This window comes from Cervus elaphus, chromosome 33, assembly GCF_910594005.1.
Source record: "Cervus elaphus chromosome 33, mCerEla1.1, whole genome shotgun sequence".
Lineage (NCBI taxonomy): Eukaryota > Metazoa > Chordata > Mammalia > Artiodactyla > Cervidae > Cervus > Cervus elaphus.
Window position 1 is genome coordinate 50,844,140 of NC_057847.1, and position 72,089 is coordinate 50,916,228.

Sequence of the window (72,089 nt, forward strand, 5' to 3'; positions counted from 1 at the left end):
TTAATTATGCATTTTAAGTATTCTGGATATTGAATTTGCTTTCAAAATTCTGTATATTTTGTCCCTTTGTCTTTTGCAATTTAATATACAAATGGAAGCGTGAAGCTAACTTAATTTTGTTTCTTTGAGTGTACCATACTTTTTTTAGATGTTTATGAGAAATTTCCTTATTTTTGAAATATAAGCATTCCCCAATGGTTTCTCTAGATGTAGATATTGTTTATTTAATATTTTCTGAAACATTATGAATTGTATATAACATGTGTGTATGCTCAAACCTCAGTTCAGTTCAGTTCAGTCACTCAGTCGTGTTCAATTCTTTGTGACCCCATGAACCACAGGATGCCAGGCCTCCTTGTCCATCACCAACTCCCAGAGTTTACCCAAACTCATGTCCATTGAGTTGGTGATACCATTCAACCATCTCATCCTCTGTCGTCCCCTTCTCCTCCCCCCCTCAATCTTTCCCAGCATCAGGGTCTTTTCAAATGAGTCAGTTCTTTGCATCAGGTGGTCAAAGTATTGGAGTTTCAGCTTCAACATCAGTCCTTCCAATGAACATCCAGGACTGATCTCCCTTAGGATGGACTGGTTGGATCTCCTTGCAGTGTAAGGACTCAACCTAGACAGGATATTAAAGAGCAGAGACATTACTTTGCCAAAAAGGTCTGTCTAATCAAAGCTACACCAGGTTTTTCCAGTAGTCATGTATGGATGTGAGAGTTGGACTATAAACAAAGCTGAGTGCCAAAGAATTGAAGCTTTTGAACTGTGGTGTTGGAGAAGACTCTTGAGAGTCCCTTGACTGCAAGGAGATTCAACCAGTCAATCCTAAAGGAATTCAGTCCTGAATATTCATTAGAAAGACTAATGCTGAAGCTGAAGCTCCAATACTTTGGCCACCTGATGTGAAGAACTGACTCCTTGGAAAAGACCCTGATGCTGGGAAAGCTTGAGGGCAGGAGGAGAAGGGGATGACAGAGGATGAGATGGTTGAATGGCATCACTGACTCGATAGGCAGGAGTTTGAGCAAGCTCTTGGAGTTGGTGATGGACAGGGAAGCCTGTAGTGCTGTAGTCCTTGGGGTTGCAAAGAGTGGGCTAGGACTGAGTGACTGAACTGAACTGAACTGTGTGTATGCTCAGTTGCTTAAGTCTTGTCCAAATATTTGTGACCCCATGGACTGTAGCCCACCAAGGCCCTCTGTACATGGGATTTCCCAGCCAAGAGAACAGGAGTAGGTTGCCATTTCCTTTTCCAGGGGATCTTTCCCACCCAGGGATCGAACCCACATCTCCTATGTCTCCTGCAGTGAAGGTGGTTTCTTTACCACTGAGCCATTGGAGAAGCTGTATTTTTATATATTTATTTTTTCAAGTCTAGAATGTTTTCTTTAGTTATATTTTTATTTTTTGCTTCAATACCCATTTAAATTGTTTTTTTCCTTAAGAAGCTCTATGAAAAGTGAAAGTGAAAGTTGCTCAGTTGTGTCCAGCTCTTTGCAACCCCATGGACTATACAGTCCACGGAATTCTCCAGGCCAGAATACTGGATTGGGTAGCCATTCCCTTCTCTAGGAAATCTTCCCAACCCAGGAATCGAACCAGGGTCTCCTGCATTGCAGGCAGATTCTTTGCCAGCTGAGTTACTAGGGAAATCCTATAATTCTGTGACTTCTATTTTTTTGTTTCCTATGCAAGCATACCTCAGAGATATTGGATTCCAGACCACATCAGTAAAGTGAGTCACATGAACTTTTTGGTTTCCCAGTGCATATAAAATTATGTTTATATTAACTGTGTAGTAGCATTATCTCTAAAAAAGAAATGTGCTATAACTTAAACAAAAAGTATAATATTGCTGAAAAATGCTAACCATCATCTGAGCTTTCAGAGAGTCATGATCTTTTTGTTGGTGGAAGGTCTTGCCTCGATGTTGATGGCTGCTAATTGATTATTAAAGTTGAGGGTGGCTGTGGAAATTTCTTAAAACAAGACAACAATGATATTTGCCACATTGATTGATTCTTCTTTTTAAGAACAATTTAAGTAGTATGCAATGCTTTTTGATAGCATTTGACTCATAGTAGAACTTCTTTCAAAATGGGAGTCAATTTTCCGCAGCCCTCCCCTTGCTCTATCAGCTAAGTTTATATAATATTCTAAATCTGTTTAGATTTACAGCATTTTTACCAGGAGTAGTTTCCATCTCAAAAAACCATTTCCTTTGTTCACCCATAAGAAGCAATTCTTCATCTGTTAGTTTTATCATGAGATTGCAGCAATTCAGTCATACCTTCAGGCTCCACTTCTAATTCTAGTTCTCTTGTTGATTCCACCATATCTGCAATTGCTTCCTCCATTGGAGTCTTGAGCCTCTCAGATTCGTCCGTGAGGGTTGGACTCAAGCTTCTTTAAAACTGCTGTTAATATTTATATTTTGACTTCTTCCAGTGAATCACGAGTGTCGTTATGGCAGCTTGAATCCTTTTCAGAAAATTTCCAGCTTACTTTGTCTAGATCCATCAGAGGAACCACTACTTACAGCAGCTATAGTCTTACAAAATGCATTTCTTAAAGAATAAGACTTGAAAGTTGAAATTACTCCTTCATCCATGGTTTTCAGAATGGTTGTTGTGTTAACATAATGAATCTTGTACATTTCCATTAGAGTTCTTGGATGACCAGATACATTATCAGTAAGCAGGAGTATTTTATAAGGAATATATTTTTTTTTTTCTGAGCAGTAGATCTCAGTAGTGTGCTTAAAATATTCAGTAAACCATTGGTAAATAGATGTCCAGGTTTTGTTCCATTTATAGAGCATAGAAAGCAAATCTTTAGCAAATTCTTAAGGGCCCTAGGATTTTCAGAACAATAAATGAGCATTACCTTCAACTTAAAATTATCAGCTGCATTAATCTCTAACAAGAGAATCAGCCAGTCCTTTGCAGCTCTAAAGACTGGCATTGACTTCTCCTCTCTAGCTATGAAAGTCCTAGATGACATCTTCTTCCAATAGAAGGCTGTTTTGTCTGTATTGAAAAATCTGTTGTTTAGTGTAGCCACCTTCATTAATTGTCTTGGTTATGTTTTCTGGATGCTTTGCTGTAGCTTCCATATCAACACTTTCAGCTTCACTTTGTACTTTGATGTTACAAAGATGACTTCTTTTCTTAAATCTCATAAAACAACCTCTGCTAACTAAAAACTTTTCTGCTGCAGCTTCCTTCTCTCTCTAAACCTTCATAGACTAGAAGAGAGTTAGGCCCTGGCTCTGGTTTAGGCTTGGGGTTAAAGGAATGTTGTGGTTGGTTTGATCTATCCAGACCAGTAAAACTTTCTCCATATCAACAATAAGACTGTTCTCTATCTTGTCATTTGTGTGTTTACTGTAGTAGCACTTTTAATTTCCTTCAATAGCTTTTCCTTTGCTTTCAGAACTTGGCTAACTGCTTGGCCCAAGAAACCTTGCTTTCAGCCTGTCTCTGCTTTTGATATGCCTTCATTGTTAAGCATAATCATTTCTAGCTTATGAGTTAAAGTAAGAGACATGTGATTCTTCCTGTCACTTGAACACTTAGAGGCCATTGTAGTGTTATTAAGTGGCCTAATTTCAATATTGTTGTATCTTAGGGAATAGGAAGGCCTGAGGAAGGAGAGAGACAGGGAGGGAGAGGGGAGAATGGTCAGTCAGTGGAGCAGTCAGAACACACACAATTGATAATTATGTTCACTATCCTATATGGACACAGTTCATGGCACTCTCACAAAATTACAATAGTTACATTAAAGATCACTGAAAACAGATCATATTTAGAATTAGCAAAATGTGACACAGACATAAAGTGAGCAAATGCTGTTAGAAAAATGGTACTGATAGACTTACTCAATGTATTTGAGTAAGTGTTTCTATAGACTTTCAATTTGCAAAAAAAATGTACTATCTGCAAAGCGCAATAAAGTGAAGTGCAATTAAATGAGGTATGCCTGTACCTACCATCATTCTCATTTTATGCACACATATATACACAAAACACAAACACACAGATACTCAGGCATATGCATGTACATATATATGTATACATATTTATATATATAAGCACATATATAGACACATACACATGTCTGTGTCTATATACGCATAACTACACAGCTTACGTGTGTGTGTGTGTGTGTGGAGAGAGATTTAGAAACAAAGTTCTTATCTTTTTCTCTGCCCTCTTAGGGATTTTCATTCAAATTTAGGAGGTGTTCTGTCATAAGTGCCAAGTAAATGCCATTTTAGTCTGAAATTGCCATTCTGTTTTTGGAAATTTCCATTTGAAAACTTCAGAAAAGATATAATCCATGCAAAAGAGGTTCAGAATTTGTTTAGTGGTGTTGAGAATGTTCCAAGGGATATCCAAAGTGAGGGAAGAAACAGAGTGTGACTTTGTCATTTGCTGAATTGAATTCTCATCCCATTTTATTACAAAGATAGAACTGCCCTCCTGAGGTTATGGAGACCATTAATTAGTCTCCTCTTAGTAATTCACCAACCCATTCTAGACCTGTAGCATTCTACTGTATTAAAAATAAGTAAAACAAAATATAAACACACCATCTAGAACAATTTCTGTGAGTTGTTTTTAGGAGCTCATTTTGGGAGACAGAAAGGTCTTCTGGAAGTCCAATCCAACCTAATGGACAGGTCTTTTAGAAGCCTGTTTCCCTTTTCTGTCTTCAGCAAATACAGAGAATAGTGTTCTTGAAAAATGCCTAATTTCTTGCTGGAGATAAGTTTCCTTGATTGATTTCGAGTCACTTATGTATTAAGTATATCTGTATATTAAAACTTTTTTCTGCTTTAGCAGACCCTTCAAATCTAGTCCCCTTTAACATGCTCTTTTTGTGTGTGTAGATATTATGTAAATGTTTTTAATCTAAAGGGATTATTTATAATTATAAATTTTTGCTTTTGACACTTAGTATATTATTTTTTTTCTGCATGTTAAGCTTAGTTTGAGAGGAGTAGAATATCCTGATGAAGAATATGAACTCTAGAGCCTGAGGCCTGAGTTGGAGGGCTCTCACCTTCACCTCTTACTAGTACATGTCCTTGGAAAGTGACAATCTTTCTGTGTTTCAGGTTTCCCATCTAAAAAAAAAATGTATTTAATCACATGAAACAAATTCCTATTGTGTTATTCATGTAGTGACTTTCTTTTTATGTAATCATCGGTACAGCAGATGTGTTTCTTTTATATTGATACCAACATGTCTCCTACAGAAAAAACTAAATTCTTAATAAATATCATCTCAGGAGCAATGCCAAAAACTTCCTAAATAATATAGATTATTATTAAAGAAGATAAATTACTTCATTTCCTTAAAATTGTTGGTTAAATTTTTTGAACTCATTTTGTTTCTAAATCCCCTCTATAATTTTTGTGGGCTTCCCAGGTGGTGCTGGTGGTAAAGAATCTGCCTGCCAATGCAGGAGCCGCAGGAGATATGGGTATGATCCCTCGGTTGGGAAGGTCCCCTGGAGTATTCAGTGCAAAAGTGTCTTGAGTGGTCTTTGTTAAGGAACATGACTAATTTCTTTTAGGAGTTTAACTCTTGATATTCTGAGAAACCGATCTTGCTCTTCAATTAATTACACTCTCAGTAATATTTGTGCTTTTTGTGTTTCATTTCTGTTTGTTTCATTTTTCTAATAAATGGCTTCTAAAGTATTATTATTCCTTCCAGTGCCTGTTGATTCAGAGAAATTACCAACAAGTGGAATTTGTTGCTCCGATTTTGAGTCTTGTGGCTGTTTTCATTATAATTCAAGGTACTGTTTAATCCCTTTACTTAAAAACTATTGGAGTAAAAATGTCCATGTTGCATATTACTATTGACAATGATGCATGGGAAGATTATTGTGCAAGAACCAGAAAATATGACACTTGCTTGAAGAAATTCAATGTCACAACCAGATGAAATAAAGAATGCCCAACCTCACAGGCTAACAAAGTGGGGATTCCTTTCCAAAGCTTTGTACTATGCAAAGGATACTTTTCTGGTGTGCTGAGAAGTTGTCTCTGGGACCGTCACACTTGGAATTCCAGCAGATTACCCTATCATCAAGTCATCAGTATGCTGCTATTTGAATAAACACAGCTGTTGTTTTCCAAGAAATATGGCTAGGAGCAGCAAGGAAAAAAAGGGCAATTAGTGTTATTGAAATGGATGGGTACTCAGGATGGCATATATGTATCTATGAGAGTTTTCATTTCCGAATGGTCTATTTACCATGCTGTGACTTAACAGTGGGGGTGTAATGATCTCCTCTCCAAATCCTTGGTACTTTACTGCATCTTGTTATTTGCCTAATATTAATTATGAATATTTTTCATAATTAAATAATTCATATTTTAATTCATATGACCTTGTGCTGTGTTCTATCTAAAACATCTTAAAATCTTGACAGCAACTTGTTCTAAGGGCCCATATATATGAGAATAGATGAATATGATTGCATATTTTTAAAATTTTGCTAATTGATTTTTATTAGTTCTCTTGCCTTTGGAACACCTGAAGAACAAAGATATCATGTGCCAGTTCTGGGAAAAAGGTTTGTTTTTAGGGGGTCAAGGAGAACCTTCAGCATGTTGTAATGAAAAGAGCAGTGAACCAGAAAGATTAGACCATAAAATGGCCACAGGCAAGCGATCTCCCCCACTGGATCTCAGCTTCTTTATCTGTAACCTGTCAGGACAGGACGATGTGGTCTTTCAGGTCCCTTCAAATTCCATGTAACTTTTAATTTGGGCCTTTATTATTTAGGTCTGACATTCCATGTTGGGTAAACATTTATTAGAAAGATCCACTAGAACTAGGGTTTTATCATTTTATAAATTAAACCAGCAAACTGACAAATACTCTTGCTGTTTGTGTGCTTTTGTATAAATGAAGACAAACAAGGGGATGAGTAATTAAGACGTTCTCAGTGCTTCATTCATCTAAAACAGTTTGTTTTGTGCTTGCATAGTTTTAGGTTTTTAGACCATGGTTAAGAATGCTGGTTCAGGAGTATTGGCTTGGCAGGTGGGAGAGCAATGAGGGGAAGACTGGACAAAGGAGGTCAAGGTTGTGTTTCTGTGGTAAGCTTGTCAAGATAGAGAAAGCAGAGATAGGGAGGCAACGGCTTCTTTTGGGAGGCCATTGCTTTGGTGTACTTTAAAATCATCTGATTAAAGAGAAAACATGCCAGTACCTACTTCCTTGGTGACCGTGGCTGCCTTAGTGTTGTTCCAGTAACCATGGTGACCAAGTTATGTATCTTCTACTTTTATTACTTCTAAAGATGGAGTTGAACTCTGACTTAAAAGTTAGTCCTCATATGTTTAGACCACTGGCACCGAAAGGTTTTAAAGAATCCTTCCAGACAAAATGACACACAGCGAGGGGGTGGGTGTGTCACTTTCCACTGTTCTAGGTAGGTGTGAGAGAAAACTTCATTTAAACCCTGTGCAGAAATCAACAAAAACCTTTGCAAGAATGACGAAGCAGCATGAGTAATGTTTGGGGTCCAAACAGGGACGAGGATGACAGAGGGCGCTTGTTCCTTAGTCAGAACATCAACCATCTATGCAATGTCTGAGGTCTGCGCGACCTTGAGCCCAGCAGTGAAATGCTGTCACCTGAACCCACCCCTCCTCATTAATAGGAACAACACACAGTAGTTTAGTACTTTATACTTTCAGAGCTCTTTTGCATTTATTATCTCATCTCTGATCCATTTTTAGGGTGGCGTTAGCTTACCTCATACTCTAGCATTTTATCATTTCTTTGCAGACATTATGGCCTAACTGATAGGTCTGGTTTTTCTACTCACATTCTAGGCAACCTGTTGAGGGGATAAAAGTGGCATTTTGGTTAGTGGTTTAACTAAATAACAAAGTTAAAGTGAAATAGTAAGTCACTAATGGGCTCAAATAATATGTTCTAAGAGATGAAATTGAAGAAGGTTTTTTGCAGTGGTGGTTTCTTTCACTATGAACCCATGTCATGCAAACCCTTTCCTACTAATTTTCTCATTTGATCCTCAAGGTAATCCCCTAAAGTAGGAGTGTACTTGCGTGCGAGCTAAGTCACTCAGTCATGTCTAACTCTTTGTGACTGTATGGACCGTAGCCTGCCAGGCTCCTCTGTCCATGGGATTCTCCAGGCAAGAATACTGGAGTGGGTTGACATGCCCTCCTCCAGGGGATCTTCCTGACCCAGGGATTGAGTCCATGTCTCTTATGTTTCTGCATTGGCAGGTTGACTCTTTGACATTAGTGCCACCTGGGAAACTCCAAATTAGGAGGGTTTATTGTTATCCTCAATGCATAGATGAGGAAATAGACACTTGGACAATATAAATGGCTTTTAGAGGTCACAGGGACAATAGCAGAACTGAGGCTAGTAAGGACTTTTTTGCCTTGTTGGACCTTGCTGCTTCCCTGTGCATAACAAAACTTTTTTTTTTTTTTTCAAACCTTGCATTGTATAGAGTTTATATTCTCCAACTTATATAATCGACAAGTAAAATGTATCTATTTAAAATGTACAACATGATTATTTGATGTATGTATTCTTGTAATGCATTGTAAAATAGTTACTAAAACCAAGTTAATTAAAACATTCATCACCTTACATAGCTGTCTTTTCTGTTTATGTGTGTGTGTGTGTTTTCAAGAGAATTTTCAATTTGGGACATTTTTCTGGCATACTTTACTGTCCCTCCCCAAATTAACACTAGCAACACAGGAAACCGATTCTGAGTAATGTTAACGATGCAAGATGTACTGCATCTTCTGCATTACCAGAGCAGCATGATTTAACTAAGAACTAGAGAAAAATTTGAGAGATAGTAGATGTTAAAGGGGAGAAGGCAATGGCACCCCACTCCAGTACCCTTGCCTGAAAAATCCCATGTGTGGAGGAGCCTGGTAGGCTGCAGTCTATGGGGTCGCTAAGAGTCGGACACAACTGAGCGACTTCACTTTCACTTTTCACTTTCATGCATTGGAGAAGGAAATGGCAACCTACTCCAGTGTTCTTGCCTGGAGAATCCCAGGGACGGGGTAGCCTGGTGGGCTGCCGTCTATGGGGTTGCACAGGGTCGGACACGACTGAAGTGACTTAGCAGCAGCAGCAACAGCAGATGTTAAAGGAGAGCTGAGAGTGAAGTCTTCATTCTATCATTGGGTATTTTTTTTCTATAAAGAGGAGAAAATTCCTCTTTCTTCGATACATTGCGTGCTGTGCTTCTCTTTGAGTCCTTCAGACAGAAGGCTCAATACTTTTAGTTAAAATTGTTAATCACTAATTATTATGTTATACCTAATATCTTGATGTGTAGTATTAAGAAATTCACTATGTTAAAATTTGTCCACTCAAAAGCTGTTATCTGTTGCTTTTATGGATAAGAGCTCCATGGGTTTTTAAAAAGGTTATTGAAAGATGACAGAAAGAAATATGAAGAATAAAAAGGTTGATTAGGCAGTTTTCTATATGAAGTACCTGTGCTTCATATAGATGCTATGGAAGTCATGTTGTCTAGTTACCCAGTCGTGTCCTACTCTTCATGACCTCATGGACTAAAGTATGCTAGACCTCTCTGTCCTTCACCGTCTCCTGCAGTTGGCCCAAGTTCATGACCATTGTTTCAGTGATGCCATATAGCCATCTCATCCTCTGTCACAGCCTTCTCCTGCTGTCACGCTTTCCCAGAATCATGATCTTTTCCAATGAGTCAGCTGTTTGCATCATGTGACCAAAGTATTGGAGCTTCAGCTTCATCATTAGTTCTTCTAATGAGTATTCAGGGTTGATTTCCTTTAGGATGGACTGGTTTGATCTCCTTGCTGTCCAAGGGACCCTCAAGAGTCTTCTCCAGCACCACAGTTCAAAAGCATCAATTCTTTGGTATTCTGCCTTTATGGTCCAATTCCAGCAACCATATGTGACTATTAGAAAGACCATAGTCTTGACTATACAGACCTTTGTCAGCAAAGTAATGTCTTTGCTTTTCAACCCATTGTCTAGGTTTGTCATAGCTTTCTTGCCAAGAAGCAATCATCTTCTTATATCATGGCTGCAGTCACCATCTGCAGTGATTTTAGAGCCCAAGAAGAGGAAACCTGTCACTGCTTCCACCTTTTTCCCTTCGATTTGTCATGAAGTGATGGGGCTGAATCAGTTCAGTTCAGTTTAGCCCCTCAGTTGTGTCTGACTATTTGAGACCCCATGAAGCAGCACTACAGGCTTCCCTGTCTGTCACCAACTGGTCTCCAGTTATGGTAATGGAAGAATTTTGGGAACCTATGGTATTTTCCTTGTGCTTCTCTGTCTCCCTTTCTGCACCTCTCTGTCTTATGTTGGTTACATTCTAGACATTTGCTGTTTCTTTTTTTCTACAGATATTCTTTCACTACTATTCAGTCTACATAGTAGAAAATATGCTGTCCTTACCTCCTGAGCTTACATGTTTTAGGCCCAATAACACAAGACATTATCATTTCCAATGTCAGTTTCCTAGGAAAGAATATGACTGACCTAGTTTTAATCATGTGCCCATTTTTGCCTTGTTCAAACATGATTGCTGAGATGTTACTTTCCAACCCTGTGAAGGGGTGGGAAGTTCCTGGAGAAAAAAGAATCACAGTGAGCAGAGATCATGCCATAAAATATGTCTCCTGTAGTTAGAACTGTAAATAAGAGATGATACCAAAGATTAGAAATAGGAAATTTTACCCAAAGAAGAACAAGTGGAGAACAAATTTGGAGGATGTGGGATTGCCTTAAATGGTTCATTGTGATCATGACTCATCCCAATCAGTTGGTGGGCATTGGGCAATGAGCATATTAGGTGTACCTACCATTCTAGAGCTGTCAGGACAAGAGGCAGGTAAAGGGAGATGGGAGGAACTGGGTTCATAGCAAGACTGAAAATATTTACTAGATATGGGAGCTGTAGAGCTGATACAAATCCAAAGCTCCAGTTGCTAAGAGAAAAGCTCAGATTAGGTGGTAAGTGGCCAACAATTAAGGAAATCCCTGTAAGTGGGCATGTACAGAGACTCATTCAAGAAAACAGGTAAATGGCACATTCAGCAAGGAGGTCCCACCTCAGTTCAGTTCAGTTCAGTTCAGTCGCTCAGTCGTGTCTGACTCTTTGCAACCCCATGAATCGCAGCACACCAGGCCTCCCTGTCCATCACCAACTCCTGGAGTTTAGTCAAACTCATGTCCATAGAGTTGGTGATGCCATCCAGCCATCTCATCCTCTGTCGACCCTTTCTCCTCCTGCCCCCAATCCCTCCCAGCATCAGGGTCTTTTCCAATGAGTCAACTCTTTGCATGAGGTGGCCAAAGTATTGGAGTTTCAGCTTCAGCGTCAGTCCTTCCACCTAGGGAGGTGGTATTATTACATCTATCTGTTTCTACCTCAGTTTCTTCCCTTATTCCTGAAAAGGTCCTGTGTGCCAGGTGGGACAAAGTGATAGGAGCATAGGACCAGGAGCATGAAGACCACAGCTGGACCCAGTTAGTCCTTTTGAGGTTGAGTCCCAGCCAGTGTCTGGAGTTAGTGGAATTGAGTCTGGGCAGAATATCTAGATCACAGTCAGGAGGCCCAGGTCCTACCTTCCCCATTTGCACATTGATCTAAGGCCAGAGGATATTTTCCAGCTCTCTCTGTTGGTCCAGCTAACTTTGTTGATATACTTCAGTGTTGGCCCAGGAGGTATAAATGCTCTGGCTAGAAGGTCTAGGTGAACAATATGTGAACTTTTGACAGTAATGTCATTATTATTAATTGAGTCTACACTTAATGGCATATATAATCCCTGACCAAAAAAAATTAGGGGACTTCCTTTTATCTTTCATATGTCTTTTAGTTTTCTTTCCCTAGATTCTTCTCTTCAGTGGTTGTAAATCAATAACATTTGAACTGCACTACTGAAATACAGTAATTTAAAAAATGCATGAAGTCTTTTGTAATGGAATAGTTCTTTTCTAATGCAAATAATTACTTCCTAATTGTTCTGTAAATCTGTATTTTATTGCATATATTTTTAAGGCAGTCAGCACCTGCAAAGTGAACACCTTATTTACCATTTTTTCACCAGGCAGCAAGTCTATAGGAAAATTCCAATTAAATTAAAAAAGATTCAATGATAGAAACAGGGTGAGGAAAATGAGGAACATATATTACACAAAGCCAAATTGTTTTGAAACAGAGCATTTTATGCGGCCTCCCTCAGGCTCCAGTGGCTTTTTAAAGAGATGGCTGTATACGTTGATTTACTATCTATCCAAAAGTTTAAATCCAAGATTGTTTTTACAATGATGCCTCCATTTCAAAGTGTTCTTATTAGGAGCTGAGAGCACCCAAACAGAGAGGTGAATGTTTAAAGCATAAAGCACATAATGAAGCTGCTCTAATATGAAGCAATTGCTCTGCATTAGACTCCAGGGAATTGAATTATACAATTCATATCTAAGAGTAAGATGATCTCCATATTAAGCACTTCTCTGTCTCTGAAACCAGGCAGAAAACTTACAAATGCACCTCAACTATCCTTCTGAAAGAGCATTATTACTGGACTGCAGCTACAGAGCACTCTGTTCTCTCTTGACTGTTCTGATTATTAATTCTCAAGCTGTTGAAAGGAGGCCTTGAATTGGAACCTATCCACAATGCCCTTTATGTAGCGTGACCCTCAGAGGCCCCTGCCTCCCACACTTTGGCAAAGACTCATTTAACTTGATATGCTTATGTGTTATCCTTTTCTTTCTTTTTAATGGGAGTGGCTGGGGCTAGGCATGCGGTAGAATGGTGGAAGAAGCTTCTGGGTTTATTACAAAGGCTTTTGGGAGAGTGTTGAGTAGAGATTAGATCCGGTGGAAGAGAAAATCTTTCAAATGTGGTATGGGCTAATATTTGTTCTGGAAATAATCCTATCCACAGGAGGTATTTCTACTTCACCCACAATTCAAAGGGATTGAATATTCATACAAAACTTTAAATTGAAAAATCTGAACCCAACCTAGGGCTTGCAGAACTAAATCCATCGTAAGGCTCTTTTCTCTACCATTACTGCTTTCTCTTACTTTAGCAGTACATGTAAACATTTGTAATCCCTTTGTGAAAATAGAAGACATTGGAAGGGCAATTATGGTCTCATTTTAGGTGCAAATTTAATAGCCAGGGATTTTTGGTTTTAGCTTCTAGAAAGTTTTATGTGAAGTCCCAGAACTCTTTGCTCATTTGGTGGTTATATTTGGGTACTCTTTTGGTCATGTGTATTAACTATAGAGATCAGAAGTTTAAAGTCTTGAGGCTGCTAATAGGGCTAAGCAAAGCTGATGAAACTTTTGACTGACATTGGTAAGTACCATGAGTTGGCAGACAAATGGGAAATAAACTGTGGGAGACTGTCACAGAGAGGAAGAAAAGACAGAAGAAACAGGCCAGAGAAAGGTGTTAAGTGGTGGTAGTGATGGCTGTCCCTAATTACCTTGTAGTGCCATTCTGGAGCCAGCTCCAGTAGGCATACCAAAGCTGATTGCAGTTTTCTTTTGAACTCTGTATTCAGTGATTTCATGTTGGCCACTTGAAACTGGCACAGTAGGAGCATTTACACCATAGAAATTGGCAAACACTATAAATCAGGGTTCTCTTCCCCCTGCCCCGCACCAAATGCTCATTGTCAAATAACTACTAGCACACTACAGACCTCTGATATTTCTTTGTGACACAAGAGGCCGAAATTTCCCAATGTGTTGTAGCAGGAGTTTGAGAGAGTCTGAATTAGCCAGGTAGGGGCCAGTTCCAGGACCAGAAATAAACTGGAGGTAACATCCCCACAGATGCCTGAAATCAGAAGCAGTTTACGGTCATGGAGAGAAGAGGTCAAACCAGTTGAGAAAGGTATATTTCCAGGTATTTTGCAGATAATACAAGAAGGATCTTGTTCAGCCCTCATAACAGATGGGTGAGCTTTGGTTGAGAGAGGTTAACTCTGTGCCTCAGAGCATGTAGGTTAAGAGTCAACGAGAATTTGTCTTATCCTAAGTCCTAATTCCTAACTCTCATATTATAGAATTTCTCTGTAGCCTAGACTCAGCCCTCAGTGTTGCATACTTCCTCTCCTTTGCTGCTCCACAGGACCTCTCTGTTCAGTTAAGCAAGCGGTGCCCCCTCAATGTTTGGGCTTGCCGTCTACATTGTAACCCATACGAATGATGCCTCTGGAGTATCATAGTGCCCATCGTAGACAGCTGTCTGTGGCCACCTCCCTCTAACTGCAGTGATAAAGAGCATTCTTAGCCAAAACAGCACCTGACCTACTCCAGAGCAAGAATGAGTTTACACTCATCTTCTAGATTTATAGCCTTTATCTCTGCCATGTATTTGTTTATTTAATAAATATTTGTTATTTATTGCTTATCCAATAAATATTTGTTAAGGACTTGTGTGATAGAAAGAGGGAACACAGCAGAGAGTAGCCTTAGAACACAAGGAGCGCAAGGCAGGTGTTGAGGAGCACAAGGCAGGTGTCTAGTTTGGAAACCCCGGAGGAGCAGGTGTGAAGACGTGAGTTTGAGGACTGTGGTTAGGAGACCCATACTTTCTATACCACCATGGAGACTGGACTCCGTCTTTCTTTAATATTTCTCTTTACTTTGAGCAAAAGCTTTTGCCTGGCAACTTAATCTTTTTTCTCTTTTTCCTTACATAATGTCCTTGGCCCTTACCTAGAATATTCTCTGAAAGATCTTATTCATGGCCCAGGTAATATTCTCCCTTCTGAGATCTTGACACTTTCTCTACCCCTACCCCCAAAGTGAAACTATCTTAGATATAATAGCAATGTGTGAGAGACACATGGTACATTGTCAGGGACTTGTTTAGTTGCTCAGTCATATCCAACTCTCTGCGACCACATGGACACAAAGGCTCCTGCAACTCCCACCAGCCTCCTTTGTCCATGGAATTCTCCAGGCAAGAATACTGGAGTGGGTAGTCATTCCCTTCTCTAGGGGATCTTCCTGACCCAGGAATCAAACCCAGGTATCCTGCATTGTAGGTGGATTCTTTACCATCTGAGTCACTGGGTCTCCCATAATAACATTATATGTGGTATTTTAGCTAGTTTAGACAGCATAATGTAATTCTACTTATTGAAATATACTTGTATTTGGTCAATCATTTTGATATACTGATTTAGTAAAATTGCCTATGGTTTTGAAACATTTAAAATTTTGATCATGTAATAATATTTATTGAATCATTTTTGATTTACATTTATATATTTTTAATTGTGCTTTATTAATGATAGATGCATTTTAACTATAAATAACTATGGTTTTAAGTATTTTACTAGGTGATGAATTATTCAGAATTACATGTGATTTTCTAATGAGAGGTTGGAGTTAGGAATGTGTGCATAAAGGCTGTTATAGTCAGAGGTTCTCCAAGTGTGGTCCCTGGACCACCAATATCAACATCATTTGGGAATTTATTAAAAATGCACATGTTTTGAGCCCCTGCCCAGACCTGGTGAATAAAAATCTCTTGGAGAGGGCCTGGTAGTCTGTGTTTTGAAAAGCACTCCAGCTGATTCTGATCTTACCTAAAGGATGAGATTCACTGATCTACATAATATCAACAAATGACAATAAGTCAAATTTAAATGAAGTGATACGAATTATGTAATAAATTTAGTCAGAGCAACATTACTTTGGATCCTTGGGTATATATTTTTAATTTTTGTATTCTTACAAACAAGAAGTGCTTCAGCATTTTCACTTCTTTTGCAAGTAACCATTAAACAGATTTGTGAAAAGATTGTACAATTTCATTTCCTCAAGCGGTCATTTATTCGTTAAGATAATACTCATTCTCTGGGCAGCAGACAAAAGACTTGAAGACTTGCATAGCTGAAGGAAATGAAAAGGCAGCAAGGCTAAGAGAACAAAGATGAGCTTTGCTATGGTCTAGAGGGTGGCTGTGAGGAAGCGACGTTTATGCTCCTGCTTCTGTTAGAAGCTTCAGGAAATGAAAGTGTGTGTTTTGTGTTTTTTTCTTTACACCTCAAGAAACATGGAATAATGATTTTCTTTTTGGATGATATTACATTTAAGCAGATGGAATATTAGCTTTGAGAATAGAAAAACAGAATCAAAGTCCACACATTTAATTACCGCTTCCCCTGATTAACGGATCCTTCATCAGTTATGATATTTACCTCTCTGGTGTAGGGCGTTAAGGGTTACACCTGCTTTTAAGTTCTATTTGTGGATCACGAATAGTAATACGTAGAAAATACTTTCATTTGTTCATAGATATTTACTGGGGCTCACCATATTATCAAATTGACTAAGATGCTATGAAACATACTAAGTACAGGGCAACTTGAACCCTGCCCTCAGGGAGACAAAGTCTACCAGGAGAAAGCTCAGTGTACAAGTCAGAAAAATAAAAGTTAAAAGTGAATTTGCCATTAAAGGGGCAAAATAAATGGCTGTGAGAGGTCTGGGGCTTCCCTAGTGGCTCAGACGGTAATGAGTCCGCCTGCAATGCAGGAGACCTGGGTCCGATCCCCAGGTTGGGAAGATCCCCTGGAAGAGGGCATGCAACCCACTTCGGTATTTTTACCTGAAAATCCCATGAACAGAGGAGCCTGTTGGGCCACAGTCCCTGGGGTCGCAAAGAGTCGGCCATGACTGAGCACACACACAATGAGAGGTCAGAGGAAAAAAAGCATTCCTTCCAGCTTTGGTTAGATGCGGTCTACAATCAAATCAAATTCTTATTAATTAGGTTCTTGTTCTGTCCCTTACTGTCACTGCCAAACTAAATTGCTGCAAAAATAATCCTTTCCTATGGGAATCTTACAGACAGACCCTAATTGTCCCTGCCAAGCTGACTAGAATTGAGTTCTGAAAAGAATGGAAAAAGGTCAAAGAGGCAAACAAGACATTTTTGAAATGCTTGGTCTTTAAGGGCTTGAGTGAGTGTGAGGCCAGAGCCTGGGGGTACACAGCTGAGGTCAGTGGGTATTAATTGCAGACACCTAGGGGTAATTAGTAGTAATTACCCAAAGGAGAGAGAGGAGCAGCCAGACAGACTTAAAGACAGCATTTCCAGGAGCTCCTACCACACAGGGAACCTAATACTGCAGTTTCTAGGTAAGAAGAAATAAATGAGTTTTCCACTACAATTTACTTAAAGAGTTTAAAAATTGCACTACAAGGGAACTCTGAGGGAAGGTTATGTGTATATTATTAAAACTTGCAGTCCCCTCTATACAGAGGTGGAGTTTATTTGCCCAGCACTTTAGTATGAGTTGTTCTTATGATTTAACCAGTAGAGTGCAGGGGAAGTGAAATTTGGCTACTGTTGCTTGGTCTTAAGAGACCTTGACAGCTTCCATTTTACTTTCTGAGTAAGCTGAGTTCATCTTGTGAGGAAACTGGTCAAACTTACTGAAGATGAGCAGTGTTGTGAAGATACAGGCTTCTCAGCATACGGCACAAACTCCAGACTTATGAGTGTGTTTTGCATTTTCCAGCTAATGGTATAGCTTGAGTATTTGATACTCTAAGTAGATTCTTTGAGTACCTTCCTCTCTTCCATGACAAAATTATTTTCAATAATAATAATGATAATTATAATAATTTTCTTGGTATAGTCTTTAATTTTAAAACAAACAATTGGAAAAATTTTGAATGTCAATTTCAAAGATACTCATTCACATTGAGAAAAATATTTTGTATATAAACTAAAAATTGTATGTACCAAACAAAAATATTATTTCTGACAATTCTCACTTTGCCTCAACTTTAAAAAAACTTTTACTACATAAATATCTCTAAGTGGTCATAGGACAATGGTTGTAAACACAAAGAAACAAAGCTTGACTTCCTTCTATTCCATCATTCTATCCTTGTTAAATTCAAATCTTAAACAGAAGAATATATAGTGCCATAGAAGAGTCGGAGATATAAACTGCGTATAAAGAAAGCTTGAGCAACTCCCAATGATTATGAAATGATTTTTGAAATAAAAATCTGTAGTTGACCCTGTATGGGTTGGGGTTGCCAGTTCTAGTAAGTACTCCAAATTAATTTCCAGGTTGAAAACAATGTTTTTTAAAGGATAAGTAATAAAATATGCTAATTTGAAACTTAAATACATATTATTAAAAGTCAAGAGCTCCAGCATTGTCTAGAAACTAGACTAATGCTAGAGAGTGCCCCTCCAAAATTCATATGTTAAAACCTAATCCCCAGTGCAGTCATATTTGGAGGTGGGACCTTTGAGAAGTAGTTAGGTCATTAAGGTGATGCTCTCGTGCATGGGATTAGTGCCCTTGTAAAAGGGATCATATAGAGCTCCCTCTCCACTTCTGCCATGTGAAATCACAGCATCTAAAAACTAGGAAGTGGGTCCCCATCAGAATCTGATGATGCTAGTGCCCTTCAGACTACTAGCCCCCAGAACTGTAAGAAGTGAATTTCTACTGTTTATAAGTTACCCAATCTATGGCAGCTTGTTAAAGCAGCCTGAAAAGACCAAGACAGATTCCTTTTTTTTTTTTTTTTTCCAGTGAGGAATAATAACTGACACTATTTAGAGATACTGGCACATGGTGATAATCAAAAATAGGCTGATTTTTAGCCACTTTTATTATTGTTTTGAAATTGTATAGTGTAATATGTTGTCATACCTTGGGTGAACTAATTCCAGTCATTCTACGTCTTACCTGACTGCAACCCCATGAATGAGCCAGATGAGACCAGCAGAGCTGCCCAATGAACACCAAGAACTGTCAGAAATAATAAATGATTATTCTATGCTGCTGAATTTTGAGGTGATGGCCATATATAAGTAGTGCAGTGAATAATCACCCCAAGCAATTGGACTAGATTTTTCTTCCTGAAGCAAGAGCTAATGTAGGAGCTTTAAATCTATACTGGTCTCCATGTTCAAAGTTGGAGGTAAAGATTTGGAGAATATGTGCATATGTCTGGCTTATTTAAACAGATAAAATTTTTAAAAAGATGGGAGAGGTGGTTTAAGAAGGAAACAAGGAGAGAAAAATGTTTCTGTGAAGACTGGAGATTTAGAAGTTTCATGAAGATATTGGAAAGTGGGTATTTCAAAGAAATCTATGTATAAACTACTGAGATAAATCCTGGTAGCATCTGGAACATGAAACCAGACTTTCTAGAGTGGGATTTCAACATCCCTGAAACCATGAGGAGCATTCCTTGGTGACTGCAAAGATACAAAACTCTGTCGCCTAGAGCAGGAGGAATTAACACATTGTGGGGATTAATAGTTTCCTGGTATGAAGCTTTGACATACTTGTTGGTAGGTAATTTCTAGAGAACTAAGATATCATGGGAAAAAAGTCACAAAAATAATATATAAAACCCACTAACAACTAATAACTTTTAATTTATATGGGGGTTAATTATATAACCAATGATAAATGCTATTTCCATATACTGTACCTGAAAAGTCTACAAATAGGAAACTGAAGTCACAGAAGCTGAAAAATTAAACTTTTTTGTTAATCATGATTTTTATGACTTTAATTGATTTCTCATGATATTGCAAACATTTCTCAAAGAATAGATTATTTTTTTGTGGGGGGATTCTATAATTTAGCAAAGATCAAATGCATATTTTGAAAATTGAAAAGACTGCATACCAGAAGAAGTGATGGTCTGCTCAGGTGAAATTAAACGGAAGCTTCTAGAGATGAGAACTACATTCTGGGAAATAATGAAGAGCTGTAAGTTTCAGCTGTTGTGGAATACAACAGATGTCTAAGGCAGAACAATGATGGAGGGTGCACTGGTGATAAGGGATGATCAGGACTGAAGTTATGATCCCAGTTGTTCAATGATAAACAAGAAATTTGAAAATTTAGTTTTGAGTGATGAAAATAAACTCATGTATCACTAAGACTTAATGGGTAGAAATTTAAGGATATAATGTGGCAATGGGAAGTATATATCTTATTCAAGCAATATGGAATGCAAGAGCACAGTTGGATGTGATGTTGGGATTTATAATAACACACATATGCATTTGGGCTTTGTCCCCATTTCTAGTACAGAGCTCCTAAGTAACTTGGAATTTCCTATGTAAAGAGAGCATAAGCATGTCTTTTGATATTTTAATAGTGACTTTTGGAGGTATATAAGAATGGGGCTGTTTGCCAGAAGAGCAGACTATGTGATTAGAGGGTTTCAGCCCTCCTCCCTTACCCCACAAACCCTCCCCATCACCTCTCCTAGTTTCCCAACATCCAAGGAGAGGAAAGAGGTTTGTTCAGTCTCCTTTGGCCAATGATTTAATCAGTAATGCATTTGTAATAAAGCCTCCATCAAAAACTCAAAAGGACTAGGTTTGGAGAGCTTCTGGGTTGGTGAGCATGTGGAGGTTTGAGACTGGTCTGCTCAGTGCGTGGCAGCTCTGCACCCTTTCTCCAAATCTTGCCCTGTTCACCACACCCATCAGGCTGTTCCTGAGTTACATCATTTTATAATAAGCTGGTATGCTAGCAGGTAAAATGTTTCTCTGAGTTCTGGAGCCATCCTAGCAAGCTAATCAAACCCAAGGAAAGGGTGGTGGGAACATCTGATTGACAGCTGTTTGGTCAGAAGCACAGGTAACAGTATGATCTGGTAATTGACATCTAAAGTGTGGAGGGGATCAGTCTTCTAGGACTTAACTCTTGGGGTTGTTGGACCCTTCAATCTATAGCTGGTTGTTCAGAAGCACAGGTGACAAGCTGAGTTTGTAATTGACATCTGAAGAGGAAGGCAGTCCTTAATCTGTGGGCTCTTAATCTGTGGAATTTGATACTGTCCCCCAGTAGATAGCATCAGAACTGAGTTGAATTATAGGATTCCCAGCTGGTATCAGAGAATTGCTTGGTGACATGAAAAATAAGCTCCCTCCCCTCTCCCCTTCACCAAATTAAATTCATTGGATGGTCAGAACATTTTTTGTAGGATAATCCATTTTTAATAGGGTAGAGGATGATGAATGGTGGAGACATTTGGGGGATGATATAAAGACATAAAAATACATGTGTTATTTTTTGTGGGATGGGCTATAACATACCTTGTCAGATTCAAGAATAAGAATGAAATTTTCATGATAAAGTTTGCAAAATTAATAGTATCAAGACACAAAGGTGTGGCAGATTTTCATTTACTGTCCACACATTATTAAAAGTGTCCTATTAAAAACAGAGGAGTGGATACATGATTAGCATTCCTAGCCAAAAATGAATTTCATAATTAAGAAACTTTAAAAGAAACTGCTGGTCTGTACTTTAATCAATAAGAAAAAACCAGCTTGTATAAGAACAGTGTCAGGAAATTTGGACTGGAAATAATCAGGGTACAATAGAAGTTCTTCATAGGTAAAGAAGGGAAATGTGGACTTGGTCAGACCTGATCCCAGCATCTTTGAAGGCAAAGTTGAGAGAAAATCAGATTCTGGTTCCATAACAAAGGATTCAAAATTAATCATAGCTAAAATGAGGTAGAAACACATAGCAACAGCAGTGATACTTGAGTTTCTACTAAAAGCTAATTACTCTTCCAGGCTTCCAGGTTCTTCTAGAAAAGCAGTTTGCTCTTTTTTTTCTCAACTACCATGGACCCTAAATAAGAGAAAAGGCCTGTGTAGGGGTGGTGGTGGTAAGGGAGAACCCACGTGACTGCTTGTAGATAAGCTCAGATATTTTTAAAGGTCACATGTAAAGAGTAAAGGAATGCATCCCCAGTAAGGGGTTAGTGTAAAATTGTGCTAGAATACTGTAGGAAAATGTTACAAATACACCAAGCTCTAAATATCCTGAGGCTTGAGAAAGATGCCAACCTATAACAATTCTGGAAAGAGGAATTAGTCAGGAGCTGCCTGTGGTGCAGCCAGGATGACAGGGACAGAAATGCTGTTCAGTACTCTTGCTTGCTTCCACCTCTGTCAGGAAGAAGCTGCAAACTGGAAAGAAAACAAATGTAGCTCAAACAGTATTTCAGTGTGTGATAGGGAGGATATCACACACTGTGTGTGACAAAGAGAATCTTGCTATTCTAAATGTTTGTATCTCTGGACCATGTCTGAGTGAAGCAGTCATGGTCAGGCAATCATGAGTCTACCTATTGTGTGTCTGTGGTTCTATCAGCTGCTACCTGGCGTTCTTAAATAAGTATTGACAAGTATATATGCATATTATATGATATATAATCTTATGAGTGGCATTCCAAAAAAATATTTTTGAAGGAAAATAAAGCCCAACAATGGCAATTTCAGCAAGTAGTTTTGGGTAATGCTGGTGACTTTGCTAAGAAGTCACGTTACATTATTTGAATATTATCCGACAGCATTAGCTTGTATTGTCCATGTTTGAATGTTTGCTATAGCCTACATACTATTAAACCTATATCTTTTATTTAGTAAGAAATGTTTTTAGATATCATTAATGATGAGTAAAGAGTATGAATAATATTGAAAGTATTTCAAGAGTAACTTAAGATGTCAGAAATTCCTGAGAACTCCTGGGAATCTGATTTATTGTTGCTAGATCCCAAAGAAGAATATTTGTCAGCAATTTGAAAATGTTACGTGAACCACCTTGGGCTTGTATCAGTTATGACAAACCTGATTTTACTTTTGCTAGTGGAAGTGGAATGTTTGTTAATCAGGCTGCCTCTGATTTATTACAACTGGATTTCTGTAAAGCGTTTCACAGTCTCTTGCTATATCTTATAACAAGTGGAGAAGATGGGGATATCTGAGCTGAATACAAGCACCATTAAGTAAATTTGTAGCTTGTTAAAACAACAATATCTAAAGTGTGCTGAATAACAGATCAGTATCATTTTGAAGTTATTATACTACAGGTCAGCCCCATGGCTGTGATCTTGGCCACATCCTCATGAATGACTTGAAGGAAGCTGAAAAAATCACTTTTCATATATGCACAGTATTATTAAACACACATAAAATGTGTGAATAATATATTGGCTGATAAAGACTCAAAAACTTCCAGTGACTTGGAAGAAGATACTCAGTTCAATCTGATGAAATTTAAGTCTAGCAGTTATGTTTTAAAAACCTAGCTCTACAAGTACATAATGCGTGAGCCTTAGATTATTGATAATTTATGTGGGAAAATAATCCTAGAAGTTTAAATTGACTAGATATTCAATATGTACTTACAGTGAGACAGGATTTCCAAGAAATCTAATGTGATCTTTAGTTTCATTAACATAAATAACATTTCCATGCAAGGTATTCATGTCTTTGGATTCTAGGTGCATAAGACAATGTCTAGAGTATTATATTCAGTTTTGGAGTGTAACTGATAAGTGGGCATAAATACAGAAGATGATGACCAGAATAGAAAAAGTTTCTAGATATCAGACTGTGCGAGAACTGGAGCGGATTCACTGGATAAGGGAATCCTGTTGGGTGAAGAACCATTGTTTTGATATATTAGAAGAACGCAATCTTGCCTATGCATATGAACTGGAGATTGCACTTATTCATTATAACCCTAGGTAAATAAGGCTAATTAGTTAAGATTATCGGGAGATACATTGTAATTCAAATTGCAAAAGCATAATGGGAAAGGCTCTAAACTCCCCATCACTGAAGACATGTGGATAGGTTAGTTTTGCTGCCTCACAATCTACCTACTTTATTTTCCTGCATTGTCTGGTTGATCATATTAGATGACATCAAAGTTTCTCTCATCAGGAAGAATCTAAGATTTTATATAATAACCAACAATTAAACGTAAAAATAGAGAATATGAGCCTATCTGCCATATTATTTACTCTCATTTGTTATAGTCAGATTAGTCTGGCCGACTATACCAGTTTGCCTTGGCTTGTTCCAGTTTTAACACAGAAAGTCCTATTTCCCAGGAAATCTCTCAGTCCTGAGTAAACAAGAGTTGGTTACCCTAGTTAAACTCAGTCAGTAATTCAAGATGTACATCTTATCTCTTGAGTTGGTTATAGAGTTGATCCATGAGATGGGATTTGCTCTAAAGGATTAGTTGATCTGACTTTCCCTCCATAGAACCTCCCCTACATCATCATCCCACACCAGAGTGGTATATTAGTAACTACTGATGGAACTACATTGACATATTATTATCCAAAGTCCACAGTTTATACTAGGGTTCACTCTTGATGGTGTATTTTCTATTGTTGTTTAGTCACCAAGTTGTGTCTGACTTTTTGCCACCCCGTGAACTGTAGCCCACCAGGTTCCTCAGTGGTGGGATTTCCCCAGGCAAGAAAACTGGAGTGGGTTGCTATTTCCTTCTCCAGGGGATCTTCCTGACCCAGGGATCAAACCTGGGTGTCCTGCATTGGCAGTTGGATTCTTTACCAACTGAGCCACCTGGGAAGCCCCCTCCATTTTTTTATATGGGTGTAGGGACGGGGGAGCCTGGTGGGCTGCTGTCTATGGGGTCGCACAGAGTCGGACACGACTGAAGTGACTTAGCAACAGCAGACAAATGTATACAGGCATGTATTGACCACTGTAGTATCATACAGAAGAGTTTCATGGCCCTGAAAATCTCCTAAGAACATGCCTATTCGTCTCCTCTCCATTAAACCCCTGCCAACCACTGATTTTCTTTAACTGCTTCTATAGTTTTGCCTTTTCCAAAATGTCATATAGTTGGAATCATACAGTATGTAACCTTTTTAGATTGCCTTCCTTCACTTAATAATATGCATTCAAACTTTCTCTGTCACACAACTATTTAGATTAAAAAAATATATTAGGAGTCTCAACAAATGAGAAGGGCCTACATATCTTGACCGATAGAAGTGTCTACTCTCAGTAGAGTTAATTTACTTTGCTAAATCTCAATTTCCTCATTAATAAAATGGACTATAATAACACTTACCTTGGAATGTTGTTTTGAGGATTAGAGGTATTGTATAACAAATAACACTATAATAGTAGAATTGCTATCGTGAGACTATTGTGAAGGATCCAATGAGATAGGAAGTAATTGATAAAAAAGAAAAATGAAGGACTAATGTAAAGAAATAAAATAGTACTATCAGAAAGGCTTATAGTTTTTCTTCCCTAGAGGGACCAGAGTGGGCCCCTGTGGCACGTTTGCTTCTGTTTGGGAATGATTTAGGAGGAGAGACTCCATCTGCTATAGCTACTCCCAAGATCTGTCCATGGAAGGTAGGATATTAAGAAACAGTGGACTGATATACTTTTAAGTGTAGAGTAGTCAATAATAAGAGGTTGGATTTAGAGGGAAATTTGGCTCAAGATTCACCATATATGAAGGTCTAGGATGGCCTGGGCAGTAGAATATGAAAGTGATCATGTCCAAGTCCTCATGTGTTCACAGATGGTGTCAGTATTTTTCAGTAGGATGGGTGTTCGGCACACTCAGGTCTTCCATGGGTACTCAGGGTTTACTGCCGTCTCCACACCTGATACATTTTTTTAATGGATTTTATTGCATGTTTTCTTACTTGAATGATGAACTAGATATTTTCTCTATGCCCCACCCCCCACCCCAAGATCTGCTTTCTATCCTTCTCTACTCTGTTTTCTGTCCTGGAAGCTTGATCTCTATGGACTACATCAATAGGTCCCATTCAGGTACAAGTATCTTTTCTAACTTGATGTCAAGTTCTACATTTAGGATACTTTCTTTAGTTCTGAAAGAGGGAGATGGTAAAATCTGTTGCATAGAAAGTATCCATAAGATTAGTGAATTGTGGGAAGTCATAACAGATTGTGTGAATTGTATTACTACAGGTTCAATACCTATATTCAGTCGGTGCTTAAATAATATGTATGATTATCATCACATGTTCCATTCTGAAAACAGAGCTGAAGCATTTTCATTTTCTTCAAAGAGTAAATGTTGCAAAACTAAAATCTTTTTTAGGTTTGTGAAAAGGGTACTGGGCTAAGACATTCACGATTTTTATTCCTCCATTGTTTTCCTTTCATTTCCTTCTCTTCCCTCCCTCCTACTTTTATTTAGCACTGCTTGAACAATGTAAGATGAGTACGAGGATAAAAGCAAGGGTATCTGGAAGGCATAGATTTATCAGAAGGGGCTGCCACTTAAGCAAAATTTGACACTAGCACTTGGACTCTTCCTTCCATTTGAATGATCTTCAAGTTATAGTCTTTAGATAACAACAGATAGATAAACAGAAACCTTTAGCTAGCTAACAATCAAAATCCTGAATAGGTATATTACATTTTATTAAACTCACAGTTACAACTTATGATATATATGTGATATTTTGCCAAGTTGGAATTTTTTTCCCCTAATTTCTTCTCCATTATTTATGTTACTAGTATATTGCTATAATTGGGAAATGAAAGGTTTTTTTTTTAGCATTTGGGAGAAAAGTCCCCAGTAAGATCTAAACGTCTGTTCTGTCTTGGATCTAGAGAACAAACTGATTCACTTCTAAATATCATTAAAACATTTAGATCAGTTTCAGTTATCATTGATAGGAATTTCTAAGTAAAATGCTTCACAGAGGCAGGCTAGGTCATAATATAGTCTAGCAGAATTCCTTATTTCAATTATTGAAACTTATATTTTCCTACAATTTTTGTCTCTCCTCTGTATGTCACTAGAGTAGCAGGTTTTCATTATGTTCATCTGTAATTATTGATGAGTAATTTCATTAATGATCCCCACATAAATGGCAAAGTATCTGTCTATCCATCCTCTAAGTATCTGTTCATTCATTCATTTGTGTGCCAGGAAATGTGTTAATGTGTGGGAAAGCAAGAAAAGAAGCAAAATTGTTACTGTCAAGTGAACTTGCAGAACTAATGAAAGAGACAGGCAAAAAAAATTGGCAATTAGTGTGATGTGGTTAGGCTGCTAGTTTAGACTAGGATGGTCAGTGAAGGATTTTTGGAAGGAGATGAAAGCCTAGAGGATACAAGGGTTTAGGGGGATGGTAAGTTGCCACTGAGCCAAATTATAACTTGAGTTATCTGAGTGAATGGAGAGAGTAAGGAGGCTAGAGGCTGAAGCTTATTTGAGGGCGTAAAGTTCTGAGAGATCATGCCATATTTTTGGAAATGTAATGTACATCATTTAATACATTTGGAATTCAGGGGATCGATGAGAATCTTGATGTGCCCAAAGTTACAGGCAGGCATCAGATCTTGAAAGTTCTCTTGTGAACTGGGAGAGTTTGCTTTTGTATTTTTTCCTATAAAACTCATTGGCAAGCCAGTGATGGGTGTTGAGCAGAGTAAAATGGTCAAATACATGTTTCAGAAGGCTTACTCTCAGGGCTGTGGAGAATAGATAGGAGGGCTGTTTAACTATGAGTGAATGAGAGCAGGGACCAGATCTGTTCGCTTAATATTGTATCTCCAGGACCTTGTCCAGTGTCTGATGCATGGTGATTTTTCCATCAGTATTTGTTAAATAAAGGAGTATACACAGAGATCATGTAGGACACTTTTGAAGTAATCCTGGTAAGAAATGGTGAAGGTAATTGGGAAGGATAAAGAGTGGATAATTTGAATCAGTGTTTTTCAAATTTTTCTAATTAAGACCTATATGAGGGGATATACAGGACTTGGTACATATATGCACAAACACCCACACCTAAAACCAATGTTTTACTAGATAGTAATTACTCTTACTACCTGTGGCACACAATTTTCTATCCTATGCCATGCCATGTATTAATTTCCTAGAGTTGCTGTAATAAATACCACAGACTTGGTGGCTTAAACGAAATAGTGTATTTTCTCACAATTCTAGAAGTCCGAGGTCAAAATGTCAGTAAGTTTGGCTTCTTTTGAGGACCATGAGGGAAGGATCTGTTCCAGACATCTCTCTTTGGTTTGTAGAAGAGGGTCTTCTTCCTGTATCTTTGTACGGTCTTACCTCCTCCCATATCTGTGTCCCAGTCTTGTCTTTTCTTCATAAGAACATCATATTGGAATAGGGCCCACCAGTGTAACTTCATCTTACTTTAATGATCTGTTTGAGCCTTTTCTCTAAACACAGTCACATTCTGAGGTGTTGAATGTTAGGACTTCAACCTATGAATTTGGTGGGGGGCACAATAACACTATTCTGTGAAAAAAACAACCAAAGTCCATTGTGCATATTTGGATTCACTCTTTGTTGTCCATTCTGTGTTTGTTTGTTTGTTTTTTAAATCTATATAATTACGTGTATACATCTTTATAGCATCATGTAGAATAGTGTCTGTCCTAAAATGTCCTGTGTTTCACCTATTCATTCTTCCCCTTCCCAAATCCCTGGTAATCACTGGTGTTTTTATTATCTCCATAGTTTTGCCTTTTCCAGATTTCATATAGTTAGAATCATACAGTATATGGTCTTTTCAGATTGGCTTCTTTCATATAGTAATATTTTCTTTTTAAAATGTCATTTCTAAACTGTTGATCTTCATGATCAACTAAAGGATTGCTAACTTCTGTGTGGAAAGCATGGTGTAAGGAGCTACTAAGGAGGTAGAACTATCAGGACTTCGTGACTGTTAAGACATGGGGAGGAGAGGGGTCTGGGACTTAGGATGCAGTTTGTTATGAATATTCAACTGACATGCAGGTGTTAATTAAAGTCCTGGGTGTTGTTGGGTCCACCCATAAAGTGAAGAGAGAGTGAAAATGGAAGTGTTGAGGAGTAAATCCTAGAGAGTATCAATTTCATAGGTGTCATACTTTGTCTTGGGTTTAAATTTGAGCTGAGCATCCTTAGTTGTGTTGGCTTACCATTTTTTTCCCCCTGTGAGCTGTTTGTTCATATCTTGTATAAACATTTCTTATTTGTTTATTGATCTTTTCAATAGTTTTGAGATAATGCTTTCTTTAATAAAGGAAGTATATGAAAACATAATAATGGACTATTTATCCTACTTGTCTTTTAGCTTTGTCTATGACATTAGTTGCTATGCAGAAATTCTAGATTTATATAGAATCAATTTTACCAGTGTATAACTTTATATTAATATTTCCTGAATTTTATGGCATGCTTACCAAGGCCTTCTCCACTCAATCACATAAAAAACATTCTTGAATGTTTTCTTAAAGTACATTTATTCTTTTGTTTAAGCTTTAAATTTGAAAAATGTATTATTCTGAAATAAAGTTTATGTTAGTGGCAACATGGATGTTTGGTTTCGTCCATATGACCTGGCAAATGACCTAGCACTATTTATTAAAGAATTCTCTTTTTCCCTCTTATTTTAAATGATATATTTCTCACATGCCAATATATAATGTGTATTTGGTTATTTCTGGTCTTCATTTTGTTTCAGTGGTCTGCCTGTCTACTCTTGACCAGAATTACATAATTTTAATTCATTTTATGATATATATTTGAGATACTGTATAGGACTAGTCTTTCACCCATATACATTTCCATGGGTAGCTTCACTTATTCCATCTTCCAAGTGATCTTTCAAATAAATTGTCAGACCCTATCTCCATCATAGGAATCCCCACCACAAACAAACACTTTGGAAATTTGATTAGGTCTATAGTGAAATTACTCAAACTCATGCCATCGAGTCGGTGATGCCATCCAGCCATCTCATCTTCTGTCGTCCCCTTCTCCTTCCACCCCCAATCCCTCCAAGCATCAGGGTCTTTTCCAATGAGTCAACTCTTCGCATGAGGTGGCCAAAGTACTGGAGTTTCAGCTTCAGCATCAGTCCTTCCAATGAATACCCAGGACTTATCTCCTTCAGGATGGACTGGTTGGATCTCCTTGCAGTCCAAGGGACTCTCAAGAGTCTTCTCCAACACCACAGTTCAAAAGCATCAATTTTTCGGCACTCAGCTGTCTTCACAGTCCAACTCTCACATCCATACATGACCACTGGAAAAACCATAGCCTTGACTAGATGGACCTTTGTTGGCAAAGTAATGTCTCTGCTTTTTAATATGCTATCTAGGTTGGTCATAACTTTCCTTCCAAGGAGTAAGCATCTTTTAGTTTCATGGCTGCAGTCACCATCTGCAGTGATTTTGGGGTCCAAAAAAATAAAGTCTGACACTGTTTCCACTGTCTCCCCATCTATTTCCCATGAGGTGATGGGACCAGATGCCATGATCTTAGTTTTCTGAATTTTTTGTTATAGGTATGCCATATAGGTATTCATAATTTTATTGCTCCTTTTGAAGTTATAAACATGTAGGCTTTTTTATTGCCTATGTTTTGTAATATATATATTTATACATTATTTATTTTATTTTATTTAAAAAAAAATTTTTTTATTTTTTATTAGTTGGAGGCTAATTACTTCACAACATTTCAGTGGGTTTTGTCATACATTGATATGAATCAGCCATAGATTTACACGTATTCCCCATCCCGATCCCCCCCTCCCACCTCCCTCTCCACCCGATTCCTCTGGGTCTTCCCAGTGTACATTATTTATTTTAACATGGTAGTTTGTACCTCTTATTCCCCTTCTCTAGTCTTAACCTGCCATTTTCCTTCTCCCCACTGATTACCACTAGTTTCTTCTATGTATCTTTTCTTGTTGTATTCTGGAGTTTGTTTTCTTTTTTTTCTTTTGCACACATAAGTAGAATAGAGAAGACTCCTGAGAGTCCCTTGGACTACAAGGAGATCCAGCCAGTCCATCCGAGGGGAGATCCGTCCTGGGTGTTCACTGGAAGGACTGATGTTGAGGCTGAAACTCCAATACTTTGGCCACCTGATGCGAAGAGCTGATTCGTTGGAAAAGACCCTGATGCTGGGAAGGATTGGGGCAGGAGGAGAAGGGGACGACATAGGATGAGATGGCATCACCGGCTCGATGGACATGAGTTTGAGTCAACTCCGGGAGTTGGTGATGAACAGGGAGGCCTGGTGTGCTGCAGTTCATGGGGTTGCAAAGAGTCGGACACGACTGAGCGACTGAACTGAACTGATAGTGAAATTATAAAGTAGGAATTTTGCCTTCTTTCCACTACTGATTCATCATATTCAGGGTAATTTTATTGGGTATCCATCCATGTGGCTTTGGACAATGGTGACTGTCTAACATCTGCAAAAATTTCTTCCCTAACCTGTAAGAAAATAGAAGAAAAGTAAATTCTATGTAAAACAATGCCCTTAGCATACCTGGCAGACAGAACATGCCAAAACTGTAAAAATAACTCTCTGTAAAGGGTAAAATTTACCAAATTCCAGCAGGTGATCTTTTACTCCACCATCTCATATCCAAAGAAAAACCATGAGGAAGACAAAAGAGGGAGGCAAGCAATGAGGTGTCATGGTGACTTGGAAAGTCTCCTCAAAGTATTATATCTTCCCTGAATCTGAAAGGAAACAAAACCGAAACTTGGAAATGTGTCTTAGAATAGTACAAGAGCTACAGGGCAGAGACTTCAGAGTTCCGGATATAAATGCACAGGCCCAGTGTACAAGGAGAGATGCAATTACATGGACAGACCTGATTTAAATAGGCAGTCTTCAAAATGCATAGCTTCTGTTGGAGGGGGGGCGGGGGGGCGGGGGCGCAGAAAGCAAAGGGCTGGAAAGTGCTCCTCTGCAGTCTGGTAGGTAAGTAGAAATAGTAAAGAAGGATGAGGGAGATTTTTAGAAAGGCAAGAAAAATGGAGAACAGTGTAAGAGAGGACTGGAAACCCTTCCCCCAACATCAGAATAAACCAAAACTTCTTGCTAAAGTATCTTGATTGCTGTACTGACAGATGAATGTGGTATTAATAATATGAATACCAGAAGATACTCCAGTATCATAAAAATGAACAGAAGACAGATAAAGCCCATATACATATATTGCGGAAAATCAGTAAATGAAACTTCACACATGATTGAGAAAATTAACCACTCCTCACCTTGGAAAATGAAAACAAAGCAAAAGAAAGCTGTAAGTTGGTAACTCTAAACAGAATTAAATATGCTCAGACAAGCATTTGAGGATTTTAGAAACTGTCGTTAATCAGAAGTTTGAAAGTAAAACAGAAGTGGGCAAAAGAAAACTGAAAAAAGAAATTGAATTCAGGAAAGAAATAGAGAAAAAGTATCTCATAAGTGAAGGAAAAAATTACAATTACAAACTCAATAAATATTACGAATTCCAAAGATAAACTTGAAGAAAAGTTTATTAAGACCTTTTGGAAAAAAAAAAAACCTAGACAAACAAAGAAATGAAATAATATATAATCAAAAGAAATGATATAACCAAAAAAGAAGAAAAATGGTCAGAAAGAAAGCATGTCATTATGGTGACATTGGGGGACACTCCAGGTATAGTTCCCAAGGCTGAAGACTGATTGGTCTGTGCTGTCTACAAAGCAGGTCTGTTTCCTTCCCTTCTGCTTGGTGGTCAGCTTCTTACAAGACTTAGACTAAGACAGAAGATAGCTTTAACTTCTTTTCAAGTCCATTCACATGTGAGTGAATCTTGTTTCAGCTCCTCTTTTCATAAAGTGAATCTGGATCCAGTGCTTTACAAGGTATGGAACACTTAGTTGTAGAAAATGAATTCCTATCTCTGCTTGCTTCTGAAATCAGAGCTCAGCAGGCCAAAACCCTTCATCCTTGCATTGCATTAGGTTGCTCTTTCATTTCTGCTCCATGGAGATGTGTGTGTGTTTGCGCATGTGTGTGTGTATCTGTGCTATTTTGAAAATTTTCAGTTTTATATTTTAAATACAGTTTTGTGTAGTAGATATGTCTGAAAATATGAACTTCAATTTAACTTGAAATTTCTCATTCCCTTTGAAAGGAGAATTTCAAACTTTTTATATATCCTGTATATTTTTTTGTTAAGTTTATTCTTAAATAAACTTTTTGAACTTTAAAAAATATTAGTGTCTTTTCTCATCCATTGTAATTTCAAATAGGCTATTGTTTGCACAAAGAAAAACTATTGAATTATATATATATATAAAACTAGGTACCTTAATTTTTTTCTACTTTTCTAATAATTTTTATAGTATATTTGTTATTGTTTACACATGTGAAATTTTAACATCTGAAAGTAATGCCATTTTTGCATGATCTTTTCTAATGTCTGTACTTTATTCTTTTGGGTAAGTGGATTAACTGTAACTAAGTGTACTAACTGTAACTTCAAGAAGAATATTGTTGTCTTATTCCTAACTTTTAATGAAAATAATTCAGTTAATGTTTTACCATATTGTATGATATAACATCTTTTTATTTTATTTAGATCCACTAGATTGTAGGTTAATTAAAAAGTAATTTAAAACTTACATTATTTGTACTTTAAAAATTATTTGTACTTTAAACTTCTATTTATGATTCATAGTATCTCTAAACTTTGACCTTATCCCAGCCAAAGAATTTAACTGAATTTCCTTAGAAACACTTTTTTTTCCATTTATTTTTATTAGTTGGAGGCTAATTACTTTACAATATTGTAGTGGTTTTTGCCATACATTGACATGAATCAGCCACGGATTTACATGTATTCCCCATCCCGATCCCCCCTCCCACCTCTCTCTCCACCCGATCCCTCTGGGTCTTCCCAGTACACCAGTCCCAAGCACTTTGTCTCATGCATCCAACCTGGGCTGGTGATCTAGAAGCACTTTTTTTAACACATCTTATTGATTGTTGTAGCTTCTAATTTACGTATGTTGTTAAAGTTCAGTGTAAACAGTGTTTGAAAACATAGAACTCTGTAAGTATTCACTTGTCAAGTTGGAGCAAATGTGGATGGGCCCATTGATACTGCTATCTACCAGTAGTCATAAATCCAAGATCAATACTTTCTTTTTAGAGAGGAAGCTGAACAGTTATTATTCCTTGAAGCTGATGAAGTGGATGTCAATTAAATCTGCTTCTTAAAACTTTGTTGGTCAACCCAAGGAAAGTCATAGCATTCTGATTGAATTTACCTTTTTTTCTAATGGTTATAATTTATTTACTTATTTATTTAAATTTATTTTTTAACTCAAGGAAAATTGCTTTACAACATTGTGTTGGTTTCCACCACACAACAATGAGAATCATCCATAATTATACATACATTCCCTTTTTCTTGAGCCTCCCTCCCGCCCTCCCCCCCACCCCCATCCCAAGCTTCTAGGCCATCACAGAATGCCAGGATGGGATCTCTGTGCTATATAGCAACTTCCCACTAGCTATCCATCTGACACATGATAGTGTATATATGTCAATGCTACTTTCTCCATTTGCCCTACCCTTTCTATATATATGGAATCTAGAAAGATGATACTGATGAACCCATTTGCAGGGAAGGACTGGAGACATAGACGTAGAGAATAGACTTACATATACAGCGGGAGAAGGAGAGGGTGGGACAAGTTTGAACTTTTTAAAAATTAGAAATGTCTATTGAATTTTAACATTCATTATTTTAATTTTTGCATTTTTTCACAGAAAAACTGTGATTTTTCTCAAAGTGAACTCTATAATGTTTTTAATATTGAGCTATACTTGCATTCTGACATATCATCATTTGCATTTATTATTATAATACATTTATTAATATTTAAATATATTTGATTACATTATTATTTTGCTATACATTGAAATTTTCTTGCTATCATATTATTTAGGATTCTTGCATTGAAATTCACATGTGAAATTGGTGTACATCTTAGCAAGCTGCCTTCTTCATAATTTGACAATTTTTATAATCTATTTAAGACCCATAAACTTAAATGACATTATTCTTTGAATTTTGTCATGTGTGGAATTTTCAAATAGATGTTTCCTACACTGAGAAGTTTCTTATTAATGATAATAGCATTGGAATCAATCATCACCACCAACTATTTCCACTCAACCTTCCTGACATTTCTCTAGTCTCTAGTGAGGAGCTTCTATCACTCACTCCTTAAGTAAATAAATGATGAATAAAATGAAATGTTATACTATATATAATCTGCTGAGTCAGTGGTAGGACTGGGATAGTTTTTTTCTTATTCCATGTACACACATGTTCTCATTTACACACACTTTCTCTCATATTATAACAGAAGATTAATACAAATTGAAATGATTACTGAGAGTTTTTCTCTCCAGTGGCATTAGGTACACAGTTTTCTACTGACACTAGTGGTACTTCAGTGGGTTTATCTCAGGTGATTGATCCCAAGGATGGCATACTTTATGTTTTTAAAAATTTTTCTACTTGAGAAAACTAAATTTTCTTTACACAGGAGGTAGACTTAAATAAACACAAGAAAAAAGCAAATGATAAAGTTCTTGAACATTTAGATAAGGATACATCTTGATCATTTCTTTCCTCTGAAATGAACATTCTATTACATTTATTTATCCACCAATCCAAACTGTACTTTCTTTGTGGTAGTGGTGAATCAGTTCTTAAATAATTATTAAGCATTTATGATCTTTTTCCATCTACTCACTTTGTTTTCAGAGAGGACAACTGGGGACAGAGAGGATATATGGGCATATTGGAGACATTAGCAATGTATAAGAAGTGACAAATGCTTTTGAAAAAGACAAGTGGATATACATTTAGTTATTACATTTCTGTTTTGAAAATCAAGTATTCTCTAATTGGCAGGTAATTTTCTACCTCTGGTGTAGGTGTGTAATTCTTATTTTTGAGGTTGGTAAACATGCCATAAAGTGATATTTTTACCTAACAAGTGCCCACATTTAAAGTACCTCTATTTATTTTAGAATCAAGCATGGTATATTAGCATGCAGACTTCATTTTGCATTTTTGTTAGGAGACATTATTAAACATTTCATATGTTGTAAATTATTTATAATGCTACTTCAGCAGCATCTTGAACTATTTGCTGATCTAATCTAGAAGTTGCACTTCTGATCATAGTCTGCATACTCAAGAAAGGAAAATAAAACCTTACTGTGGTCTTTAAAAAAAACAAATAATGAAATGATAATAGAAAGGAATCAGATTGTCATACATGTGATTGAGGTTAAAAAAATTTAGAGAGAGATTGTAACTTAAAGTGATAATAGATTCAAACATAGAAAAACCCAACAAATGTACCTTGTTGTTAAACCAATAGCAACAAATCTTGGCAGAAATTAGTGTTTAGTTGTTAACAAAGCTATGAAAAAAAGACATTGTGGTTTTAACAGAAGAAAACAGTTAAACCAAAAGTGGAAATATTAAATATTTTTTATTATTAATTATTTAAGCATTAGAAAGGACACTGAATAATAAAATAATCTTTCATTATTTAGCTTCTTTCTCTTTAGGTTTATTGACATTTTCATATTTGCTACAATTTTCTCAAGGAAATTGCCAACCACTTTCTTTAGCTGGGCTAACGTGGCTTTAATTGATCTGTTTTCTGGTTTCCCCAATTTATAATTAATAGCATGAGAAGAAAAACCCATCTGTACAGCCCATCCCCAAGTAGCCATGGCCATATAATGCAGAATAGTGGATAAATATATCTTTACATTTCCATTCAGCAGTCCAGTAATAATGACTTAAGTCTGTTGTCTGGCAGAACTCCCAGGTACTTATAAAAGAGACCCAGATCTCTGAAAATGATAGTTCCTTTCCAACACACTGTGCTGAAAATCTTGTCAATTGTAAAATAATTGTTAGCCATTGTGGGGTTTGGGGCAACAGGGATTTACATGACTATTGAGATAAATTTTTTAGAACTGTGTAGGGTCTAGCCAACAGTTCTTGGCAGCATTTTAAACAGCATTAAGTTTCCTGGCAATGCCAAGGATCAGGTCCAGGGGAACTGACTCCGTCACTGTAATTATTTCTAAGCTTATTCTGTTCCAAAACAAAGCAACTTGAGGACAGGTCTGTTGTAAATTTTCTAAGACTGCTTCACATGCAAGGTCCTTGGGTGTTTCTCTTCTAGACATATTTGTTTGGACCAATTCAGATATGGTTTCTTTGATTTTTGTTACTTGGCACTATTGCTGCAGTCTTGGTCAAAATCTGGAATTTTAAGATTTAATAGTCATAGGGGAATCATGGCCTCAAATTCACTGTTCCATTGTATGAGAGATGTCAAAATGTGAGCTTGTCTAAAGAATGGGTACTAACATCAAGGACAAGAATTGCTTCATATCAGTCCCAAACAGTCGTAAATGGTTTAATTTTTATGTGTGCACATGGGTGGAGAAGAGGAAATTGAGTTTCCATTGATCTTAATGTGTATGGGAAGAGTTGACTATTCAGTGAATTTTACAATATGCTTAACAACTTAATGAGTTTTGGAATAAAAGGGAGCATGTAAATCATTGCAAGTTCACTGTTAAAGTTCAGTGTTCTTATCAGATAAAACTGCCATGACCCTGAAAGAAGTGACTAGAGGGACCACATCCTCTCACTTTTTATGGGGCGAACTGTAAACTTATCACATCTATGGAATACCCTGCCCCACTCCCTATCCCCCATCCCAGGAAGGGATTTGAAAAAGAATTCAGGCATTTGACAATATATACTGGCTAAAGACCTGTTCTCAAAACATGTTTTAAGATAGGTTTTCAAATTTCACAAGTGGATATGCCTCAGATCTTACATACCAACTCAGGCAAACTTTGTACTTATGTGTTACACAACAGAACCATTTGGTTTACAGAAACTAATTTAGGCATAAGTCTTTAAAGGACAAGGGGTGTATTTATTGGAGATCTAAGTGTCAAAGATGGAGGCAACTACAGACAGAACATTAAACAACACTTTATCATAAGCAAATATATCAAGGCCCAGAGAAATTATATGACATGATTGAGTCAGGGAGTTAGAGTTACTCAGAGTATAGATCTCCTAACTCTTGATGATGTTTCACTAGATTAGAAAAAGAGTAACAGGGTTAGAAGCAGCATGAAAATAAAGTTCAATTTGTTGTTGTTATAGTGAGGGCATCTTTATAGAGTACTTTCTCCCTCTGAATGTCACTACAGAGGTCATCTCTCTAGATATTCAGTATATATACTTTCCTGCTGACTTGTGGTCTCAGTGATTTGGAAAACAAAATATTTTCAGTGAACATTTTTCCCTTCATATTGATAATATCACTTTATTTCTTTGTAGTACCTCATTACTGAAGGTCATCTTTTAAAACTTTTTTTAACACTAGTAGAAATAACATTTATGATGTAGCTAACTTGAACTCTGAGACTTACTTATTTCAAAGGAATCATTTCACAATATAATTTACACTGTCTTATGTATTAAATCTGTTTGATCTATTTTTTCAGAAGTTCAAGGTCTTTTTCTATCTTTCTATTAAGCCTAGTTACACACATGACCCTGATAATTGCCTCTGATGGCATTAGTATTTTGAAGTATGTAATTCAGTATACATATATCTGGTAAGCCACAGAGTTTTGCACTCCAGAGAAAAGTAATTATTTTTTTAATGATAGCCAAATGTTTTAGAAATGCACTGTCCAATATGGCAGCCACACAGTTAATTTAAATTGAAATTGTATGTAAATATAACTTAACATCCAGTTCCTCAATCACACTAGCCATATTTCAAGTGCTTAATAACCATATATGGCTAAAACTGCTGAATTAGGTAGCACAGATATAGGACATTTCTATAATCTTAGAAAGTTCTATTGGACTGCTCTTCTGTAAAAGAATTAGTACTCCATCCCAAGATCCTTGCATTCAAAGTGCCTACTATACCTGAAGAATCATATATCAATTAGTAAATATCAATATATCAAGCATGTGAATTTTCTTAAATAGTTTAAATTGAGAAACACATTAACATTTTTGGGCTATTTTCTTGATCTTGTCACTTTCTAGCTGTGCAGTTTTGAAAAAAATTTACTCCCTATGCTTCAATTTCCATCTTTTAAAATAGAGAACATGATATTTGATAGTATTGTTCTGAGAATGAAATGATATAATTCAGGTAAAATGCTTAGCACAGTATCTGGTATATTTTAAGTAAATACTTAATAATCACAAAAAGAAATGCAAGAAGGCAAAGTGGTTGTCTGAGGAGGCTTCACAAATAGCTGAGAAAAGAAGAGAAAGAAAGGCAATGGAGAAAGGAAAAGATAGACCCAACTGAATGCAGAATCCACGGGAATAGCAAGGAGAGTTAAAGAAAGCTTTCTTAAGTGAACAACGCAAAGAAATAGAAGAAGACGATAGAATGGGAAAGACTGGAGATTTTTTTCAAGAAAATTGGATACCAAGGGAATATTTCATGCAAAGATGAGCACAATAAAGGACAGAAAAGGCAAGGACCTAACTGAAGCAGAAGAGATTAAGAAGAGCTGTTAAGAATACACAGAAGAACTGTACAAAAAATGTCTTAATGACCCAGATAACCACGATGGTGTGGTTGCTCACTACAGCCAGACATCGTGGAGTGTGGTCAATTGGATCTTAGGAAGCATTACTATGAGGAAAGCTAGTAGAGGTGATGGAATTCCAGCTGAGGTATTTCAAATCCTAAAAGATGATGCTGTGAAAGTGCTGTACTCAATAGGCCAATAAATTTGGAAAACTTAGCAGTGGCCACAGGACTGGAAAAAGTCAGTTTTCATTCTAATTCCAAAGAAAGGCAATGTCAAAGAATGTTGAAACTACTGCACAATTGCACTCATTTCACATGCTAGCAAGATTATGCTCAAAATCCTTCAAGCTAGGCTTCAGCAGTATGTGAACTGAGAAATTCCAGATATACAAGCTGGATTTAGAAAAGGTAGAGGAACCAGAGATCCAATTGCCAACATCTGTTGAATCATAGGAAAAGCAAGGGGATTTTAGAAACATGTCCTCTTCTGCTTCATTGACTCTGCTAAAGCCACTGGGTGGATCACAACAAACTATGGAAAAATTCTTAAAGAGATGGGAACACAAGACTACCTTACCTGCCTCCTGAGAAACCTATATGCAGGAAAAGAAGCAACAGTTAGAACCAGACATGGAACAACTGAGTTCAAAATTGAGAAAGGAGTATGTCAAGTCTGTATATTTTCACCTTGTTTATTTAACTTATATGCAGAGTACATCATGTGAAGTTCTGGGCTGGATGACTAACAAGCTGGATCAAGACTGCCAGGAGAAATATCAACAACCTCAGGTATGCAGATGATACCACCCTAATGGCAGAAAGTGAAGAGGAACTAAAGAGCCTCTTGGTGAAGGTAAAACAGGAGAGTGGAAAAGCTGGCTTAAAAATCAACATTCAAAAAAACAAACAAACAACAACTACAAAAAAACCCTCAGCGTTCAAAGAACGAAGATCATGGCATCCAGTCCCATCATTTCATGGCAAATAGACAGGGAAACAATGGAAAGTGTGACAGACTTTATTTTCTTGGGCTCCAAAAATCACTGCAGTCAGTGACTGCAGCCATGAAATTAAAAGACACTTGCTCCTTGGAAGAAAAGCTGTGACCATCCTAGACTGTGTGTTAAAAAGCAGACATCACTTTGCTGACAAAATTCTGTCTGGTCAAAGCTATGATTTTTCCAGTAGTCATGTACAGGTGTGAGAGTTGGACCATAAAGAAAGCTGAGTACCAAAGAATTGATGATTTCAAACTGTGGTGACCAAGTATGGGTCAAAGATTGGAAACATGATTTGCTAGCCCTTTGGTGAAAGGGCCCTTATGTTATTCTAATTATCCCTACTGCAGTTAAAGTTGCAGGTATTGTCCCTTGATCCATCACACCAGAGCAAAGAAGACATACCACGCTGACCCGGAGGACGCCGAGTGGACCACCCAGAAGGACCCCACCGACCCACGGGAAAACAAGATCATTCTGAGGAGGAAGAAGAAAACTAGGTCCCAGACGAGCCCTCTACAGGATGGAGCTGGGTAAACGACTCCTGCTGCTTGGCCTCACCAATGCAATTCTGAACTTGGGTATGTGGGGCTATGCCCCTGTCAGTAATAGACAGACTCCCCTAGTGGGTATCGTCACTCCGTTATGGGGACTTTAACAACAGAAAGGAACTTTCCTCTCTCTCACCAACCATAACCTTTCTTTGCCCTCTGGTGTTAGAAGAAGCCATCAATGGGCCAGGGACATAGGGTTACATTTAACATGAACACCAGCCTTAGGAGATAACAAAGGCTTATACCTCATATATGAGAATTAAAGAGGAAAAGGGCTCCCTTACAAAAGGGGGACAGGCCTCCCGGTGCCTTGAGCAATACTACCAGGTCTGGGATGAATATTTCTGGATGACTCCTGAGAAAGGACAGTTGATTGCCCCTGCTACTATTTGCTGGGAACAAAAAGAACAGAAAGTTGGATTTGGAGACCATCCCCTAGACCCAAAAGAATTGTTATTTGTCCCCTGAACAAAGTAAACAAATCTTGGAAGTTACCTATCACCCCAATCAGTCTGCTCAGTGGCCCGGTTCCGACTGGAAATATAATCCTGGAATCCGCTGGGTAGCCCCCAATGGAACCCAGTGGCTCTGTGGGCTTAATTTATGGCCATGGTTACCAGTTGGCTGGGTACGGCGTTGCACATTAGGATTTGCTTTCGCCCATGGCAGAATTAAGCCTAGCCTGCACCAGCCTCCAGTAAACCTGCCTTATCTGCATGCAAGATGGACACGATCTGTGTTCCAATGGTATGACTATCTTGCTGCCTTGTTTATACCCTCTGTAGGGACAACGGATATCATGGTTAAGGTAGAGGCCTTAACTAATTTCACTAAACAGGCCCTCTTAGACAGTACTAAAGCCATTCAAGCTTTGAACGAAGAACAGATTCAGATGAGGAAGGCAGTAATTCAAAATAGGATGGCATTAGACATACTCACAGCAGCCCAAGGAGGGACTTTGGCAAATGGTGTGTACATCCCTGACCTGTCTGAAGATGTATCTGCTGCCTTGGAGGATATGCAAAATCAAGTGAAAGCCATGTCTAATGAACTGTTGTTATAGTAATCTTGATCATACTGCTTTGTGGGCCCTGCTTCCTACAATGCCTTGTGAATTTTGTAACCCAGAGGTTGATAGCATTCTCTCATGTGGGTGGCAGGAGGGCTAAGGTACAATATATCTCAATAAATGATGCTCGTTATGGAAACTAAGAGCATCAAGAGGGGGGAATGAAGAAGGAATTCATAGGGCCTGGACTCCATCTCAGGCCTGTCTGTGCTGATCGTGCAAACTGTGGTGCTGGAGAAGACTCTTGAGACTCCCTTGGATAGCAAGGAGAGCAAATCAGTCAGTCCTAAAGGAAACGAACCCTGAATATTCATTGGAGGGAATGATTTTGAAGCCCTAATGCTTTGGCCACCTGATGTGAAGGGCCAACTCAGTGGAAAAGACCCTGATGCTGGTAAAGATTGAAGGCAAGAGGAGAAAGGGGTAACAGAGAATGAGATGTTTGGATGCATCATTGACCCAGTGGATATGAGTTTGAGCAAACTCCAGGAGATAGTGAGAGACAGAGAGTCAGGTGTCCTGCAGCTCATGAGATCGCAGAGTCAGACACAACTTAGCACTGAACAACACTAATCAGTCCTCAAATTACTGCCCTTCCCCAATATACACAAATACTCAGTAACTTAATGAAAATCTTTTTTATATTACAACACATTTTCTTAGAAACTCAAAAGTTAGAAAAAGCAATGAGGGATTCTCAACAATACAAAATAGAATCTACATCTTAAGGCATTCATCATCCACATAGTATTTTAGTAATACCTTGAAAATTTTACTTTTATGCTTGTATATTATTTAGTTTCTGGACCTAACTGTAGTTTATATTTGGGGAGCAGAGTATGTGTATATTAGCAGGGACGTGGTGAGTAAAAATTAATGTAGTTTGAGATTCTGTTTCAAAAGCAATACATCTTTGTTGAAGTATTTATTTGAGTTAATTCCATGACAATTGTTGCTATTATTTGAATGTGTCTCTAAAAAATTTTTGTGTTGATATGCCAACCCCCAATGTGCTGATATTAAGAAGTTGGGCCTTTGGGAAGTGATTATGCCTTGCAGGTGGAGTATTCATAAATGGAATTAATGTCTTTATAAAAGCCCTAGAGAACTTCTTTACCCTTTCTGTCCTGTGAGGACCTAGGGAGAAAATGTATGTGTGTGTGTCTGTGTGTGTGTGTTTTCCCACATCCCTCTGCTGCTCTAAGTTTTTTTTTTTTTTTTTTTTTGTCTTTCATTTACAGCAGTGTTTGACTATGATGTATCTAGGTGCTGTATTATGAGTATTGACCCTGATTTGAAGGTTCCTAAATCTGTGGCTTGTTGACTTTTGTCAGTTTGGGAAAATTTTGGCTATTAGCTCATTAAACATTGCTTTTGTTACATCCTCTTTCTGCTTTCTTGTTTTGGGATTCCAAACACATTTCTTATATGCCTATGTAAGCACTTTTCTTGTATGTGCAGTGTGTTCTTTCTTATATTTTCCACTTTTATTTCCTCTCTATATTTTAATTTGGATATTTTCTAACAATCTATTTTTAAAAGACTTTAATTTTTGAAAGTAGGTTTAAGTTTCCAATAAAATTGAGAGTAAGGCACAGAGATTTTCCATAAACCCCATGCTCCCACACATGCATAGCCTCCTCTATCTTCAATATCGCTACCATAATAATACATTTTTTTTACCAAGGTCCATAGTTAACCTTAGGGTTTACTATTGGTGTTGTGTATTTTATGAGGTTGGACAAATGTGTAATGATATACACCCATCATTATAATATCATACAGAGTATTTTCACCGTTCGAAAATTCCACTGTATCAGTATCAGTTCAGTTCAGCTGCTCAGTTGTGTCTGACTCTTTGCGACCACATGGATTGCAGCACACCAGGCTTCCCTATCCATCACCAGCTCTTGGAACTTATTCAAACTCATGTCCATCGAGTCAGTGATGCCATCCAACCATCTCATCCTCTGTCATCCCCTTCTCCTCCCACCTTCAATCTTTCCCAGCATCAGGGTCTTTTCCAGTGAGTCAGTTCTTCGCATCAGGTGGCCAAAGTATTGGAGTTTCAGCTTCAGTATCAGTCCTTCCAATGAATATTCAGGACTGATTTCCTTTAGGACAGACTGGTTGGATCTCCTTGCAGTCCAAGGGACTCTTCTTTTTCTCTAACACCACAATTCAAAAGCATCAATTCTTTGGTGCTCAGCTTTCTTTATGGTTCAACTCTCACATCCATACTTGGCTACTGGAAAAACCATAGCTTTGGCTAGACAGACCTTTGTTGGTGAAGTAATGTCTCTGCTTTTTAATATGCTGTCTAGGTTGGTCATAGCTTTTCTTCCAAGGAGCAAGCATCTTTTAATTTCATGGCTGCAGTCACCATCTGCAGTGATTTTGGAGTCCAAAATAATAAAGTCTGTCACTGTTTCCATTGTTTCCCCACCCATTTGCCATGAAGTGATGGGACCAGATGCCATGATCTTAGTTTTCTGAATGTTGAGTTTTAAGCCAACTTTTTCACTCTCCTATTTCATTTTTATCAAGAGGCTCTTTAGTTCTTTGCTTTCTGTCATAAGGGTGGTGTCATCTGCATATCTGATGTTATTGATATTTCTCTCAGCAATCTTGATTCCAGCTTGTGCTTCATCCAGCCCGGCATTTCACATGATGTACTCTGAATAGAAGTTAAATAAGCAGGGTGACAATATGCAGTCTTGATATACTCCTTTCCCAATTTGGAACTAGTTTGTTTTTCCATGTCCAGTTCTAACTGTTGCTTCTTGACCTGCATACAGATTTCTCAGGAGGCAGATAGAGTGGTCTGGTATTCCCATCTCTTGAAGAATTTTCCACAGTTTGGTGTGATCCACACTGTGAGAGGCTTTGGCATAGTCAATAAAGCAGAAGTAGATATTTTTATGGCATGCTCTTGCTTTTTCGATGATCCAATGGATGTTGGCAATTTGATCACTGGCTCTTCTGCCTTTTCTAAGTCCAGCTTGAACATCTGGAATTTCACTGTTCACAGAGAAGCCTGGCTTGGAGAATTTTAAGCATTACTTTGGTAGCATGTGAGATGAGTGTAATTGTGTTCCACCTTACCTCTGGCAATCACTAATCTTTTTATCATCTTGATGATTTTGCCTTCTCCAGAATATTATGTTGTTGGAATCATACTATGTGTAGCCTTCCAAGATTGACTACTTTCACTTAGTAATATGCACTTAGGGATTCTCCAATTTAGTTTCATGACTTGCTAGCCCATTTCTTTCTACCACTAATATTCCATTTTCTGGGCACACCACATCTTGCATCCAAACATCTTGAACATCTTGGTCACTTCCAAGTTTTGGTGGTTATAAATAAATCTGCTATAAACATCAATGTGCAGATTTTTGTGTAGACATAACTTTTCAACTCCTTAGTGTGCATAATAAAGAGCATGTTTGCTGTATTTTATGGTAAGAGTACATTTAGTTTTGTAAAAGCTGCCAAATTGTCTTCCAAGGTATCTGTACCATTTTGCATTCCTACCAGCAATGAATGAGAGTTCCTGTTGCTTCACATCCTCATTAACATTTTGTGTTGTCAATTTTTCTGGATTTGGCCATACTAATAGGTGTGTAATGCTATCTCATTGTTTTAATTTGTATTTCTCTGACATATGATTTGGGACATCTTTTCATAGGCTTATTTGACACCCATGTCTTCTTTTTTGAGGTGTCTATTAAGATCTTACTCCTTGGAAGGAAAGTTATGACCAACTTAGCATATTAAAAAGCAGAGACATTACTATGCCAACAAAGGTCCATCTAGTCAAGGCTATGGTTTTTCCAGTGGTCATGTATGGATGTGAGAATTGGACTGTAAAGAAAGCTGAGCACCAAAAAATTGATGCTTTTGAACTGTGGTGTTGGAGAAGACTCTTGAGAGTCCTTTGGACTGCAAGGAGATCCAATCAGTCCATCCTAAAGGAGATCAGTCCTGAGTGTTCATTGGAAGGACTGATGTTGAAGTTGAAACTCCAATACTTTGGCCACCTGATGTGAAGAACTGACTCATTGGAAAAGACCCTGATGCTGGCAAAGACTGAAGGTGGGAGGAGAAGGGAATGACAGAGGATGAGATGGTTGGATGGCATCACCGACTCAATGGACATGAGTTTGGGTAAACTCTGGGAGTTGGTGATGGACAGGGAGGCCTGACATGCTGCAGTCCATTGGGTCACAAAGAGTTGGACACGACTTAGCGACTGAACTGATTAAAATGTTTGGCCTATGGTTTAATCAAGGTTTTTTTTTTCCTCTTCTTGATTTATTATTGAATTTTAAGAGTTCTTTGTATATTTTAAATAAAAGTTATTTATCAGATGTCTTTTGAAAATATTTTCTCCTTGCTTGTGGCTTGTTTTCTAATTCTGTAGACATTATCTTTTGCAGAGCATAAGGTTTTAATTTTAATGAAGTCCGGTTTATTGATTATTTATTTATTATGTCTTTGGTGTTGTATCTGAAATATTATCTTCAATCCTAAGGTCATCTGGATTTTCTCCTATGTCATCTTCTAGGAGCTTTATAGTTTTGCATTTTATATTTATGTCTATGATCCACTTTTGAGTTTTTGTGAAGGATGTAAGTTCTGTCCCCAGGTTTTTTGTTTTTTTTTTTTTTTCTTCTATATGTGGATGTCAAGTTGTTCTAGCATCATTTGTTGAAGAGACTATCTTTGCTGTATGGCACCACCTTTGCTTTGCTTCTTTGTCAAAGATCAGCTGACAGTATTTAAGAGGGTCTTTTCTGGGCTCTCTATTTGTTTCACTGATTAGTTTATCCTTTTTTGCCAATACCACAGTGTCTTGATAATAACAGCTTTATAGTGAGTTTTGAAGTCAGATAGCATCAGTCCCTCAAGTTTGTTCTTCTCCTTCAATATTATTAATACATCAGTTATTCTGGGTTTTTTACCTCTTCATATAAATTTTAGAATCAGTTTGTTGATATCCATAAAATAACTTGCTGGGAGTTTGATTGGGGGTAGCCAATATTTTAGTTTACTAATTCTCTCTTTGGTCATTCTTTTATTAAATATTCCTATTGAATTCTTAATTTCAGTTCTATTTTTTAGTACCAGTATTTTCATTTAATTGAAAACTAAATTCCAATTCTCTTATAAAGTTCCCTGTATTTTGCTTATTTTCCTGTTTTTTATGTTATAGCTATTTTAAGTATATAATACTTTCAATATTAAAAGTTTAAATGCACTGGCCTATTTTATTATTTTTCTCTTGGTTTTTGGTCATTTTGGACTGTTTGGTAATTTTGTATTGAATGTTATACATTGTATATTAAATATTCTAGGAGCTCTGGATTATGTTACTTTGTTGTTTTTCACTCTCTAAGTCCTGTCTGACTCTTTGCAACCCCATGGACTGCAGCACACCAGGTTTCCCTGTCCTTCTACTTTCAGAAAAAAAATTTTTTTTTCTGGTAGGTAGATAAAGTATAAGCTGTTATCTTCTTTCAGTTAATCCTGGATTTCAGGTTTTGTTACAATTGATGTATTTTTTGGTTTCCCTTTTCTCCTAAGACATAGATTTTTTCCCTGGGACATGGCCCTTTTGAGGTCTCAGAAGAAATCCTGGAGTATTTACCTGAATTCATATATATATATCTCCATGAGACAACTAAAACCTCTGCTTAGCTCTTTGGTCTCCCAGTTTTTGCTTTCCATTTGATTCCCTGGTGTCTCAACCTGAGCATGCACAGTTTAGGAATTGGTGAATGTCTTAAGAAGGAATTGCATGTGGAATTTTAAGCTTGCTTCTCTTGGCCCTTGGTCCCTTAAATCTCAGGTGAATTGGAAGTCCTGAACTTCAACCTATATGTTTCCAGCCCATTGAAGCTTGCATGTTCAAGTAGACTGTGTACCACTAGTCTACACTCTTGTTATGCAGACAGCAGGTGAATTTCTTCAGTTAAACGCAGAGACAAATGTGCAACTCTGCTCTGTGTGTTTCTTTTCGCTCTGAGAACTTGGTCATCAAGTCCTGGTTGCCTTAATTGCTTATTGATACCTTCAAAGAGTTGTATTTTTTTTTAATTTTACCCATATTGTATAATTGACCCTGCTAAGATAGTGTGATATAGGTTATGGCATTATGGCTGGAAGAAGAAGTTCACAATCCTACATTTCATTTGTTCTTCAACAAATCTGTGCCCATAGCTAATATAATACACAATGGTAAAAAATTGTCCTTTTAGGATCAGGAAAAAAGCAAGGCAACTCTTGTTACTTTTATATAACATAGTATAGGAAGTCCTAGGAGATTAGGCAAGAAAAAAAATAAAAGGTATGCAAATTGAAGTGGGAAAAGTAAAACTTATTTGTATATATAAAAACATTTAAGACTGTAGCAAAAAAAAAAAAAAAAACAAAAACACCTGTTAAAACTAAGCAACAAATTCAATAAAGGTGCAGTATGTGAAATCAATATATGAAAATCAGTTGTTTATATACACAAGTAATAAACTATCAGAAAAAATAAGAAAACAATCCCCTTTACAATTGCATCAAAAAGACTAAAATACCTGCGAATAAATTTAACCGAGATGAAAGACCTGTAGACTGAAAACTGTAAGACACTGATGAAAGAAATTGAAGAAGACACAAATAAATGGCAAGATACTCTGTGCCCATGCATTAGAAGAATATTGTTAAAATGTCCATACTACCAAAAGCGTTCTATAGATCCAATGCAATCCCTATCAAAATTTCAGTGACATTTTTACAGAAATAGAGCAGACAATTTTACTGTTTGTATGGAATCACATATTACCCTGAATAGCCAAAACAATCTTGTAAAAGAAGAGCAATTCTGTGGAGGCATCACCCATCCTGATTTTAAGCTAAATTACAAAGCTATAATAATCAAAACAGTGTGGAACTGCCATAAAATAGATATAGATCAATAGATCTATTATCTATTCAATACAACATAATGAAAGTAAGAAAGTGAAAGTCACTCAGTTGTGTCCAACTATTTGTGACCCCATGGACTACACAGTCCATGGAATTTTCCAGGACAAAATACTGGAGTGGGTTGGGAGTGGGTAGCCATTTCCTTCTCCAGGGGATCTTCCCAACCCAAGGATTGAACCCAGGTATCCCACATTGCAGGAGTATTCTTTACCAGTTGAGCCACCAGGGAAGCCCAAATAGAACATAATAGAGAGCCCCAAAATAAGCCAATTCTTCTATGGCCAATCGATTTATGACAAAAGAGGCAAGAATGTGCAATCAGGACAGGATAGTCTTTTCAATAAATGATGTTGGGAAAACTGGGCAGACTTGTGAAAAGAATGAAACTGGACCATTATCTTGCATCATACATAAAAAAAAATCAACTCAAAATGAATAAACCTTGAACATAAGATTTGAAACCATACAGCTTCTAGACAAAGCCATAGAGGGTAAACTTCTTGATGCAGGTCTTGTCAGTGGGTTTTTTTTTTTTTTTTTTGGATTTCAGCAACAAAAGAGAGTAAACAAATGGGACTCCATCAAACCAAAAAACTTTTGTACAGCAAGGGAAATCATAAATAAAATGAAAAGATGACTGAAAGAATGGAAGAAGATATTTGCAAATCATTTATTTGGTAAGGAGTTAATATTGAAAATGTAAAAAAAAAAAACTCACACAACTCAGTAGAAAACAAAAACCCAATTAAAAATGGGCAGAGGAGCTGAATAGACATTTCCCTAAAGGAGACATACAAATGGCCAACAGGTATATGAAAAGGTATTCAACATCACTAATTATCAGGGAAATGAAAATCACAATGTTAGCATGGTTATTACCAAAGTGACAAGAAACTATGGCTCTGAATCTCACACCTGTTAGCATGGTTATTATAAAAAAGACAAGAACTAAGTATTGATAAGGATATGGAGAAAAGGGAATCCTTGAGCAATCTTCGTGGGAATAGAAAGTGGTGTAGTCACTATGAAAAACATGGTAGAGACTCTTCAAAAAATTGTATGAAAAACATTGTACAGACTCTTCAAAAAATTGAAAGTGTTACTGCCATATGATCCCATGATTTCACTTCTGGGTATTTATCCAAGGAAAATGAAAACACTAACTTAAAAAGATATCTGCACCACCAGTTTCTTTGCATTATTATTTACAATAGCTGTAACAGAGAAACAACCTAAGTATCCACTGATAGATTAATGAATAAAGAGAATGTGGTGTGTCTGTGTATGTGTAATATATACATATATATAAATATCATTATATACCTTATAAATATATATGAATATTATTCAAACATAAAAGAGAAAGAAATCCTGCCATTTATGACAACATGGATAGACCTTGAGGGCATTATAATAAATGAAATATGTCAGAGAAAGAAAAAAACATATGATCTTATTTATATTAATATATGAACTCTAAAAAGAAAAAAACAAGCAAACAAACAAAATCAAACTAATAGATAGATACAAAGAACAGTTTGGTGATTGTTGGGGGAACGGTGGGTGGGATGGGAAATGAGTGAAGTGGGTGAAGGTGGTCAAAATGTATAAATTTCCAGTTATAAAATAAATAAGTCCTTGAATATTTATAGCATGGTGACTATAGTTTACAACATTGTGTTATATATTTGAAAGTTACCAAGACAGATTTTAAAAGTTCTCATCATAAGAAAAAAACTTTTATGACAAACCTAGACAGTGTATTAAAAACAGAGACATCATTTTGCCAACAAAAGTCCATCTAGTCAAAGTTATGATTTTTCCAGTAGTCATATACAGATGTGAGAGTTGGACCATAAGGAAGGCTGAACACTGAAAAATTGATGCTTTCAAACTGTGGTGCTGAAGGAGATACTTGAGAGTTCCTTGGACAGCAAGGAGATCAAACTGGTCAATCCTAAAGGAAATAGACTCTGAATATTCATTGGAAGGACTGATGCTGAGGCTGAAGTTCCAAAACTTTGGCTACCTGATGTGAAGGGCCAACTTATTGGAAAAGACTGATGCTGGGAAAGATTGAGGGCAGGAGGAGAAGGGGGCAACAGAGGATGAGATGGTTGGATGGTATCATCAGCTCGATGGACATGAGTTAAAGAAAACTCCGGGAGGTGGTGAAGGACAGGTGAAGCCTGCCGTGCTGCAGTCCATGGAGTCTCAAAGAGTCAGACATGACTGACTTAGTGACTGAACAATAACAATTATGAGTAGTGATGGATGTTAACTAATTTTATTGTGGTAGTCATTTTGAATTGATATACATATCAAATCATTATGTTGCAAACCCAAGTAAATACAATGTTATATGTCAATTACATTTCACTTAAAAAAAAAAAAACAACAGAAATATGCTTGACATGAAATTGAAACTTAGGAAAGTTAGGCAACTTGCCATGGCACAAGACAAATAAGACTAATAGGTAGCCCTAGAAGTAAAGTCAGGTGTTTTGACTCTGCTCTTAACATCGACCATAGCCTGAGATGGGTTTCATATTCAATTTTGGATTCTGAGCATCATTAAAGTATCCCTTTAAACTCTGTTGACTTAAGCATGCATTTTCTTTCCTTATTAATGTTTTCTGTGGTTAAAAAATACTGAGCATTTTAAAATAACATAATAGAAGTCCTTATTATCCTGAAATTGACATAGGTTTGTACACAGCTTGTATCTTTTTCCATTTCACTTTGGTTGAATACTGTAAAAACCTGTACTGACTCATTGTCTAGAGGAATCTTGGGCACTGGCTCCCCTCATGAATAGATGCTAAACAGTCATTTAACTTAGAGTCTTGGGACACTATTCTGAGTCAGTATTGTCACACTCTCAATCGTCTGTAACTTTATAGTCACAGTGCTGCAGATAGGTAAGAAGATATTCGACCTATACACTTCTGATATTTTAAACTTCTAAATCTTGATCTTCTAAAAAGCTGTTTTTAAAGATGCATGAAGAGAGGATGCATGTGGGGCATCTTATACTCAGGCAAATCTTACATTCTCTTTGGGTATATTTTATATTTCAGTATGGAGGCAGAAAGCAGCAGAAGAGTTCATCCTTGTGAATTGCACAGAATATACTTCATGGGATTTGCACAATGGTATAAACCCCTGGCATCCATAGGTGGGGCAATGATAATCCTATATTGTGAAACTTTTAAGATAATTTCCATTGAGTGAGTTCATTAGCATGCTACATCTTAGATGATACTTGTCAATCACTTAAATACTTTTAAAATGTTTTTGCACTCATTGTCCCACTGTATCTTCATAAATACTCTGACAAATAAGCAGAATGAACAAATTCCCTATTTCAGAGTTGAGGGCAGGGACATTGTTACTTGTCCATACAACAATGCTGGGAACTCAGTAGAATTATAATTTGAACCCAGGTCTTCTGAGTTTTTCTTCTTGACTTTTCTATTTCCCTTACATATCACTGTCTCTGATATGTAAGGCAACTGAGCAAGGGCTCTTTGAAGGCTAAAATTTTGTCTAAGTACTGAAAGACCAGCAGGTGTGTATGCTAAGTCGCTTCAGTTGGGTCCAACTCTTTCTGACCCTATGGACTGTAGCCCGCCAAGCTGATATGTCCATGGGATTCTCCAGGCAAGAATACTGAAGTGGGTTGTCATGCCCTCCTCCAGGGGATCTTCCAGACCCAGGAATCGAACCTGCGACTCTTGCAGCTCCTGCATCACAGGCGGATTCTTTACCTCTGAGCCATTAGGGAAGCCTCAAATCAGCAGGAGAGATGATTTTGGCCATAGGTACTGTCCCATGCCACTCAAATTGTAAGATGATTTTGTGTCTTCTCCTTGTTTCTTCCCTATTTCATTGGAGCTCCTGGAAAAATGCCTCTGTCATCAATGTGATAGAAAGTCTCTCTCAGACTTTTTATTTAAATAAAGCTTTCCCTGAGGGAAATTCAAAATAATCATTTGCCCTCTTGGAGCAAGGATCAGTTAAGATTCTTAAAAATTCTTCTTTTTCTCAGAGAGAAGGCCCTGCAACTTTCTTAAAGAAACACATGAGGGAGACTAATATTGAGCAGGGCAAGGGAAATGCAGCTTGTGAGTCATAAATATTTACATTTCTTGGAGGCTCTGCTTAAGATTAAGAGGGTTGAACAGCATGACTTTATGTGAGGAGGTTGGCAGCAGATTCTCTGAAATAGCTGAGGTGATATTGCTCAGGCCTCTAGCAATAATATAAATAACTTTCTGAAAGGTATTTTCTGAGTTGTTCAAGGCTCCCTGGGTCCATTTAAATCTCCTTTTCAGCTTTGATTTATCCTGCTTTTGTCATTTAAGGACCATGGTTCGATCCACCCCCATCATTTAGGAGAATTTTAACAAATTTTCATAGCATAGCCTCAAATACATGAAAATCAGAAATATCAAGCAGAAAATTCATTCATTTATTTGTCTTCAGCTGAATTGCTTAAAAACTGATAATAAAAACAAAAGAGAATATACTGGAATTTAGTATTGTTTAAGAACACTTTTGGGGGGCCCCTTTGACTAGGGTTCAATTAGAATTTTAATTTATCTTTTTAAAAATTTGCATAACAAGGTTATGAATGATGAGGCAGCTAGAGCCAGACGCCTTGGCTCCAAGGTTTGCAATTCAAGTAGGGAGTATTTTGCAAGAGAGAAAGGGAGGTGGGGAGAGTTCACTGTTCTTATAATATGCATAGCTTGCTGAAACCTGAGTTTCCTAGATTGTCTTCCTTGAGCTCCCATATCTGTAAGAATAAAGGAAAAGCAGGAGGTTGCACAGCAGACTTGGAGAGCAGATTAGTTTTCTCTTGCGGGGGTGAGGGGTAAAGACCATCCCCAAAGCAGGAACATTCCTGTCATGCCAGCTGCAGGCTGGTGTTTCCCTGTGCTGTAGGCTCTCTGCAGGAAAGAGATACACTGACGCAGAGGAATACCATAGGCTTATATTTTCTAACATCCTCTTCAATCAGAAATGGATAATAGCTGGAAACTGTACTCTGTGACCATAACTGTTGCCTCAAAGATACAGACAAGTTTGTGCAAAGTAGGGGGGAGTTTCTCCTCATAAATCTTTTATTCCCATTTAAATTTCTTGCTGCATTCTAACAAGGGGTCTCTTTCTGACCCAACTGTGGTATGCTGTTATCTGTCTTAACTGTGGAAGTAAGAAGACATGCATACTTTAAAAAGAAAAAAAAAACAACTTTTATGTGATTTTGATATTTTCCTCATTGCTTTGAAAGTGAAGTTGCTCAGTCGTATCTGACTCTTTGCGACCCCATGGCCTGTAGCCTACCAGGTATCTCCGTCCATGGGATTTTCCAGGCAAGAATACTGGAGTGGGTTACCATTTCCTTCTCCTTCTCTCATTGCTTTATGTCTGCCCAAATTTACCTGTCTGAATCCCATGGCTTTAAGCCTTAGGTCTAATCCTAACATTTAACTTGTAGTTGCTGTTGTGAGCTGAATTTGCCTCAGTGGACTGCTCTTTGGATCAGTACTTGCCTCTTTAATAGTGACTTTTGTAACTTTGTCCTCAAAGAGGTCACCAGGAGCTTCAAGAACATGGGGAGAGCTTGGGGGGAAATATATTTGGTGGGGAGCATTTTGGGGACATTCTAAATATCATATAAAGTTGACCACTTATTCTACCTAAGCATAAGATGGTCTTTGTGCTAAACTTTCTGAGGTCTAATGTATTGATAAAATGATTGAAAGAGCAGACCAAATGTGAATGCCTTGGTTTAATCCAGCCTGAGGCAAGGGACCTAGCTGGAAATTGCCATTTGGCTTTCCAATCCATTAAAGGCCTCTAGATCTGTCCTTTGCTGCCAGTTTCACTTTCAATTTCACCTTGACACTTCTGTAAATTTTGTTTAGGAAACCCAGTTACCAAGCTTCAGATGAGATGGAGTTAGAAGTAGATATGCTCAAGCTATATTGAACTATGGGTAAGGAAAAGCTGCTGTTCATCAGGGACAGTCTGGAGAGTGACCACTCTTGAAATTCGGCTGTTTGCCAACCAGCAGCTACAGTGAGGAGCCAGGGGCTTCTGACTTCTGCTCTCGGCATCATCGCCTCATTCACCTGTGACTGAGGCAGGCCTCTTACAAAGCATCTCAGATACCAAGCTGTGATAGCTCAGGCATCAGCAAGAAAGGAAAAGGGGAACAATTCCTCTGAGTTATCCAAGTGCTGTTTTCTTTTTTACCTTGGTGAGCATCTGAAAAAAACTCCTAGTCTTTCACTCTTGGGAAAAGTGATCCTCTATGCTGATCTCACATGAGATAACGGAAGACACTGTCCCCTGTCCACCTGTGTCCTCTTGTTTCCTGGTGATAGTTTTAGGGGAACAAGGCAGAGATTGAGATCCATGTTTATTAAAGTATGATACACAAGCAACTGGTGACATGCAAAATGACTTTAAGTAGTACCAAGACAACCTTTCATATATTATATTTAAAAGAATTATGCATTTATTTTTATAGCAACTTCTAATTTCTGTAAATGAAATGAATTTATAATTTATGACTATAATGAAAATTTCCTTTTAAAAGAAATGCATTTCAGTTTAAAAAGGGAATACTTTAAGCAAAAGTTTTAGAGTAATAATAGTATAATTGGTATGCTGATAAGACAATATTTATGAAGTTTGGTATGTGAATGACTCAAGTTTAGGAAGTTTCAACTTCCACAGGCCAGGGCAGAGTGGACCCAGAGAAAAAATAATTGGGACCTTCTTAATTTAAATTTTTTATGCAAATCTGTAGATCATGAATGTTATGTGGAGGCTAGCAGTTTGATTCTTCATGGTCTCTCCAAATTTTAGTTCTTAAAAGATGCCATTATTCGAAATAGCGTTATGAAAGTAAAACCCACAATGTAGATTTTAAAAGGAGGAAGAGGTCATGCCTGAGTCTGGGCTTTTAATGTTTGGTCTTGATTATTCTGTTGAGTACTTAAAGCTCATTCTGAAACACTGAGCTGTGAGAGGCCATTTGGTTTCCTTGATTTAGTGCCTCTGAATCCTTTCATCTCTATGCCTCAAGCTAATACTGTTTTCCTACTTTCAGTTCAACTGTCTAATTCCCTGGGAGTCTTTCTGAAATCACAAATAATAAAAGGCAAGTGCTATTATTTGGTAATTAGAAGAGAAGATTTACAGAGAAGAAAATAGAAATTCATGCTTTGCATTTATTTATTCATTTAAAAATAGCTCTAAAAGATTTTTAGTTTTTTTGGAGACACTAATATTGAGGAAAACATTAGGAATAATGCAGTTCAGCCATCATTTCTATTGTAGAGAGTATGCTATTAACAGGATCCAAAATACGTTAATATTATTTGGTGGGAAGAGCTATGGAGGTAGATATATGTGTATGTGATTGTTGGTTTTTCCGCCTTCTAGCTATATGATCTTATATATATCCCTCCAAGCCACAATTTCCCAAACTATGAAGTGGGGAAAAGCAATATTTGTTTTGTGAAATTGTTGTGGATTAATTTAAGAAAGACGTAAAAAGAGCTTATCATGTAAATGGAGTACTTTTTTCTTTTACCTTTTCCTATAAGTGGAATCTCTCAGTTTGGCTCTTTATTTCAGACTAATCAATTATATGCTTTTATTTAATTGCATCTTAGTTCTGCCTCCATAAATCTATTATGGTAGGGACAATGTCTTCCTGTTTGTATTATCAGCAGCGTTAGGCTCAGAGTCAGTACTCAATATTCACCAACTGATCAGAGGAGGATAAGGCGACTGGCTTAGGAAACAGCATTCTTACTGCTTTGTGGACTGGATGAGACTACCCAGATCTCTTAGAGCAGTGATCTGTCTCTGGCATGCCTCATGGTGGCAAGCAGTGACACTTTCTCAGGGAGATGACCTTATAAGGGAAAGAGATTCACCAACATCTCTTAACATAGTACTTAATGGTTTGGTGCCCTAGGCAACTGGCAGTTTCTTTTAGGCATCTAACTTCAATATTGTCTTGCAATTTGAAGCCTCTTTCTCTTATTCTGACTACCATGGAGACAGTGAGTTATTTAATCAGTGTCTTTTGCAAAATGTTTCTTTCGTATTCTTGAAATCTATTATTGTTACCTCACTCTCAAGATTTCTTTTCTTTTGCGTGCGCTGTAATTCTAGAGACAGCAGTAGCACTGAATCTGTTTTCTGGCAACTCAACATCTGATTCAGGATTCAGTTCCTACTGGTATTGGCTGCAGTGAAATCACCTGTTTCAATACAAGGAAATATTTGAAATCATGCATCTTTTGAGCATTGGTTGGGTGGGAGAGGCAATGACATTAGACAGTTGGAATAATTTGTTTCTGTTGTAAATCTGAAGTTTTGAAGTCATGTTGTAATTAAACCTCAATTTACTGAGATTTAAAAATATGAAACATTTACTGAAATGTCCTTAGAAAGGACTTTCTATGTTTGCTGACTTCCTATAAACTTAAAACCAGTTATGGGATCTAGCAATTCAGAGAAGTCATATAACATTTTCTAAAGTTACTACATTCTCTTCTATATGCATTTAGACAAATCATTTTATCCTTTCTATCATGGTTTACTCACCAAATATATCTAAGACAGGTATAGCTGTCGTAATTTCACTAATAGATGATCTTAGAACTTTTCTTGTATCCTGCAAATAGATGTATACAAAAAATTACAAAATAAAATTTTATTCCACAGAAATATCTGTCACTGTGTCTCCAAGAAGACCATATTCTCTATGAGAGTAGGGACTGTGTCAGCTGTTTTAACTTTAGTGCCTTATAAAATGCCTGGCACTTAGTTGGCACTGAATATTGTTTAGTGGATAAATAAAGGAATGCAGTTGTTGTTCAGTCGATAATTCATGTCTGACTCTGCTATCCCATGAACTGTAGCATGCCAGGCTTCTCTGTCCATCACTCTCTCCCTAAGTTTGCTCAAACTCATGTCCATTGAGTCAGTGATGCCGTTCAACCATCATCCTCTGTTGCTCCCTTCTACTCCTGCCTTCTATTTTTCCAGCATCAGGGTCTTTTCCAATGAGTCAGCCCTTCACATCAGGTGGTCAAAGTATTGGAGCTTCAGCATCAGTCCTTCCAATGAATATTCAGGAATGATTTCTTTTAGGACTGACTGGTTTGATCTTGCTGTCCAAGGGACTCTCAAGCATCTTTTCTAGCACCACAGTTTGAAAGCATCAATTCTTTGCTGCTCAGCCTTCTTAATGGTCCAGCTCTCACAGCCATACATGACTACTGAAAAAACCATAGCTTTGATTATATGGACCTTTGTTGGCAAAGTGATATGTCTGCTTTTTAAAACACTATCTAAGTTTGACATAGCTGTTCTTCCAAGGAGCAAGTGTATTTTAATTTTGTGGCTGCAGTCACCATCCACATTGACTTTGGAGCCCAAGCAAATGAAATCTGACACTGTTTCCACATTTTCCACATCTATTTGCTATGAAGTGATGGGATTGGATGCCATGATCTTAGTTTTTGAATGTTGAGTTTTAAGCCAGCTTTTTCACTTTCTTTTCTCACCTTCATCAAGAGGCTCTTTAGTTCCTCTTCACTTTCCACTGTTAAAGTGGTATCATTTGCATATCTGAGGTTGTTATTTCTCTGGGCAATCTTGATTACATCTTGTGCGTCATCTAGCCTGGCATTCTCATAATGTACTCTGCATAGAGTTAAGTAAGCAGGGTGACAGTATACAGCCTTGATGTACTCCTTTCCCAATTTTGAACGAGTCTGTTCCATGTCCAGTTTTAACTGTTGCTTCTTATTTGCATACAGATTTCTCAAGAGATAGGTAAAGTGGTCTGGTATTCCCATCTCTTGAAGAATTTTCCAGTTTGTTGTGATCCACAAAGTCAATGGCTTTAGCATAGTCAATGAAGCAGAGGTAGATTTATTTTTTGAATATTTTTTAGTGAATAAATAAAGGAATGCGGTAAGAGATGCTAAGTGTCTGAAGTGACTGACTCTTAATTTCCTCTGAGTATTGACTAATAATATATGTGTTCAAAGTTTGGAGCTGGTTGTTTTCTTAGTGATATGAGTTGATTCTAGGTCAGAGTGGTCAGGTCAGGGGAAGTCCCAAAAGCTTAATTTAGTTTCTTCTACCTAATAAAGTCTTATGAATAGTTAGAAATTTGGTAGGAACAATGGAATTGATTGGACTCCTTAAATCAACAGATCTAATAGTGCATACTGTGCATCCCGTAGTGTACCATTTGTGCTAATGTCTAGGGATACAGACTAGCTATGAGCATCCTTATCCTAGATGGCTTAAAGGTCACATATGCGGTATATTTTGTGAGTTCAGCTATTCCAACATAGGTTTCTGGGAAAAATCCATCTCAAATTGATCATGGCTTAAATAGCGTGGATGCCACAGGTGAAAACTCCAATTTACCCAAGTTCAAATTCTGAATCTTGGTCAATTTATTACACTTTTGTACTGTATCTGCAAATTGTGACAAATTTATTTTTTTAAACTCCCTCAGAGTTTTTGTGAAGGTAAGATGAAATAATCCATATAAAACATTTATTCATCCATGTGGCACATAATTTATGTGATTTGGTAAATTGAAAATGAGTTTCAACCCTCTTTAAAACCAAGGTATCTTACACAATTCCCTAATCCACATGTTGATGATCAGTCTCTTTCATTCAAGCAGAAGATCCTCATAGACCTGCCAAATTTTAATTGCCTTTGACTTCCCTTCATCTGGTGTAGTGATGGTCACATAGTAACTTTTCAATATCTGGTGAGCAAGAATGAAACTTACACAGAGCTTCAAAGTGTTAATGCCCCATCCAACATACCCATGGCCCTATATAATGTTGGATTTTTTCCAATGATAAGATTTCAGAAGTCTTTAAAAATTTTTCTTTAAACTGTTTTTGTTTAAAAGTAAGAGGAAAATAAATCTTCCTAAAATACATTCGGCCATGTGTATTTTTAGAAAATAAACTACTACTCTGTTTGAAGAGGAGCAATCTGTACTTTTTCTTAAATATGTAACATTTTTGAACTGTAAGAACAAAAGAAAAAGACAGCTTCAATCTCCTACTGTTGTTTCAAATTCCATCCAGTTTAGAGTTTTTTTTTTTTTTTTTTTTTTACCACCCCTCTTAAGTGTCAATTGTGGTGCTGATGTGGTAGCAACTGGATGGGCTTAGACTTGACCTTAATGTACAGTTAGTGTATAACACCCAGAGGTTGCTCAGTACACCTAGCTTTCCAATCTTACCAAGTCCGCTTGTGTCTGGTGGGGTAAATGTGAAAAACCATAGAACCAAACACATGCCGGTTCCCCTGGGCTATTTGCTTTTAATAGCGGGTTCACATATAGCTGCACATGTTTTCTCTAAACCCTCAGGGATAATAGTTTCAGACACTCCTTTAGCATGCCTTTCTTAAATTTCCCTCACATTCTGTCACAAGTGAAGCCACCTGATTCCAAACCTCTTTTGAGGGTTTGGATAGATTTTATCTCTTCTGTCCCATCCAATTGCTCTCCCTGCTGCTCACATTTCTCCTTTCCTATTCTGTGTTCCTGCAGCTGCTATTTTTTGGGTTGCTTTCTCTGCTTTTACTCTTGCTCAAACCTTAGCTTCAGGGTTGAGTCAGTTGTCACAATGAAATCCCCAGGCTTCTGCGACTGGCGTTTGAGATCATTTCCCAGCCTCTGTGCATATAAAAGAAACTTCAACGTAAAGTTCTCATACATTGATAAAAGTTAAAATGAGTACCAGAGAAATAACATATTACATACAAATAAACAGATAAGGCAGAAGAGACAAAAAGAGAAATCTTTATAATTTCTGCTTCTCCTTAGTCTGCACGCAGGCTGTCATACAGGCTGTCCAGACATTACCACTTATAGATCTAAACACGTTTGAGTGAAAGCTTTCATTCATCAAAGGAATGTCAGTTAGGATTTGTGTGACTTCACGCAGTTAGGGTAATGCTAGCCCTCATGTTTGTGACTGCTCAGGAAACAGTAATGTCAGAGTAAACACTAAGATTTCGTGGCTAAACAAATAAAGTTCATTTCTTGTTTATTTATTAACAATGTAGGTTACCACAGGTCCATGGGGCTTGAGGGATGAGACTCTACTAAAAAGTGTCAACATGAAATCCTGGTTTAAGTGCACCCGTCTTCTACAGGTGCTTACCAGTAATTAAAAGCATGGAGGAAGATGCATGGGAGATTTTTCTGGATCATGTTTAGAAATGGTGAACAGAAGTCATTTTTATTCACATTTTATTGGATGAAACTTGCTCTTATGGTTATCTCAACTAAAGTAGAAGCTGAGACCTACATATAGGAAGAGGAAGAAAGAAATACCTCTTTGCTTAGAAATTAGTTCTACATGGCCATAGCCATCTCCAAAGTTCACTCTTAAGTATAAACCTCAAATCAATCTGATTAATTTCTTTAATGATAAGTTTCTAAATGATAATTTGAAAAACATAGGGGAAATAAGGAACCATTCTGATAAACAGCTAACATTTTCTCTCATTTTTCTATTCAAAGGTCATACTCAGCCCCTCCCCAAAGGAGAAAATTAATAGTAACATTTAGGTGTCATTTCCAGATCAAAGTCCATAATTTCTGAGTGATTAGTGTTTCTTTCAATCAGGTACAGATATGACTCCATGAGTTCCAGTCACCTCTAAAAAAAAAAATCTCTCTCCTCTACCAGCAGATACACAATATTGGATCAAAAACAGTGTAACAGCAAGACAAATTGCCTTTAGAAAAGGGAAGATTAGAAGGCCTAGTGGCTGGTCAGTGGTCCATTTTCAAGAATGAAATCTTTCTGGACAAGTTTTGTGAGGACCCCCTGCTCAGCAGAGGAGGACATTTCTGAGCAGACCTTGGATTCACTCTCATTCCCTTTTTCTTTGTTTACTTCTGTTACTTATCTACCCTTGAAGTCTTCTTCCTTGACTTGAGGTTCTTATTTTCTCTGTTCATGTGAAGTGAGTCATTGTGAAGTCTACCTTACTTGGAACAGCTTTTGAAACCTGCTGCCTTTTAGTGCAAGTTTGGGGTGCTAAGACTTCTTTTATAATCATGGACTAGTTTTTCTATGTATTTATTATTTATTTTTTTAATGTATTTATTTCTTGACTGAATTCATGGATTATTTAGGTAATACAACTCCTTAAAAACTCACAAGACGTGTGCACTATGTGCTGACAAATTCGTTTCACATGCTAGTAATCATCAGCCAAAGTTCTTGCTCATATGTAATTCTCAAGTTGGATTTATTTTATTAAATCTTCATCTTTATGCCTCTTTCTCTCAACTTATGGAGGCTGTTTTGAGGTAATTTGAAACAATTTGAAACAATCCTTTGTAGAATTGATAAGAATTAGTGGATCTTTCCCCCCAAAGCCTTTTTCCATTTTATTTCATACTCTCAGGTTCCAAAGCTATTGACTTTTCCAGCCTTGTGAACCTGCAAATTTTTGCATTCAACTTACTCCTGGAAAATTACTCTAAACTTCTTAATCCTTGCCTTAACTGTAATCTTCTTTACACTAACTAGCTATAGGCAGCACATAGCAACTGATGAACACTAATTCTTCTCTCTTTTCAACTATTATCCCCTGGGGTTAGTCTCAGTAGACTCCTGGTCAACTTTTTAGATTGTTGGAGACAGCAGCACTTTTTATCAACTATTTTACCGAAATAAAAGAGGGTTCTCCGGCCTACTAGCCATCTACCACCAGAGTGCTGCTGCTGCTGCTGCTAAGTCACTTCACTGTGTCCAACTCTCTGTGACCCCATAGACAACATCTACCAGGCTCCTCCATCCCTGGGATTCTCCAAGCAAGAACACTGGAGTGGGTTGCCATTTCCTTCTCCAATGCATGCATGCATGCTAAGTCGCTTCAGTCGTGTCCGACTCTATGCGACCCTATGGACAGCAGCCCACCAGGCTCATCTGTCCACAGGATTCTCTAGGCAAGAATACTGGAGTGGGTTGCCATTTCCTTCTCCAACCAGAGTGCTAACCCAATACAAAATACTGGGGGTTTTGGTCTAGTAGTATCACACTTTGAGTAGGATAATGGTTCAGTTCAGTTCAGTTCAGTCGCTCAGTCTTGTCTGACTCTTTGCGACCCCATGAACTGCAGCACGCAGACCTCCCTGTCCATCATCAACTCCCGGAGTCCACCCAAACTCACTTCCATCAATTTGGTGATGCCATCCAACCATCTCATCCTCTGTCGTCCCCTTCTCCTCCTGCCCTCAATCTTTCCCAACATCAGGATCTTTTCCAATGAGTCAGCTCTTCACATCAGGTGACCAAAATATTGGACTTTCAGCTTCAACATCAATCCTTCCAATGAACACTCAGGACTGATCTCCTTTAGGATGGACTGGTTGGATCTCCTTGCAGTCCAAGGGACTCTCAAGAGTCTTCGCCAGCACCACAGTTCAAAAACGTCAATTCTTTGGTGCTCAGCTTTCTTTATAGTCCAACTCTCACATCCAAACATGACCACTGGAAAAATCATAGCCTTGACTAGACAGACCTTTGTTGACAAAGTAATGTCTCTGCTTTTTAATATGCTATCTAGGTTGGTCATAACTTTCCTTCCAAGGAGTAAGCATCTTTTAATTTCATTGCTGCAATCACCATTTGCAGTGCTTTTGGAGCCTAGAAAAATAAAGTCAGCCACTGTTTCCACTGTTTCCCCATCTATTTGCCATGAAGTGAAGGGACCAGATGCCATAATGGTTAGGCTTTAGGATAATTTTAGTTGTTGTGGCAAATTAGTCCCCAGATTTCTTTGACTCCATGTATTAATCAGTTTATTTACTCTTATGTGAAAATTCAAAGTCATTATGTGGATTCTGTCAGTCATGCCAAGACGTATGCTGAAGAAAGTTTTGTTCTCACTAACCTTCAATGTGTCTTCCATCTATGCTTTGAATTTTAACTTTGGGCTAACAGAAGTAGGAAGAGTATGGAGATGGACACAAAGGAAATTTATGTGGACCCAGGTCTATAGTAGTGCTTGTCCTTTTCACTATGCTCATGCAAATACATTTAACACTAAGAGAAGCTGGGAAAAGTAATCTAGCTGTGAACTGAGGAATCAGATAAGATGGATTTGAAGCATAGCACTTGCCAGTCTCTGCTATAATGTCTTGAATGAGTAGGCATTTCTTATGTACAAGAAATCTCAGAGCAGGTTGTTGAAAGTTGGTGTTCTGATCCTATCATAACAATAGAGACTGCTTTTATCTCCCCTACTCCCTTTTCTCCAAGGGAAAAAAAAAGTGCTCTTGCCTGAGATTTCCAGCAATAACTTATTGTCCAGACTTGAACTAAGTGACCATTGTTAGTAGCAAGGGAGGCTGGGAAGTTGGATATTTTAGCCAGGAGCATTTCTCCTCTGTTTAGAATTGGTTCATTTAGTAAGGGTGAAGAGGAGAATGACATTGGGTGGTGTCTTTGCACTAGACATTAGCAGTGTCTTTCTCAAAGCATATGATTTCCACATTCCAGGGAAACATCCTACCCTGGAACAGACCTCTTTTTCTCTCATAAAGTAGTATATAAAGCATTCCTATCTTCTAGAACATTCAGAAATATATATTTGAAATGTCTTTGAGTACCTCGCACCATGTCTGCAACATAGTACGTAGTTAATTTTTTATTGGAATAGTTAACCAAATGAGTAAATACATCAGTATACCTGTGTGACTGGAGCTTCCTTGGTGGCTCAGACAGTAAGGAATCTGCCTGCAATGTGGGAGACCTGGGTTTGATCCCTGGGTTGGGAAGATCCCCTGGAGGAGGGCGTGGCAGCCCACTCCAGTATTCTTGGCTGGAGAATCCCCATGGACAGAGGAGCCCGGTGGGCTACAGTGCACGGGGTCACAGAATCAGATATGACTGAGTGACTAAGCACACACCTGTGTGACTGAGGAGTTAGAAGTAGATGTCTTTTAACAACTGTCACCAACAGATGTGCAAGTCCAATTATGTAATGGATAGAATGAGATAGTTATTGCTCATATACAAACCATTTCCCCCAGATATTTCTTATCTATGAGATAATTTATGCCTTCTAAGTCATCAACAGTTTGCATTCAAGTTTCTTCTCTCTTTTATACTCCTAGAGAAAACTTAAAAAAAAAAAAAAAAAAAACAACTTCCAAAGAAGTCCATAAAATAGAAGTCACCCAAAAGTGTGAAAAATACATTTAGTAAAGAACTCTAAGCTTCTAAAAGGCAAGGACTGTATTTTTGGAAGGCAGGGGAGGTGGAGAATACTGTTATGAAACCAATAAAATGAAAAGCAAACTTTTTTTTGACTGAAGTAGATTGATTGTGCAAATACTGATTATTACTGTGCTTGGAAAAATTCATCTAGTCAAAAAGAGAAAATGTCAAGACTCTATGTCCATGAGTCTCTCTTTTTTTTTTTAACTTGTTTTATCTGGTGGTTGAAACAGGGAGGAACAGATACATGAGAGGTACATGCTATGTGCCACTGTTGAAATGACGCAGCCAAAGACACTTCAGGGTTTTGCTTTAGAAGCCACAAAAGACTTCCTGTGATGTCAGGCAGCCTGTAATAACCCAAATAATAGCCCCAAAATGCACATCTCTGATGTAAGCTGCCATTATCAGGTGATAATTATTTCTTCTTTACAGGAATCAGCTTGCCAATCACTTTGACATGCTTTCAGTTTCTTTCAGCAGAACACGAGTTTCCTTTTGCTTTTCCATGGAAAGTCTTTGACAAGCTTCATTGCTTTGAGTGCCAGTCACTGCCTTGTTGGAAGTCTGTCTGGATGTCCCTTTCTGCAAAACAACTAAGTTTCTGTAGCATCAAAGTGAGAATAAAAATATCTTGACAAGCTCACCTCTCTTTGTGAATCCCTTGGACACTTGGGCCCTAGTATGCTCTAAATACAGGACTGTTAGTGGGAAAACATTAGCTGATGGTAGTAGAATGTGCCCATGGAAATAGGATGTCCTGAAGATGAGGAATTTCAGCCAGATGCTAGCACTGAAGGATATCTAAGCAAATTCTTCCAGGATTTGTATGTAGAGATGTATTTTCCTAAAATTAAAAACTTTCATTGTGAAAACTCTTGTAAGAAAACAGGAAAACATTTTGACTTAGCTTGTCAGGAAACATACAACTTATTTCAGGTTATTTTTTTTTTTTTGAAGACTTACATTTTTAAAATATAACAAAAACAAAATTAAGACTAATTTTACCACCTGCTGGATAGGGAAGTCAGATTGTTGTTTGAAAGTGGACCTAGCTAGGAGTTATTATGCTTTTTTTGCTCTCTCAGTCCTGGCTCCACAACTCCAGAACAACACATACATTAAAAACTTTGTTCTGCTTCATAGAAACTAGCCTTTCTCAAACTTTGTGTTTTGAAAAGGATACATATACCCATATGTATCCACCATGGATATAATCTCTGATTCAATGGTTTTCCTTTAAAAAACCACTATTGTAGTTGACATGGCTTATCTACATTCTCAGGGGATTCTGTAGATCTCATATTTCCTTTACTTTTGCCCCAGGCTACTGAGTTTTTGAAGAAAAATTTAAAAGTTGGTGATGTAAATTTTAATTTATTTTTTACCATCCATAGTTTTGTTCAAAACACCTTCAATTTTCTTGTTTTGTGTTGCTCCTTATTAATAGGAGAACATGATGCTAGGGACCTGCTGTTTTTTCTCCAGCATACTGAGAAAATTACCTGCATGGAAAAATGGTACCTTCATTCACACTACTGACAGTAACCCCTGACAACTGGGAGGGACACTTCTCTCCCTCGCATTCTCCATATCTACCCAATTATCAAGGTCTATGGATTTTTACCTCCCAAATGTCTTTATAATCTGTTCTTTAATCTATTCTTGCTGCGTATTCTTCGGTCTAGTCTAATATCCTCTCTCAGCCTGACCATGGCAATAACTTCATTACTGACTCTTGTTCATATTTACCCCTCTAATATAGTCTCTGCATTCCAGCCAGAGTGGTCCTCTCTAAATGTAAATCAAGGATGTCATCTCCATGCCTAAGATCTCTCAATGATTTTATCTAAAGACATAGACCAAAATCCTTAACATAATATAACATGTACTCATTTCATTCTTTTCCATCTGAACTTATGTATCTTTTTTAGAGATAACCTGCTTCTTTGCCCCTTAAAGCCTTCTTCTGGCTTCTCCATTTTGGGGGTCTCTCGTCATTTTGAGCTGATGGGAGCTTGAGCCATTGTAAACTGACCTTAAAAATTAATATGACTTGTACAACGGTCATGGAGCTGTGGGGCTTCGAGTCTTTGGGTTACAGTATCTTGAGGCCTTTTTCACTTTGCTTCCACTAGGTGCTCTGCAACAAACTGACAGTCCTAATCTTTGGGTAAGTTCATGCAAGTTACTTGAATGCCTTCCTTTAAATCTTGAATGTTATCCAAGTCCCATCTACCCTGGCCTAAGAAACCAGAGCATGTTACTCCAGCTGATGATTCCTAATTGGAACAATCCAGTAAATGAGTCTCTAAAAGTGTCATTTTGGGGACTGTGTAACATGTCTGCTGGAGCTCAGTTTGTTTACACTTTGCCAGTGTCATCATTTACAAACTTCAAAAAACACATTGACAAATTCCCTAGCTGTTTTGGCAGTGCTTCCATCAATCACCCAACTAATAGCACCAACATTTCTCCTGGGCTATTATAGTCACTTCAATCGCTGCTGCTGCAGCTTCAGGAGAAAATAAATCAGAAGGGACTCTTTTAGATGGTCTCAAGTACAACACCATTTTTTATTAAGCAGTACTTCCCTCCTCACTCTTTTCTCCCTTCCCTCTCTCCGCCCGCCTATAAACAATTCTTTCTGCTTTGTACTGTCTTAGATAAAGTAATCTAGATCTATGGCTTCCCTTTAGAGGCCCCTTTGCAATATTATTGGGTAATGGGCCTATTTATTATTTTGGATTTTTGTATGTCCTCTTTAGTTACTCTGTGCAGCCTCTCAAATCAATAAGTGTATTGTGTTTCTGCCGGCAACAGGTGCCTAGCTTCTCAAGCCCAACACACCCTCAGAAAGTGGCTCACATGTCTAATGACCACAGCATGAAAACCTGAAACCCTTTTGCCATTCAACCAGGTTCTTTGTGTGGCAGCTTCAGGCAGCAGCTGTATCTCTGAGACTGAGTAGCTAGAGTATCCTTGCTCTTGCACTTCTGTCGTTGCCTTCTATTGCTAAAGCCTCACACCCCTTTTCACAAGGAATAAATATTGCAAATACTCAGCTGCTACATCACCTCTGCAGATTTGTTTCTCTGAGGGCTACATTCCTTCCTTATTATCTATATTCCAAGCTTGTCTTTTTTCCTTGCAAACTGACCTGTCTTAAACAAGAGTGTATTTCAAGAAAAAAAAAAAAAAAGAGAGAAAAAAAAACAGTCAACCTCTTCCAACTTCCTCATCATTAAGAAGCACAACCACATCTTCTCCCTTCACTGCACACACATTCAGAATGTGGATAGTGGAAGGGGAGCGCCTGCCAAACTTGGCAGATCAGGTGAGGAGGGCTGGCTGGGGATCTGCAGCCCAGCTGGAGGGTTTGCTGGCTAGGATGCCAACTGCAGGGCCAAACAAACTCTAAGACTGCATTTCAAGTTGCTGCCTGAGAGATGCTGTTAACTCCATCACTGAGGGCTCTATTCATCCTAAATGATCCATGGTCCTGGACAAAGCACCAACTGCAGCCTGTTGCAAATCTTGGCTCTGTACCTGACCAACCTATTAATCAGAATTTTAACTGGGCCTTGGAAGCATTTTTCTTTCATGTGTAAGTCAGAGAGTGGATCGTGGTAGAGACTTCATGTAAATGATGCTATCAACTTGATGTATGGGGCCTTCGATGTCTGAATCTGTGGTCAAAGGGAGTATTATTTACCCTAAAAAAGTAATCCTTCCCCTGGATGCCTTAACTGCTTGAGGCTGTCTTCTCTATTAGCACTTTCTTTGACTGACAGCTCTTTCTTGGTGCTGAAATGACCAAATGGCAGTAATCATTTTTATGTTTGAAAAGACTTTCCTCTTCAGTTAAAAGAGAAACACCCTCAATTTTTGTGTTTTTTTTTTTAAGCAGTTTTTCCAAGGTGGATTATTTTGTTTAATGGTAATCAGCCTCAAAGCTGTTTTAAGTTAATCAGCAATAATTATCTACTTATATAAGTGAATGTATTCATAAAACAACTGACTGATTAGAATTTACTGACCTCATAAAGAAGGGATATTTTCAAATTCCATTTTAGCCCTCAGAGACATGAGAAATCTTTAGTACAGAGAAAGAATCAACATTTATTCCTTGTGTATATTGATGATTTTATTTATATCTGATCTAAAACTGGGGTGATGATTGCAAATACTCCAACTCATTTATGGTAGAATATTTTGAGTTCACATTTTAAATAGTACAATGTTTGTCAAACTTGGATATTGCATAGATTCCATTTCAAGGATTCAGTTCTTGTGGCCCTTTCATATCGACTTGAATTTGTTAAACTAGTAAAAACCTTCTTGTCCATATAACTTTCTTTACCACTATAAAATCTAAGCAAATTAGCAAATTAAATGAAAACAAAACCACAAAATCAACAAAATGTAATTAACAGCATTAATTAAATGATAAAGGAAATGTTAATTGTTAAAAGTAAATGGGTCACTCATAGGGAAACCAGGGTTCTAGACATGCATGACAGTAAAATGTGACATGTGTTATGTGATCACTAATGAGCTGTAATGCTGTATGGCCTTCCATGGCATGAATATATCACTTATGCTCTTTGCTTTTCTTCTTGTTCCATTGGCTCATGGCAGTTACTGAGGGACTGGTTGATCTCACCTTCATCATGAGATATATGCAACAGGTAATTTTCAAATCATGGGACAGAAATTGGTGAGGAAGCAATTCAGAAAATCTAGGAAATTCAGAATATTTTCATAGTTTTAAAAATAAAAAAAAATGAGAACACAGAACTTAAAAATTCTTATAAATAAAGTTGTTGAGTCCTGAAAATATGTTCTTTAACTGTGGCTTTTAAAATGCTGGATTAAAAGAGAGCATGTCTAAGACTATACTAGCCTTCACTCTTCTGTTGATCCACCAGTCATAATCCACTGAGACTTTTACTTAACCTTCTCACACTTTATTTATTATTTTTGTAGTATAAAACCAACTGAAATGACACAATTCAATATTTGTATTAGGCGTCTACTATGTGCCAATCATGGAGTAAAATGTAGAACAGATCAGAAAAGAAAGAATGACAAAACAATCTATTATTTAAAAAAAAAATGGTGATTCGGTAAACTTATAAACACACACACAGACATACACACATGCAATGTCAAAGCTATGAGTCAAATTTATTCAGTCTTACTGAGGACTATAATATGGAGACAGCCCCTCAGATAACTCTGAAAAACTGTTTTGAGGAGGTAATGGTACATAAGTAATATTGGCTAAGGAGGGTACATGCAATCAAGCACATATTTCAGTAGAGGGTCGCTGCTAGTCACGAGGAACAGATATCTTAGTTAATGGTTTTAGAGCTTTTCTAAATATAAGAAGATGCAAGAATTGGGGTCTACAAAATTTTCTTCTGAAAATATCTCACTATCTGAAGGCCTGCTCTGCCAGTTTTCTCAGAGCACAGAATATCTCATTCCTGATTTCTGCCCTGAACTGCTTTCAGTTAAAGGTCAGTGACTGCAGTGAGTTGTTACTGCAGTGAGTTGTTACTCAGTCCTTGTAGAGCTGAATGTTCAATGTAACAGGCATGTTATATATTATGTGTTAGTTGCTCAGTCGTGTCCAACTCTTTGTGACCCTATGGACTGTAGCCCGCCAGGCTGTTCTGTCCATGGAATTCTCCAGGCAGGAATCTTAGAGTGGATTGTCATTCCCTTCTCTAGGGGATCTTCCTTACCCAGGTTTGAACCAGGGTCTCCCGCATTGCAGGCAGATTCTTTACCATCTGATCCACCAGAGATGAGCTGACTGCATATGATCCACATGCATTTTTCTGTTTATTAGCATTGCACTTATAATTGTAAGCTGAACAACCAACAGTTTACTTGTTAGCTTCCACCAAGGTAGTCAAATTATCAAACATTGAAAGGCTTTATTTCTACTATGAAGCCATAAAGATGCTAATAATCAGGACAGTTTTGATACATACCTGAACTTAAGGTAACTACCTATCAGAATTCTTCCATAATCTAGAAAACAAAAAGATCCCACAAAGGGATGAACCATGGTGAAAATAAGCTAATTCAGATAGGATAGGCTATTTAAATATGGTTTTAACTGCAAGTTCATCTGGGTTTATTGGAGGACTCTGTTGTTGAAGTCTTCTAGCCCTCATAGGAACCTAGGCTGGCTGAGACTCCAGCTGGGCATGCATGATTGCCAAGGCATGAACAAAGGGATGTGGTGAATGAAGTTCTAGATTTTAAAACTTTTACAAGTAAGTGACACAAATTAATTCTCTTTACATATTACTGTCTACTGAGAGTCGTTTGAACACAACCAAATTCAATGTATACAAGGAAATGCAATCCATATGTCTAGAAAGAGAGTAGAACTGAAATATTTGTAGACATCCCCAATAAGCTAAGGATTAAAAAGTTGTAAGCCACACAAAAGAGTTGTGCTATGGCAAGGGAGAGTTACCAGGTGTAAGAAAATACAAAAGCAAAAAGTCAAACAAGGAAATTAGCATTTAAATCATAATTCACACTATATAAGTATGTAAATAAGCAAATAAACTATCCTTACTATCATTAAGGAGAGAAAGAGAAAACTGAAACCGTGAGCAAATAAGAAAAGATAAAGCAAAAAGACAGATTTGAGCAAAAAACTAAATCAGATTAGAAGATAGATCCGAGGAAATCAACCAAGATGTATCATAGAGTGATAAGCAGATGGAAGATATGAGATAAACAGATGGGTGATATCAAGGGAAATTAAAAAAAAATCATGGC